Below are 72,089 nucleotides of genomic sequence, written 5' to 3' on the forward strand. Positions count from 1 at the left end.
GAACATGATGATGAATTTCAAAAGAATGGAGTGTCATGGTCTTCTCTTAGTCCTAATTCTAAGGAATATGAGATCAGCAGTGATGAAGGACAGGATGATGTACTCAGTCCTAATTCTAATGAGTATAAAGGTAGCAGTGACAAAGGACATGATGTAGCATTTTCAGTAAGTAAACAGTTACATTTTCGATGTAGTCCTAATTCTAAGGACTATGAGAGCAGCACTAAAGAAGGGGAAGATGAAGAATATCCTCCAAGTGAGTATTTGAAAAGCACAATTGATCATAGTGTGGATAAAATTCCTCTTAATGATGATGAAAATACTTATACAAATTATGATCCAATGATGGAGATGTTGCCAACAAACAGGAGTAGGAGCAAACCTTTTCGTATCAATGTAAGATGTTCTAGCTATACAAGGAGTCGAGAAAATTATCTGATGAGAAGAAGTTCTATCAACACTCTCATTTAAAGTGAATGCTTCCAAAAAGATTGCTTGAAACATATGGATTTGTTAAGTTATGGTATGTTCTATGCTTAGAGAATTTTATTTATCTTTATTATTATTATCCACAGATTAGCAATCACGTGTACATAAAGTAAAGTGTAGATATAACATTAAACAATTGACAAAAAGCAAGCGAAGACAAGAGACACAAGATGTGGCAGCTAGCCAGGGAAAAACCTCAATATGGGGAAACCCTTTGATCAAATCTTCTTCTATCTTCAATAATTCAGAAGAGAGAAATAGTACATAAATATGATTTACATCAACAGCAACAAACCCTAGATCAGCCAAACTAGGGCAGACAATATCTTGTAAATCGACTGTCGGATCGGCTTCATTCCTTCACCAAAAAATGCGGCCTTTAGAGGAGATCCAGATTCACCTATAGCATAGTTTTGAGAGGCAGACTGATGATCAATGCTGGTCAAACTTTGAATCTTCTTGCAACCCTAAATATGTGTCCTTCCTTCCACATGTGTCAGAGAAGAGTCTTTTTCTGCACAGTAGGAGAAGAGCCTCTTTTTTGCACAGGAGAGAGAGAGAGATGTGATGAGATGAGTGAGTCCAAATGAGGAAAAGACCTCCTGTATTTATACACAACTCTTGATGATTGAATAGGTGCGACTGTTGGGCTTCTGAGACTACATGAGTTGCTGGTCGGCTTGATAATTATTCCATAATCAAAATAAATTCATATCTCCATAAATACTTATCAGAATCAGATGATATTTAGATCAATTCTACACCTCTCGATGAGAGGAATTTAATAAAAATATTATTAGCCATGAATAATATTACCCACATGGAGTTTCGCCCTAGTTGCCAATTTAACACTCCCTCTCAACCAAGGAGAACTCCATCTACAATTTGTCTATCGGTCGCTACTATTCATCCACCAAATGCACTACCGTGTACAGCTTGACCCCTACCCTACTCTACTCTCTCCTGCCTACTCTGCTCTGTTCTATTCTACCTTGTTCTGATCTACTCTACTCTACTTGGTTATGTTATGCTCTATTTTGTCTGAATTATGAAGAAGAAGAAATGATCGAGAATGTATCATACTAACTCAAAGTTAGTCTCCGAGTGTTTAACACTAGACCCAGACCAGTCCTCAACTGACCTGAAGTTAGTTTCATAGTGGGTACAACTCCTACCACTACTCCCAGAGCGGTATCAACCTCCACTAACTCAAAGTCAGTCTCAGAGTGTGTACCACTGGTCCCAGATTAGTCCTCAACCAACCTAAAGTCAGTGCCATAGTGGGTACAACTCCTACCACTGGTGCTACACCAGTATCATCCTCCCTGACTCAAGTTTAGTCTCAGAGTGTGTACCACTAGTCCCAAACCAATGCTAAACCAACTCGAAGTCAGTGTCATAGCGGGTACAATTCCTACCACTGGTCCCAGACTAGTATCATTCGCCACTAACTCCAAGTCAGCCTCACAGTGTGTACCACTAGTCCCAGACCAACCCTCAATCAACCGAAAGTCAGCGTCACAGTGGGTACAACTCCTACCATTAGTCCCAGACCAGTATCATTGATACTAGATCAATGAAGGTCATCCTAGCATAGGGAGTATAGTAGATACATCAATGCATCCATCGGTACTACTATGGTCCCTATCCTCATTTCCCTGCTCATTGATAAGATGAGAGGTACTTTACATGAATCCTAGACTGCATGGGTAGGATGCCTCAATAGGGGAACTAATCAATCCTGTCCTCACAAGAGAACTAATCATCCTGCTACATAATTGTCATGGAGAACACAACATCTAAACCTCATAGGAGAACTAATCATCCTGCTACATAATTGTCACGGAGAACACATCATACAAACCTTACAGGAGAACTAATCATCCTACTACGTAATCATCACAGAAAACATATCATCCAGACCTCAGAGGAGAACTAATCATCCTGCTACATAGTTGCCATGGGGCGTCATAGGGAAAGTTTTGATTCTTTTACCCTCTTCATCACATGTCACTCCAAAAAGTACCCCGCACCCCCCCGAGCTCCCAGAGCTCAATACATCATATAAGAACCTCATCAGAGGGTTTTTGAACGACACCAAGTCATTCTCGCAAAGTCAAAAATTTGATGTTTCCTAGGGGCATTGTCAAAATGTCGATGACATGTTCATCTATACTTATATGTTGGAGCCTTATAGCTCTTCGTTGCACCATATATCGAATATAGTGGTACCTGTTATCTATATTCTTGGAGAAATCATGAAATTCAAGATTATCTGACAAATGAATCCCACTTTGGTTGTCACATAGGATCATGGTAGTATCCAATGTAAATCCAAACAGCTCACTGAAGAGCTCCCACAACCAAATTGCCTCATAGGAGGGCATGCTAGTAGAAATATACTCTACCTCAGCAGTGCTCAAAGCCATTGACTTCTACTTCTTGCTAATCTAGGATATCAAAGAAGATCCCAAGGAGAAACAACACTTGGAAGTGCTCTTATGGTCTTCCACATTACCTTCCCAATCAAGATCAGTGTATCCAAGTAGTCTCATATCTCCGACAATGTATCTTAACCCATAAGTAATTGTGCCATGAAGATATCTAAACATATTATTGGCACCAAGCCAATGTATGTGGTGAGGTTCAACCATATGTTGACTCAATGTGTTGACTGCGAAGCATATATCTAGACAGGAGTTCACTAAATGTTATTTGGAAAACTAGTGTCCATTCGTAGGTACTAGTCCCACTAAGACGGGTAGCTATCTTAGAAACAAACAAACTAAAGTTACTTGCATTTTTCTTTATGAGAGATAGATGAGAGAGAAGCAGAGAGTACTAACCTTAGTCTTTTTCTTGGCTCCTTGCTTGTTTCCTCCCTCCTTTGATAGAACTTCGCCACTCCGTCTTTACTTGTCCCACTTCAAGGAACACCTGTAGAGTCAAAGAAGCATAATACCATCAAAGCATAGAGATCTATAACCATAAGCAATATAGGATTAGATATATATTAACCATACAAATGCATATATCAATTCAAGATTCAAAGATATACACGAATATGGAGGAAAACTCAAATATCTTTATTGATAGAAGTAGTAGAAGAGAGGACTACAAACCATTGGTCTGACCTAGCACCATCCTCACAGCATGAAAGCTCTCTTCACCTCATGAGAAGCTAGATCACCCAACACTATGATGTCCCGTAGAGAAACCAACAACACTTCCTTACAAGATACAAAATTCCAGCCTCTGGTTCTCTAGGATGAGGGATCCATATATAGATGTTTGCAGGTGGGTGAGTCAGCTTTTGGGATTTTTATTAGTGTTCTTTCTCTGATAGTTCTTGGTTCCACATAGATATTTCGTGATCTCTTACCCATCCCTAGGCGAATTCAGAGAAGCAAGTGTCATAGCAGAAGTTTCTAGAAGATTCCATGATCATCCACCTTGCAAACTGTCTCTGCCATTTGTCTACTCTTGCCCATCGCACCTTATAGAAGGGATTTTCAGTGTGCATCACATCCCCCCATGTGCATTAGGTGAGATGCATCACACCTTGACCATGGAGCAGGTGAGATGGTCCATTTTTGAGTAGTTTTTCATGGAGAACTTTTGGGAGATGATATAATCAACTGACCTTGTTCCATTAGGGTGTGTAAAAACATTTTTAGGGGCTTAAAATACCTTGGTTTATTGACATATGAGACTGGGGTTACAGTGCCCAAATATGTCTATAACAGTTTCCCCCTAAAGCGTGAGGTCGTAAATCTTTTGATGTCGGGTGAAATGCTTTATCATGAGGATCTAAGGCTTTTTGAACTGAAAGGTGACCTGTAATAAGATACAATCTAATACATTACATTCATAATATTTTCATGATCTAGCTGAGGCAGGCATTCCCATGCTCAGCTTTATAAATTTATTTTCATGTACATATGACAGACAATCGTCTGTGTGATAGACTGATGATTTTGGTAGAGCCATCATCCTTTGGCTTGGATGATTATCTGTGCAGCTATGATGTACATTTGATGTCTTTATTTTCCTAAATATATCGCAGCCTAGATGGATGAAACTAGATCCAGGGTTTTCAAAATCGTTCAATATTTTCCTGAAGTACAAGCCTATCCATGTGAAAATATGTTCTGAAGTCGAACGTGGAAAGACATTGCCTGATTACTAGCCAATGATGTAAGCTGTTAACAGGCACGAGAGGAATCACTGATAATGATAATGACCCTCAAGGTATTGTAGTACAATTCACGTGGTGTGAATATGGGACTTGACATCGAACACCATGCAAAATCTTTTGGTCGAAGTTCATTGATGTAAACCTGTCGTCGGAAGTGAGAAACTTGCCATTGAGGCATGAAAGCTTCAAAGTACTGAAACTGTTGTTCCTAAGTCGACTTCTTAGATAATGAGCTGATGCTGACAAGAAGTGACCCGTTGTAGGAGGGCCATAATGAATCCCACATCTACGACACGAAAAGTAGCAAATGATTTTGTGGAGGTGAAAATGATCTAATGATACAAGGTTCAGGGTGGCTGTCATGAAAGAATGAAGCATGAAGGCATTACAGTGGATGAGATGTAAGCTAGGTTAGTGAATTCTCTGAGTGACTTCTCTTGAACATATCGGTGACACTGAAATGGATTTGTAGCATTAACCCCAAGAATGGATGGTATGGAGGACCAATGGCAATATGACCAGTGAACGAAATAAACCAACCCAACTCAATCATGGTGATGGAGTGACAATGTCATGTTCAAGACTGACTTGCTACCAATAAAGTTTCTTCAAGTTTTCTTCCCAAATTTTCCCCAGTCATTTCTGACCAGTACCTCTTTATTTTTGTCAAGCTTGAGGAGGATAACATATGCTTGTTCTATAATTTTCCCTTTTTGCAAACCCGTTGCTATGTTTTAACGAGCCTAGCGATAGTGAAACTCGCTCTTATCTGCATGAACAAGTCCGTTGCTATTGTTTTAACAAGTTTAACGACAAAGAAAACTCAGTCCCTTTCAATTTTAGAGAGTCTAAAAAGAGACAAAAAGGAAACTCCAGCAATCCTTTTTCGTAATATAATCCCTTAAGTCTGAAAAAGTATAAAATAATACGAAATGTATTACTTTTCAATAGTTTTAATGAGCCGAACAAGATAGGTGCTCTATCTTTTTGTGCAATGATCCCTCAGGTCCAAAAAGATTAAAATCTAGTGGAGGGATGGCATTTTCCAATCACTTTAATGAGCTGGAGAGGCCAATTTCTTGGAAATAGTTTCATATTTTACGAGTTAGATGAAAAGAGATTAAAGGAGACATGTTTTTTGAGGAACGAGTGATGTTTTCAGATAGTAGCTAGTTCTAGGTAAGGTTTGGAACTTTTCAATCACGACAGTGTAAAGAAGGTGGTTAATAGAATCACTCGTTGCAATTGTTCTTCAAAAAGGGGTAAACAATCAAATGGAGGCATATGATCGGCTAAAAAAGAGTGGAGGTGATGGTAAGAACATGACCAAGGTTCAAAAGCTAATAATAATGCGATCCCAATGGTTATTTACTAAAGGTGGGTTCATTTTTTTTTAATGAGCTTAAACTCTAGTGGAACATATGCTCATTGCTAGGTTTATTTTTTAACGAGCTTGAACTTTGCGTAAAACTACTCTTGCCAGTCGTATAATAAGGATGTCTCATCAGTAGGTTCATTTTTTAGGGAGCTCTCCCCATTCGCAACTTTGCTATGAAGCCTTTATTATGCAAGCTAGGAATGACCCACCTACAGGGTTAAACCTTTGAACTAAGAAAATAAGCCTACAAACTATGAAAATAAAAGGTTGCTTTTCACTTGCATGCAAAAGGTTTGCATGCTCCCAGGTATTAAGAAAAGTAGAGGTTCCAGGTTACGATATGAAATTTCTCGCAAGATTGCTCTATTTGCGTTTGTGGAAAAAACACTTCCTTGGCTCTGTCCATCAAAATAGACAAAGGTGAATGGTGTGTCACCTCCACTCTCATAACTTTGATGAGGGAATCTTATTCCAGCCTAATCCCATTTTCCGAAATGGATGGGTGTGTCAGACTAGTCATATACCCTCCACAGAAACCTACCCTATACCTAAAGTTTTCCTGTCGAAGAAAACTATGGTGCATGCCCCTTGGGTTTCAGTCACAATCGCTGAATCACTTGCGCTCATCAGGTGGATGGACTGGAGATTGATCAGACATTCCTTGCGCGAAAATACCAGTTAGGGATGGCACTTGACTAGTAGCTATGTGTGAACTGGGGAATGAAAGGTGGTCTATGAGTTGGACCACTATGCCTTCATGCAAAAAACACATCACTCGAAAGAGTGAGGAGACAATAGCTCCCATACTATAAATGTAGTCACGCCCTAGGAGTAGATTGTAATCTAAAGGTCCTTGGACTACCGTCACATTTAGATGAACGATTTTCCTTTTCAAAGTTATAGGCAAATTTGGAAGGATCCCTAACAGTCAACTGGTTCCTTTGTTCAAGCCTATCATATTTTGAATCTGAGGCAGAAGCGATGGTGAACCAAGCGCTTTCCAAGAAGTGAGGAAAGGATAGTCACAGAAGCCCCTCCATCTATAATAGTACTGACCATGGTGATTCTGTAAGCTTGTACTATGATTTAGAATGGTACATTAGATGGTAGGCGGGGTCTGCCTAGTAGATTCCAATCGAAGGAAACAACAAGATTACTTGGATGTGGGAGAAAATAAATGGCGAGATACATCTTTGAGGAACTTCCTTCCTGCGGTAAAGGAATGGGTAGATTGCCCCCATGTTCATTAGATTTTGTGTTTACGAAAAGAATTTGAACGGTGTCATTCTCATCTTCTTTGGTGACGATATCATCTGAAGGTGGATTCTCTGAAGACATGATTGGGCGACTGCTGTCTTGACCTATTGACTTTGGTCCAGTGTGGACTCAGAGGGTTTATCTTCAATGATAGGTGCTTTGTCCAACAAAAAAGGTGTTTCAGTCAGATTTTCAACTACTGATGAACTCGGTAAGAGTTTCTTGTATCCAGGAGGAAGACGCGGCGGTGAAGCAGGACAGTTATCCAAGACTCTTTTGGCTTCATCCAAGAAGGGACAATGGTGGAGGGCATGATCACCTTCACACAATCTACAAGGAAATTTAGATCTTCCTTTCTGTCCATTGACTTCATTTTCACTAGTTGATAGTTTACTCTCAACATGATCATCAGAGGTTGACGACACCAGATTGTGCAAGCAGGGAGACCAGTCGCTTAAGATTCATGGGATGCAAGGAAAGTGTCGATGATAGTGGTCCCGTTTGCAAATGACACATGGAGATTTAGGTTTGGATGGTGCAGTGTGTGGATTTTTTCGAGACGATTCTTGTTTTCCCCCTTTTGCCGTTGGCTTCTTCTTCTCGGTTACTTGGTTTTTAGTTTTAATAGCTTCACCAGGTGAAGAGGAAGAAGGAGAGGGAGAACTAAACGAGGTAGAAGGTTGGGGGGTAACTCTTGTATTATCTAGTTGCTGATTCGATTGCTCAGGAAACATGGTGTTCTGTATGATAGAGGTCGAGAAAATCCATACTGATAGGACAATTGTCAGTCATGGAAGGGACAATATGGCCATAGGAGGTGCACCAACATCTCCCCAAGAGGAGAAAGTACTAGGATTCCTCCCAAGGGGAAATCCTTGATTGGTGGACTCCATTTTATCAACCTAAGACGAATGAGGGAAAAATGATGTTATTTTGATTAAAATAAATTTTATGATGCTTTGACATAACTTGCTTTTTCAATTTTTAAGAGTCGAGAAAAATCTAAAGATGACTCTAGTCACCTTCGATTTTTAATGAGCCTCAAGTGACAAGTGTTCAGATGGACCTTTTCTTTTAAGGAGTCTGAAAAGGAACGAATGTGACTACTCTAGAAATCTAGATAGAGGGATTACCTAGCCAATTGAAAAACTGCAAAACACTTTTCACGGTACAGTAGGCAATCTTCCCGAATGTTGTGTTCAGTGCATTGCAATTGATAGGGCTGCAGACATGGCTTCCTAAGGATAAAGGATATAGCCTATTTTGGTGTCCCAATATATACTCGATGGTACATGGGAGAAAAAATCTGTATTGGCACTTGTCATGTCAAAGAGGACGAATCACCCAACCCATGATGAAAGAAATAGTTACCAGGCTTTATGACGCTAGAATACGTCTCTAGCGTAGGCTTCTAGATGTTGTGCATTAGGTTCCAAAGAATTTTTATGTTCATTAAAATTTATTTTATAGTTGATCTTTCTTAAGAAGTTTTCCTTTAAAGTTCACCACGTGATGTAGATATGAAATTTCTAAATATGCAATCTAAGATGAAAAATAGTCGTTTACTCTTATTTTTGCAATGAAAATCCTAGCTACGAAGGAAAGAGAAGTAAAATCATTTCATCGTAGAGAAGAGAGCACACACTAAAATTAACTATCCTAAATCAATTTCCACAAGCAGTCTAAATGCAAATGCACATGCATGTATTTATTTTCTACTTTCTTAATGTGTGAATGAAAAAAAGATGCTAAGTACAAATTTGAACTATTCTTCTTTCACAGTGAGAATATTAACAATTTTCTTTTCAAAAATGAAAGGAAGACCAAGACGACACTTTGTGATTTCGAATTCAAAAATTTCTTTCGACACTTGAAATACTATTAATTCAAATCAAATATAATGGAAAAAGTGTAATCAACTATAAACAAGAGGAAAACTCTTTTCTTTGACTGAAAGTGACACTTGTGACACTTTCAAATCAAAAGACAACAACTCAATTAAGCTACTATTGGCCAAGGAGAACTGTAAATGGTGAAAAATACATAAAAACATTCACAATTCTTTATACAATGGAGGCTGAATAATGCAAAGGAAGGGAGTTTCAACAGTGGTATACTGATCACAAACAACAAAACTCCTTAATAAAGCTAAAGACAATGAAGAGAAACCAAAATCTAGAGGCAGAAATAGTCTTACCTAATCATCACACCTGTAACATAGGGAAACAGGGATGCATCTCACCTACAGCACATGGGAGGTGTGATGCATCAATATTGTCAATGAGAGATAGTGCAATGGTCCAGGGATGAGACTGAGTTTGGTTTTTGCTCACAGTTCGCAGCTTAGTTAAGGGATTTAGGCTAAGCTAATGATATTCAGTAAACAAAAAACATAGGGGCTGATCTAATGAGGTTACTTGAGCTACCACCAGGGCACTTAGGATTTTTACAAGTAAAATGTTTAATTCATAAACTAACCTGGAGATTGACTGAAGAAACATTTATCTACTTTGTAGTTACATAGCAAAAGCAGTTCGAAGGCTAGCTGGCTTAACTTCAGGCTCCATTTGTAGATTATAAAGAAAAAAAACTAGAAACATGCAAACAAGCTATTCACTCTCCCGAGTGGAGTCGCGGTTTTTTCATGGGGGAAAATAGTGTCCATTCAAAGTTTCTAGTCCCACTAAGATGGGTAGCTATCTTAGAAACAAACAAACTAAAGTTACTTTCATTTTCCTTTATGAGAGATAGACGAGATAGAAGAAGAGAGTACCAACCTCTGTCTTTCGCTTGGCTCCTTGCTTGTTTCCTCCCTCCTTTTACAGAACTTTGCCACTCCTTCTTTACTTGTCCTGCTTCAAAGAACACCTGTAGAGCCAAAGAAGCATAATACCATCAAAGCATAGAGATCTATAACCATAAAAATATAGGATAAGATATATATTAACCATACAAATGCATATATCAATTCAAGATTCAAAGATATACAAGAATATGGAGGAAAACTCAAATAACTTTATTGATAGAAGCAGTAGAAGAGAGGATTACAACCGCATTGGTCTAACCCAGCGCCATCCTCCCATCATGAAATCCCTCTTCACCTCATGAAAAGCTAGATCACCCAACACTATGATGTTCCACAGTGAAACAAAAAACACTTCCTTACAAGATACAAAATTCCAGCCTCTAGATATCTAGAATGAGGGATCCATATATAGATGTTTGTAGGTGGGTGAGTCGGCTTTTGGGATTTTTATTAGTGTCCTCTCTCTGATAGTTCTTGGTTCCACTTGGATATTTCATGATCTCTCACTCATCCCTGGTCGAATTCAGAGAGGCAAGTGTCACAAGAGAAGTTTCTGGAAGATTCCATGATCATCCATCTTGCAAACTGTCTCTTCCATTTATCTACTCTCACCCATCACACCCTATAAAAGGGATTTTCAGTATGCATCACACCCCCCATGTGCATTAGTTCGGATGCATTGCACCTTGACCATGGAGAAGGTGAGATGGTCCAGTTTTTACCAGTTCTGAGTAGCTTTTCATGGAGAACTTTTGGGAGGTGATGCAATCAGCTGACCTTGTTCCTTTAGGGTGTGTAACAACACTTTTAGGGGCTAAGAGGCCCTTGGTTTATGGACATATGAGATTGGGGTTGCAGTGCCCAAATATGTCTATAGCACTAAGAACATTAATGTTCTCATGAGTTGCCGATACTCGATGGCATTTCATAAAATAGGTCCAGCAACACTACTGCTTAACTTCTTGAAGTCAACCTCGATTGGGGTAGTTACAGGCTTGCAGTCCACCATACTGAATCTTTCCAATATCTTCACCACTTATTTTCCTTAAGATAAGAAAATTTCCACTGGCTTTTGCCACAGTTTAGGTCCTGGGAAATAGTGCATTAGTTCTAGGTCCATCATTTCAAATTCAGAAGCCAATTCCCTCTTACACTTGTGAATGAGAGGGTCTACACCTGTTAGGAAGAGGTCATCCACATACAACACTAGTATGAGAGGCTTGTCTTATTCAAACTTAAATTAAAGGTTAGGACCGGCTTCACTCCTAGTGAATCCCAACTTCATCAAGTAGCTATCGATCCTCTCATACCATGCTCGGGGTGCTTGCTTCAGCTCATACAGAGCCTTCTTCAACCTACATACATGAGATTTTCAATCATACATCTCAAATACTTTGGGTTGCTCCACGTAGACCTCTTCTTTGATTGAACCGTGCAAGAATTCGATCTTGACATCCATCTGATGTAGTTTCCATCCTTGTGAAGCTGCAAGGGCTATGATTGAGCAGATGTTGGTATATCTGACAATGGGTGCAAATATCTCGTCGTAGTCTATATCTTCGTTATGGGAGAAGCCACGAGCAAAAAAATGAGCCTTATACTTTTTTGTACTTCCATCTGCTGTATGATTTATCTCGTAAAGCCATTTAGAAGTGACAATTGTCTTATCCTAGGGTCTAGGAACTACTTCCCAGACATCATTCTTCATAATAGACTCATATCCTTTAGTCATAGCATCCTTCCATACTTGATGCTTGACGACCTCTAAGAATGATGAAGGCTCATTTTGTATGATCGTGCTCATGATGGTTAGGTATCCCTGATACATGTTAGGTTTCTTACTTTCATGGAAGGTTCCTCGAGGTGCAGTGTGTCCTTTAGCATCATCAAGCAGACCCCTATGCCAAGAGGGCCTCTTCCTAGAAGAGGAAGGCTTAGGTGGATCAATAGGATCCATGGGTTCTTCCACAACAGGCATTGTTTCATCATCTTTTTCTTTTGGTTCCCTGTTGTTAGCTTCTTGAGAGCTCCTCAAACTTAGAAGAATTTCCACCTTGCTGAGAGCCATATGTTCATCAAAGGTGACACATGACTAATCACAAATTCTGTTTAACCGACTACATAGATTTTATAGCACTTAGTATTTTCACCATAGTCCATGAATATTCCTTTCTTTCCAGATCCACCCAATTTATTCCTTTTCTCTTTTGACACATGAAAATATACAGGACTTCCAAAAATTCTAAAATGAGATATGTCAAGTTTCTTACTGATGAACATTTCTTCAGGAGTCTTGGAACCCAATGCTTGATAAGGGTATCGGTTTTGCACATATGCGGTGGTGTTTGCAACTTCGGCCCATAGAAACTTTGGAATTATTTGATCACAGAGCATGGCATGGAAAGCTTCCACAATCGTATGGTTCTTCCTTTCTACCAAACCATTTTTTTCAGGAGTATATGGGTGTCATAGTCTCCCTCTTAATGCCAGCCTCTTTCCATCGATGAATGCCACCTTGTAGCCTTTTCATTCCATTGCCGAAATGGACACTGGGTTCTTTCTGAGGTCGGGTACATATAATACATCCTATAAGTGGATCTTATTAACTTGATTCAATTTAAGAGAGACATTGCCTACACATCTCACGAAATATTTCATATTATCTCCAAGGATGATTTCCAGGTTAGTTTCTTTCTCCATCAGATTATGGGGAACTTCTTTGTAACCAGTGAAGTGCCTTGAGGCACCACTATCAATAACCCAAATTCCTAGTGAGTCCAAAGGAGTAGAGGTAGATAGAGTAACTGGTAGATCATATTCATCCTACTTATTGTCAACAGTGTTAGATTCATATTTGGAATTTCTAGCCTTCTTGAATGATTATCCTCTTCCTTTATTTCCAGCACTCATTTTACCTCTGCTATTAGATTTTCCATTCCTTTGATTTCCATGAGAGGGATTTTGATCATCGTCCCATTGTGAGTCCCTTCTATCAGGGCACTCCCTTGCATAGTGACCTACTCTATCGAAAATGTAACATCATCCTTTTCTTCCAGCCTTAGGTCCAACCATTCTTTTTTTTTTAGTCTCGGTTCTTTTCTTAGCATGAGAAGAAAAGGAAGTAGGAGGACCTTTAGGGATGGACATTTCTTGCTCTTCTACCCTTGTTTCTTCTTGAATGCATCTTGTCATTAGTTCCTTGAAACTGGGAATTACATTATTGTTCATAAGAGTAGTCCTGAACACGTACCATTCAAATGGTAATCCTCTAAGAGTTGCGAGTACCATTTCCCTATCATTAATAATCTCCCCAATAGATAGGAGATCGTTCGTGATCTTCATTCTTAAGAAGTATTCTTGCATACTATCATCTTTTCCCTTCTTAATTTCCTTCAACTTATTTCTAAGAAATAAGACTTGATTTGCATCATTAACTTTAAATATACTCACGAGTCTGTTGTAGATTTCCTTGGAGGTGTTCGAGTCAGAGATGTAGGCCACCAAGTACTTGTTGATAGAGTCCTAGATGATCTTATTTGTTTTGACTTTGCCCGTTTTCCATTTGTTCTTGGCAGCAATGGGTGCATTTGATGGAGGCTTAAAAATATTGCCTCTTACATGGTCCAACACTCCTTGATCTTCTAAGGTTAGATCAAGAGACATCTTCCATTCGTGATAGTCAGCTTTCTCACGGAGCTTGTCTGCGGCAGGGAAGAGTGTTGAGGACCCCAAAGTTCGTTTAGGATAGCTTTTCCAATCTTCTTTTTGGTGATTTCTCTTGCTCTTGCTTGGGCTTTGTCTTCACCTAAGCTCTGATACCATGTTAAGTTATGGTATGTTTTATGCTTACAGAACTTTAATTATCTAACTTATTACTATCCACAGATTAGCAGTCACATGTACATAAAGTAAAGTGCAGATAGAACATTAAATGGTCAACAGAAAACAAACCAAGGCAAGAGACATAAGATATGGTGGCTAGCCAAGGACAAACCCCAATATGGGGAAACCCTTTGATCAAATCTTCTTTTATATTCAATAATTTAGAAGAGAGAAATAGTACATAAATCTGATTTATATCAGTAGCAACAAACCCTAGATCAGCCAAACTAGGGCAGGAAATATCTTGAAAACCGACCATCAGATCAACTTGATTCATTCACCAAAAAATGAAGCCTTTAGAGGAGATCAATATTCACCTATAGCTCAGTTCTGAGAGGTAGACTGATGATCAACATTGGTCAAAGTTTGGATTTGTAGTTGCAGCCCTAAATCTGCGTCATTCCTTCCACATGTGTTAGAGAAGTGTCTTTTTTTGTGCAGCAGCAGAAGAGCCTCTTTTCTGTGCAGGAGAGAGAGAGAGAGAGAGAGAGATATGTGATGATATGAGTGAGTCCAAATGAGGAAAAAACCTCCTGTATTTATACACAATTGTTTATGATTGAGATGCGATTGTTGGGCTTCCGAGCCTACATGAGTTGCTGGTCAGCTTGATAATTATTCCATAATCAAAATAAATTCATATCTCCATAAATACTTATCATAATCAGATGATCTTTAGATCAATCCTACACCTATGGATGAAAGGAATCTAATAAAAATATTATCAGCCATGAATAAGATGACCCACATGGAGTTTGGTCCTAGTTGCCAATTTTAAGAGGATTCCAAATTTGCATTAGAGAGCAAGAAGAGATATTTGTCAATGAGTAAAAGCATGCAAGATTCATATTTAGTTGGGTGCATGCAATCTACATTGACATGTTATGATTATCATATTAAGGCTTTATTTATTTGTAGAAATGATTTCAAAATATTTAATTCGATTGGGAATTTTCATCTCTCGAGAATTCAAGAAAATTTGGAAAAGGATCCCACATTTTATTCAAAAGTACATCATAAAAGACAGTTTGGGCCATTATCAGATACTAGAATGCCATGGATGAAAGATTTGTTTTCAAAGCATGGAGAGTGTATCCCAAATAGAGAGACAATACATATTCGAGATAATTTTTCAAGACGAGAAATCTACAACTTATACAAAGAATATTCATAATAAGACAAGGCTGGGGGTTTGCAGTACATGTGCTTCTCTTAAATGAAAAAAGGAAAAATGTGAAGGGTCAGAAAGAGGTAAGCATTCATAACTTTAACTTCTAAAATTGTATAGTCATCAACTATGAAAACATATTTCTTAATGGCTTTCTTTTATGTTCTGTAGAGTCAATTGTCAACGAGCTTTAGGAGCATCGTGAAGAACAAAGAAATGAAAGGAAAAAGTTGTACAAGCATCAAAAGAAGTGCTATGATAATATGAATAGATATTTGGGTTTGATAATTGATGGTATGGACCAGAAGAAAACACTTTTACCACATTTTGTTCGCACACCCAAAAATTTACAAGAGGAAAATTCTATTTAGTATTACTTGGTTGGTTGTGTGGTCTTCAATGGGAAAATGTTTCCAAGGGTGTACTTCACAAATCCAAATATTCATAATGATGCAAATATGACCATAACCATAATTCATGATGTGCTTTCTCATTGGTTTGGTAATCTTCCTAAAGCCTTGTATCTATAATTGGAAAACACTTGTCGTGAAAACAAAAATTAGGTTGTTTTTGGATATCTAAACATGCTTGTTGAATTGATAATTTTTTAGAAGGTAAAGGTTGCTTTCCTTCTTGTTGGGCACACTCATGACCATATTGATCAGATGTTTAGTCGTTTTTCAGTCACATTGAGGAGGAAGGAAGTTGGGAGCTTGCCATCAGTAATTGAATGTATTAAGAAATCATACATGCCAGAGCCTACTTTTGATGTGTTAGAAGAAACTGTTGATATGCAAAGGTTTATTCTATGATAACATGGTGAGGGGAAATTCATTGAACAACTTAATGATATTAGCTTCCAACATCAATTTTGTATCAAAAAATTTGATGGGAGAACACTAATATAGGGCAAGAAGTATTCAACTACTATAGAATGGGCACCGTCATCAGGTTTGGAATTTTTGAAGTTCATTCCAAATCATTCAATATTTGCATCAAAAATATTGTTATTACAATCAGTTGGTGAAGTTCATAATGCACACAAACAAAATAGAGATATAAATTATTCTGATTGCCTATAAGAAATTAAAAATTGTATTAGATATACAAATGAGTACTTTGACATTGCTGATTCAATTTGGTGGGAGTCATATTCCAATTATCAAAGTGATATCATTTCAACAACAACAAATGAAGATATACCTTTGCAAAATCCATTTATTTGGCCACAAAATGTGTTGAATGAACATGAGGAAATAAACATTGTTGAACAACAACATTCTCAAGATATTATTAATTCTTCACAGGCAGAGGAAAGAGAGATGTATATTGGTTCCAGAAGATCTCGTTCACAATGTGAAGCCATGGAAGACGTTTACAGGGGTTCAGTACAAGATATTAAGGAGGGTTGCATGATCGCAGTGCTAGCAGATGGAGATCCCAATGGATATCCATTTTGGGTTGCTAAAGTTATAAAGGTATTTACAGAAAATGGGGATGTTACAGGTGTTTAAGTACATTGGTATGCCACAAATACACACCCATTAAATGGTGTGTATAAGCCAGAGATGGTAGTTGACAAAAAAATGGCAGAAAGAAGAAAAGAAAGGGTACAAATATAAATCGTCACCACACAGACATATTAAAATTGGAGGATGTTGTAATACTTGTTTATGACTTCAATTTAACAAAGAGATGAAATATTAAATTCAAGACGATAGAGATTCTAAAAAGGTTGTCCCCAAAAGGAACAATGATGAGATGGGAGTCTACTGAAACCAGTCATAGATCTAGAAGAATTTTGAAACATGAAATGGTGGGCATGTATGTGGACTGAGATGAGGCACTAGTTGATGAAAGAGAAGAATATGGAACATCTTCGTCAGCATCGAGTCACTCATCTGAAGATGTGAATTCTGATGGTGTGTAAGAAAATATTAGTGATTTTGAGAAATTATTTAAGACAGTTTATATAACTAATGTTTGCATTGTATTTTGAAATAAAAATTTTGATTTCCGTATGGTGTTAAATGAGAATTTATGAGTCATTTTTATGTTATTAGATTATATGTCTTAATTATAATAATTTTTGTTGTTGAGAATATCTACAATACAACATTAAATTAGAGATATAATGTATGTTTCATTCAATATACAAAAATGACTTTTGAATTCAGTTAGTCATGTAATTTGTTCATAATGTCATTATTTTTTAATTTTATGGTTGAAAAAGTTTCAATTTCTTTTGTATCTATAATGTTATGGTTGAGAACATGTTGAGTTTATACTTAGGAAAGAAAAATGTTATTTTACCAAAAACATTAGTGTTTTTTTTCCTCATAACGAACTTTGTTTGGCACATAAAAAATTGGTTTTACTAGCATTTTTTTTAAATGTTGAAAATTGACCCTTAAAAAATCATCGTTCCAGTATCTTTCAAGGTGTTTTTTTCATGAAAATTTCATTTTCATTGCCATTTTTAAAACAAGTTCAAAATTGACCCTAATAAAAAACATTGTTCGAGTATACACACTTTTCATTTTTAGCACTGTTTTTGATGTTTTTTTGGGGGTTTTTTGGCCAGAGTTCATGTCTTAAGTTTATAGTTCCTGTTTCAAAGTTTACATTGTTCATTGCAAAAAAAATAAAAAAAATCAATCATCAAATTGAAAAAAAGTGTAGGAAAACTCAACCCATTACAATGAAAACTTCAAAATCAACCATGAAATTGACACACAATGTAAGGGTGGACTTGATCCATTATAATGAAAACTTTAAAATCAACTAACAAATTGAGACATAATAGAGTGGGGTTGCTAGTCGAAGGTCAACACAAATCCTGCAAAAAAGAATAAAATAAAATACATATATAAATAATTAAAAATGAAAAAGAAATAATAATAATTAAAACATTGAAGGAAAGAAAATCTAAAAAAGAAAATTTAAAAAAAAATGTAAATATAATATATATATTATAGCATATTAAAAAAAATGGAATATATATATATATATATATATATATATATATATATATACCAAAAAAAATTAATGTATGAAAGATTAGAAAAATTCAAACAAAAAAATAAATAAATAAAAAAGAAAATATTTCAAAAACAATGTAATTTAAGATTTTTTTTTTATTTTTTTTGAATTAACACAAAAAAATCCTACTTCAACAATTAAAAAAACCATTTAAAAAAAATAAATGAAAAAGAAAAGCGCAAAAAAATTAAACAAAGAAAACATTATAAAATATATTATTAAAAGAAAACATTAAAATAAATAAATTAGACCTAGATGAGTTGCTCGAGGGGCCACGAACCAAGTAGGGGGAGTTGAAAGAAGCTCCCCTCGCCCTGACTCATGGCCCCTCATGTGGCTTGGGGGGCTTGGCTGACTACCGGAATTGGCCAAGCCCCCCAGCCACCCCAAGGGTTGCAGGCCAAGGCAGTGAGAGCTCCCCCACCCTTGCATGCGGCCCCTCAAGAGACTATGTAGAGTTTTTTAATGTTTTTATTTTTAATTTTTTAATGTTTTTAATTTTTATTTTTATTTTTTGAATTTTAATTTTAATTTTTTAATTTTCCTAAAAAAACATTTTAGACTTTAAAAAACATATATAATTTTATTTGGATTTTTCTTTAGTGCAACTTTTTGGACTTTCCAGCTTTTTGGAAATTTTGAGATGAAACCTTGATTTGTGTTATTTAAACTGGGTTTCTGACTATATATATGGATTCAACACCCTGAAAAATTCTAGGGAACTTCGATTGTGCAAGCGTTACCCATCAAGCTTGTCAGATTTTAGAGAAATTAAATTGGAAAAGCTTCCAAAAAGGCTCACTAAATACAACTCAAATTTATTTTAATGTTTCTATTTTTCGTTTTTAATTAGCTTATTTTATTTTATTTTTCTTGAAAAAATATGTAGTAATGTTTAAAAAAACATTAATGTCTTTTTTCTTAATGTTCTTTTTAAATGTAACTGTAAACTTTTTTTTGGGAATTTTTTTTATTATGTTTTTTTTAACATTTTCTTTTACTTAAAATTTTATAGTATTTTTTGAGAAAAAAAAAAAAACTTAGAATTTCATCATCTTTTAATATGAAGTTCATAAAATTTTATAAAAATTACTATTATTCCATATTCTTTATTCACTTTATACATACATATATATATATATATATATATATATATATATATATATATATATATATATATATATATATATATATATATATAACCTTATAACTTAAAATTTTGTAATCATTTTTTGAGAAAACAAAAAAATAACCTTCAAATTTCATCATTTTTTTAATATGAAGTTCATAATTTTTTTTAAAAGATACTATTATTCCGTATTCTTTATTCACTCTCTCTCTCTCTCTCTCTCTCTCTCTCTCTCTCTCTCTCTCACACACACACACACACACACACACACACATATATATAGATAACATGTTATTTTTAGCAAAAAATCCCAAAATATATGTACTTTTTGTTGAGTGATTAAAATTATTATTTTTTAGTTACAATTATTTTATGTATATTGAAGTATTAATTAACGATATATAAATACATAAAAAATCCTATCGTTAAAATCTTAATGTTATTATTGTTTTTTTAATTTTTGTAGAAAAATTAAAAATTCCATTATAAGAAAAGAATGCAAAGAAAACCAAAAAACATGTGTTTGAAAAACCCTTAAAAAGCAAGCATCTTATAATGAAAAGAAATAAGGGGATAAGACAACTTGAAAAATGGTTAAGTAATCAACATTTAAAAAAACTTTGTACATACTTAGGGCATAAGAGAATTTAAAGTGTCAAAAATAAGCCCTCTAAAAGAATAGGTTGATGTTGCATACTTTACAAAATCAGCATGAAGATCACTAATATTTGAAAAAAAAAACATCTTTGATACATAGGAAAATTTAAAATGTTAAAAATATGGTAAAAAAAAGGGTATTCTAAATAAGAACTTTTCAAAATCAAATTCTTTGCTATCTCAAAAGAATGAGAACTTGGTACAATTCTCCTTTGATAGTTTACTTTGTTACAATTTATTATTAAATTAAAATCATTCTCAAGCGAGACAATATGCACAAGAAATAGGGCTGAATCTTGATCTTACCAATGGATGAACACAAAGAGGATTTGTGAGAGTCTTCCTTCTGATGATTAATATTCAAGCTCTTGTCTCAACATATTAGGCCACAAAATTCCCTGTCTTCCAATCACTTTGTTTAGTATTCAGGCCCTTCTTGGGCTTTAATCCATGAGCATTCTTTGCATTTTGAATAAAGCTCCTCCTGTTAGCACTATGCTCAAATCATATGCAACCTTAACTAAAATGACACCAGGTATTTCGCATCATCCAAAATAGTAAGATTTATGCCAATTCAAATAGACATAGGAAATGAGAATGATTCTATTACAATTCAAAATGGAAATTTTTACATGAGAAAAATTACGAAGAATCTCAACTGAGTCTTCTCATGAGCTCCTATCTTATGACAACCTCAGTTGCCTTTCCATATTCCTAAACCTTTAATCCCCAGGGGACGACCTAAAACTACCACACAATCACTTTATATAAACACCATTGGATGGGAAATATATCAATGGGGTAATAAAAAATGGGAGATTTGTCTAGTAACCTAAAACTATCAAACTCTTAAATCTACAATTGTTACATTGACAAAAGCCCACTTGGTTAGCCACTATAACAAACCAACAACTCAGTATAGTAATTGACATTATTACAATGAGTCACATGGCTATATTAACAACCTAGACTTCCACTAGAATCTCCTAATTTTGTAAAATTTGTTTGAGGGAAATCCCTTCTCATTTAGAAGATTTCATGACCCCTCTTGAATCAATACCAAATGACTTGCCTATGGTTGATTCTTTTGCATGAAAAATGTTAATTGCATGGTTGGTGAGCACAATAAATGTTGAAACTATCATCATCCACACCATAGATTCCCACCTCCTCATGACTGAATGACAAGTCCCCCAAGGAAAGCTTGGTTATTTCTATGGAGAAGAAGCCAAAGGCATAACTAGAAAATGGATAGTACACCCCTCACCCATTGATAATGCACCATTTACTGGGTGCACCCACTCCTTGATCCTAGATCCGTTACTACTCCCAGAGTTTATTTTAGTATTTATTATGGCCACTTAGGCACAGTTCATGCTTTAAGCATGTTTATATCAACCTCAAGCCCTATGACTGCAAAATGTGTTGGTCTTTTTAGGATTTAGACTATTATTCTTTTGCATGCCCCTAGTAGTTACAAGCCTTTTATAATCCATTTCGACACTGGTATGTTTTCCTTAAGGCCATTACTACAATTTTCACATACCTTGGTATAAAATGCATGAATATTGTTTATTAATAGAGTTTTAGGAAGCATTGACCCAAAACAAAGTAATAAATATTGAAAAATTTGGTTGCTAACATAATAATGGAAGTTGAAATCAACAAAATATAATTTAGTCTAATAAAAATGGAATTAAAATTGCCTCAAAAGTATTTAGATGACTTGCATGAAATGGGTTATGTTGTTCAATAAACACAACCAAAATCTATCAATAGATTAGCTAAAAATCATTTTGAGTTTCTGAAAAAAAAAAATCTTAAACATCCAGAACATTGGAAAACTAAAGAATCATTTAAAAAGTTGAAATTACAGAGTAAAAACAAATTGCTCACTCCTAAAATTTATCACTTGAAACAAGGAAATTCAGTTAAATCAAAGCACCATAATCATGTTTAGAGTGGTGTATTAACCCAATCATGCCAATTCCACTATCAATTTTAAGCATGACAAAAAAATTCACTTTTAGGAAATGTTTCCAAGGCTATAGTCCTATAAGAATCCAATCTAAATTTCTAAAATTCAGAGACGTTATGTTCATCGAGAAATGCCCACTACATGCTAGAGATCTAGGAGGGAATAACTAATCTAGCTAATGACCTTGAGAGGCTACAAAATACATTGCTTTGTAAAAACCAAATAAATATTATAAAAAAATGTTTTGAAACATCTACATGCTAGAGATCAGGAAGGAATAACTAATCTAGCTAAGGACCCTACAAGACTACAAAATAATTTGCTTTTGTAAAAACAGAATAAATATTATTAAGAAAATGTTTTGAAACATTTGGGGAAACATGAGCAATATTTGGGCAGTTGAGCAAACTCTTCACTAAGATCCAAGGAAAAGTTAACTATAGTTTGAAACTTTGAGTTGTGCTTGTAAGCAGAGGCTACAAAATACATTGCTTTCTAAGAACCAAATAAATATTATAAAAAAATGTTTTGAAACATCTACATGCTAGAGATCAGGAAGGAATAAATAATCTAGCTGAGGAACTTGCGAGGCTACAAAATAATTTGCTTTTGTAAAAACATAATAAATATTATAAAAAAAATGTTTTGAAAAATTTGGGGAAACATGAGCAATATTTGGGCAATTGAGCAAACTCTTCACTAAGATCGAAGGAAAAGTTAACTATGGTTTGAATCTTTGAGTTGTGCTTGCAAGCTCTTCAAAGACATAACCTTACATTTCCAAACAAGGTGACATTAGGATTTGGAATTTTGAGGTTAAATGAAACAACTCATGATGTGATTAATTCAAACGAATTTACCAGAAACTTAATCTTATTGAACTTAAGTAAAGGGAAAATACTATTTGGAATCAAATTTTAAGAAAACAGCAGGTCTAATGTACGTAATGATAATGAAACAAGGTGAAAATGTTGAATCTCTATGGCACTCGAGAATTTGGTTTGGATCTTAGAATCTCAAACATAAACATACACAAATGCAACAACATGTACACAAGATAATTTTTCAACAAAGAGTTGTATTAACAATCTTTAATACAATAGTCTAGGGATTCCATACCAGGGATAATGGCCCTTTATACAAGAAAACTAGGGCTAGCTATCTACAACTATGATAACCAATCTGCCCTGAACAAGATACAACTAGCCAATTTGTTCATGTAGTGTGATTCTCAAATCCTTTCGGTCCACATACCCTCAACACTTCTAAAAGGCCATCTTGCCTCCTAATATGCAGCTCCTCAATCTATCTTTATTAGTCAACACAACTCCTTCATGTCATTGAACATAGGCCCAAACAACTTTTCCCTCTAACTACTTCTGTGTCCTTCAAGGTCTGCAACACAAAAGGTCTTATCTCTACTACCCACTTTTGTCTCATTGTTTCTCCAAGATGACAAGCCTAAGGCTATGGGGGTTGCCCACTTTCCACTGAAGGTGTCCTTCTCAACAGAGTGAACTAGGGTTGATTAACTAGCCCTCTTGGCTTCCCTTTTTTCCTTCAAAGTTTAGTTCCTTAGGCTCCAATAATTATTCCTCTCCTATCAGTGTTTTAGTCCTTCACAAGGACTGAACTTAGGCCACAATAGACACCTTCTAACAACCCTCCAATTGTACTTAAGATACCTAAAAAAATTTTCCAATCTGTACATTCATCCACTTAGGAAAACATTAACATGACAACAACATTCAACATACCTTAACTAGCAGCCTTTTTCTACCTCTTCAAGTCTCGACCCCATTCAAACATCCAAATTTTTTCATGGCCCTAGTTAGAGCTTCTGATAATACATGTCAGCCCTAATTTCTGGCCTAAAATCTTCACAAACCCTTCTCCACAAACTCCTCCATTTTTCATTGTCACTTGGTCTCTTTTATAATGCTGTTTTAGCTCCTTAAGACCACAAACAAGCTCTAAACTAGGTCTTGGTCCTTCTTGTAATGTTCCAAAAAGGAAATAACAATGCTAAACAAGAAAAATAGACATATGACACAGAAAAATTCAAACAACAATTAAACACCCATAAAATTGCACCATAATTGTGCCAAACTGAGCCATTTTATTATCAAAGGATAGTACAATGCATGGAATGAGTGCACTTATCTTGCTGAAGCAAGCTAGACAATCCCAAGTGAGAGAAATGTTACTTGAAAGCCAAGGAAAGACTTCTCCTCAATGTTTTGTGTTGGCCTTAGAAATTCTACAATTGTTGGTTAGAAGAAACCCTAATTTGAGTCTCGAAAAGTGCTCAAAAATTTCCACCAAATTAATGTGGATCTCTCCACTAGAAGCCCAAAAAAGCCCAGAAAGGGTTTGGCCTATCTCCAAGCTAATGTAGACCCCACAGAATGCTGCAAATTCCCCTGCTAACTAGTAATTCGCCTTGTAATAAGAATTAGTATTTTAGGCTCGAATATCATCAAAACGATTCTACAAAATTAGTTAGACTCCTCTCAATAAACCAACAAAAACCCAAAAATAGTTTGACCAGAGTTTGACCTTCCAAAATCAACCCCCAAAAGCCTGAAACTTTCCAATAGTTTTTGAAGCATGTTGAATCTCAAACCAAAAAAAAAAACCTCCTGAGGCACTCCTGAAATGTAGCAATTAACTCCACCAATACTTCCCTAATTTCTCCCAACAAGAAATAGCCCCAATGGCTAAGACTCTATCTCCCATGTATGCCCAGTTTCTCTCTTCTGTGATGGCCACAGAATCTGCAAAATCACTCATGAATATTGATGCCACATATAGCACTCAAACTCACCCAGTAGCCAATAAATCTATTGACCCTTCCTCTCCTAATTTCTCCCAGCAATAGACCTTTAGAAGAATGATGCAATGACCACAATATATCCACTACTATGTTGTCCAGAAATATGTGCTGCTAGGCTGAACTTAATAAAAATATTGGAAATCTCTCTACAAATATCCTCTGTATGATAATGGATGAACCTCTCTAGGGTGGCACTCGAGGTCCCCCAAAGAAAGAGTGAGTTCTCTGCATGGAAAACTCTTGCTAAATAGCAAGTGACTTGACTAAATAGCTCAAGAAACATAATCAAATTCGATAATCCAAGAATTCAAAATGAAGTGTGTTGCCTTCCTTTTATAACTTTCATGGAGTCTTTCTTCCCGACTTTTCTTCCCTCTCGTGCATTTCGAATCATTGGCTCAGGGAGTGCATATTTCTTATGTGAGTGGTCCCCACATATCATTAATAAAACAAAATAAAATAAAATTAACTTGCCTCTAACTCCTAAGTCTTCTTCTATCAAAAATCAAATGGATCTCTGTCTTCACCAAAATTGGCCCCAAAAATGTACAAATAAACCTAGTTCGAAAATAATTTAGGAAAGGACATTAGAGTCCTCCTTGCCAAAAATTGTTTGTCCTTGAGCAATTCTCAGTGCCCTCTATAAATGTTGATCACCGCTATAACCACTAATAATACCAGGGTCCTAAATGTACCATTGAGTCATTGTCAATCTTAGCATTGTCTCAACATGAAAGAATCCCTTGATACCAGGATCTCAATCCATCCTAATCAATGTGAATCCAACCTTGCTCCACTAATTATCCAACCAGATATAAGTACGAGAAGACCTCTGCATACTAGAAAAAAGTAGAGCACCATGATAATGTAGGACTCTACCCAACCCCCCATGAATTTCCCTACTGTTTAGTCCATCTCATTCACTATAAGAGTAAACTCCTGAAGATGCAATCCAATCCTGGTGGGATTGAACCATCATCTACCTAGGCCTCCCCTCATCTCCTCTTTTCAACCATCCTTTCACACCAATGTAGTTTCCCACACTATCAAAGAATCACTAAAACCAAATGTTCTATCTGGATGGACCTCCCTTGTTGAGACCATCTCACCTCTATAAGTAGTTGAATTGCTCAGCCCTGCTATACCATAATCCCCTACTCACCATAGAAGAAACCTATCCTACTAACATATGTCACTATGGTCATGAATAACTACCTAGAATCCTCGTACCAGAGCCTCCTCTACCATAACTCTCGGCCATAATCTATGCGATGATTGAGGCTAGGCCAATCTTACCAAAGTGACTCAATAGCGGTAACACATATCACTCCATAGCTAGCCCCAATCTTGAGAAAAAATTTGCCTCATCCTATGGTGAGGTCTTACCTGATCCCTCATGTGTTCTCATGTGAATGAATCAGTCCACTTGTTATCTTGACCATGCTCACTGAGGATTGTAGTATCCCACCAATCCACTATTTGACAAAACCATACTGGAGGTCCACAACCCATAATCCTCTATTCACGTCACCATGATATGTTGCCAGCTATTGGGACCCCTCTATGCCCTGTCTCTGCCTCCTGTAGGTATCCAATAGGGATGCACTAAGCATCCAAAACTTGTGCTACAAATATCTAGTTGTTTTGTGCCTATGAAATCACACATCGATATTTGCTATCCCAGCTCCTAATGATGTGCCCAGGTATTGTCAGAAGCCTAGGCATCATCCTACTAATAACGACTACCGTCCTCTGCACCTTATGCTCACCTAACACCTTGAGTTTTCCAACTGAAAAAGAACCATGTAACTCCCTCTTATTCACCTCCCCAAGTGTGAGCCTAAGGGTGGAAGATATGCTACCTCGACAATCAACCATGCTAACCTTAAGCATGTAATTGTCAACTCATGCACCTACCAAGTGTCTCAACTAGAGAGTCTCCTCTTGGTCCATGGCATGCGATGTCTCATCCAACTACCTAAGGTGAGCCTCCCATGCCCTACTCCCTGAATCGAGAGTTTCAAAAGGCAACAACCAAAACCTTTATGACTATAAGCAACACTAGAGGATGATGGGTGGGTATGTCCCAAAGAGTATGATCAAGAGTGTGTCGAAATGTTCAAGAGTAATCCTACGGACGGCCCTCTTTTCACCTTGGATCTATCGATAACCCCCTAAAGGCCATGCCTGCACTAAATATGGTGTCCCTAGATGCTCAAAATTATTCTCATCGATCCCAGGTGAGTTACGTCCAATAGTGCACCTATTATCCCTGTCTATATGTCTCCCTAGAGGCAACGCTCTAAGAGCTCGCTGTACCACATCATGTGTCAAGTGGCATACCACCAAGTACCATTGCACTCCTCGACATGCCGTTGTACACCACAATTTGTCCATGTACACCATTATATACCTCCATCTACGGCTATACCATCCCGCACCTTCAGGTATCCTCCCCGTGCCACTGCACGTGTCACTCCCTGCACGTTCACAATGCGATGTGAGTCACTCCTCCTACCCAACAATGTAAACAAGCATGTCATGGTATACCATCATGCATCTCCATGCTCCTTTGCAGGCCACTTCTCCTCGCTACATAGCCCTGCACACCACTGGGCACTATGACCTAGAATTGGGTATGTATGCATTAGGCCACATCCCTCGATATAACATTGGACACTATGACCTAACGTTGTGCATTCTTCTGTACCACTTTATTGTCATACCACTCTGTAACATATGGTATCTCGCATGTGCCAAAGTGTCTTCCACTCTACTAGTGACCCCACCATGACATATGTCATGTCCCCTCATCCATCCTGGTAGACTTGAGCACCCTAACTCCAATCCTGCTAGAGGGCATATCTTTGTTATGTTGATCCTCTGTGACCCTTGAATCCTAAACATCAATGGGAGAACATCGTCTCCTTATAACATCTGTTATGGTGGCATATCAATTCCACCTCCTCCAACTAGCTCTTGACAGAGAATGTTAATCATCTTACGCCCACATGTTCAACCAACGTGTGAAAACAACTAATACAGTATGCTCACAAACCACCTGGCCACTAGTGCTGACTGGAACTCCCTGAGGAATGCATGTGCTTAGGCACTAGGTTGTCTACCTCATCAATGCCATAGGCATCCCACATGTCTAATATCGAATAGTAAGCCCCACCTAGATCCCAATGCCAACTTGGGCCTCTAGTACCCACAATGTCTAAGAGCCCACTACATTAGGTACCAACTCAAAATATCTCGCCATCCAACCCCAAGAGAGTGATCGAATGCATAAACTCCAACACATTAAACAAGCTCTCCATCCTACGAGTGTTGAACCCTACGTAGCTCATGTTGCCTCGACTCACCATACTGGTCAACACACAAAATTTGTCGAGGGGCCTTGCATCTCTCTCCCTGTGGTGTAAAGGTAGTATAGCAATGTTTCAAGCCCCATCTATATAGTTCCAGAGAAAGCTACTATTTGGAAGTACTGCAAATTTGTTGACGATCTGTGCATCTATCTGCTCTAAGTTAGTGGTTGGCCCCAAAGGCAACTGCTCATCTTCCTCCACCATTGGCTCAACATGAGTCAAAAACTACCCCTCCATGACTAGTTCATTCCCGTCTATGTGCTCTCCATGTTATTGTAGGTGATTGTCATCCTACAACTCTATCCTAGATCTAGGTGCCTATGTACCTATCATCTCCTCATCAAGGGTGGTGATGTATCTCAGTGCCTCATCGCCCTCTCGTGCATTGTTATCAACTAAAAACTTGGTCACAACCCCAAATACCTCATGAATGGATACCTCAACAACAGATGTCACCTCTTCAATAATGGACATCTATGTGTCTCCTAGCACCTTCTCAATGGATGGCCCTATGGGTGTATGCTCTACTCTCTCCCCCAAGATGTCAATTGGTGCTATCAAATAGGCATCCAACAATGGTGACTCTAGTGCCACACTAGGTATACCAATGTGCTCCTCACACTCCTGCATGTCACCTGCCTCATGCACAATCTCCTCCTTAGGCCCCTCATATCTAAATCCATGTCTCCACCAGCAGAAGTTCCTTCTAGTCTCACCCTCTAATTGTTCCTGTCATTCTTGCACCTTTCAAGGAGATCTAGTGTCCTAAGTCTGTCAATTTACCCCACATGGTGTAGATGGTTGCACGTCCACGATCTGTGTACCTATAGTGTCTCTATTGTAAAGATGAGGATGGGTTTGGTATGTCACCCTCCTCAGCTAGGTCAACCTATCATTGTCCCAAAGAATTCCACCCCAAAATTTATGCACGCTGAAGTTATCTTGAACCATGGGTTTGTCTATGGATTCACCTGTTATTGTGCCTACATACTCGAATCTTCCATGGACTTACTTGTTACCCACAGTTGGGCCAAGATCATGCTCTAATACCATTGTAATGTTCCAAAAAGGAAATAACAGTGCTAAACAAGAAAAATACACATATGACACAAAAATTTGGACAACAATTAAACACCCACAAACTTGCACCAGAACTGTGCCAAATTGAGCCATTTTATTATCAAAGGATAGTACAATGCATATAATGTGTGCACTTGGCTTGCTGAAGCAAGCTAGACAATCCAATGTGAGAAAAATGTTTCTTAGGTGCCAATGAAAGACTTCTCCTCAATGTCCTATGCCTGCCTTAGAAATTTTTCAACTCTTGGCTGGAAGAAAACCTTATTTCAGCCTCCAAAAGTGATCAGAAAATTCTACCAAATTAATCTGGAGTTCTCCACCAAAAACCTAGAAAAAAAACCCAAAAAATGTTTGGCCTATCTCCAAGCCAATTTTGAACCCATAAAATGGTGCAAATTCCCAAACTAACTAACAATTCACCATGTTATAAGAATTAGGATTTCAAACCTGAATATCACCCAAAAAATATGCAAAATTAGTCAAAGACTCCTCTCAATAAACTCACAAAGACCTAGAAATGTGTTAGGTCCTTACATTACTAGTGCAACCCCTTATTGTTATTAGTACAATCCCCTTATTATATTGTTGTGCCCATGTAGTCCCCATATTGGTATTACTGTGCCCCATAGAAGCTCACTATTTTTATTATTCTGCCCTTACATTATTATTCTTATGTCAACTCTGATTATATTATGACGCCCTTAGATTCCTATATATAGAAAGGAGGTCTTGTCATTTGTATGATATAAGAATTGTTCATTTTATGTAATGTAAGGGAGGTTACCCCCTCAAAGAGGATTATTTCTAAGCTCTTCATCTATATTTTTATATCTTTTTGTGAGCTTGTTTCATAACATTTGGTATCAGATATTTGGATTCTAGGGTTTCGCTGCTCCAAACTAGTCATCATGGCATTTTGCTATAAATAAATTTCTATGGTGTTTCAGAAGCTAAAAAAAACCCATTTGATACGAAATCTCACTAAAACTTGGGTCTGAATTTCATATCCTATCTAACTATATTTTAGGATATATGACCTGAGGAAGTTAGGATTTTTGCAAGCTCTAGAATTGTATCTACGAAGTTTCAAAACCTAAAAAGAAAACCCATTTGAGAAGAAATCTGTCTGAACCTCAGGTTCAAATTTCAGATCTTGTCTCACTATATTTTCAGATATACGATCTCATGAATTTAGTGTTTCATCTATCTTTTCTGTCTTTTTGTGAGTTGGTTTAATAACATTTGGTATGAGAGATTTGGATTCTAGTGTTTCACTACTCCAAATTGGTCATCGTGGCAGTTTCTCCATAAAAAAATTTCTGCAACATTTCAAAAGATCAAAAAAATACCTAGTTGAGAAAAAATCTCGCTGAACCTTGGGTCAAAATTTCAAACCTGGTCTCACTATGTTTGAGAATATATGATTTGAGGAAGTTAGGATTTTTGCAAGCTCCATAATTTCATATAGAAAAGGTCATTGTGGAATTTTCACTATAATTGTTTCACTACAAGATTTAAAAACCTAAGAAAAAAAACATTTGAGAAGAAATATGTTTAAACCTCATATCTGAATTTCAGATCTTGTCTCACTATATTTTCAGATATATGATCTCAGGAAGTTAAGGTTTTTGCAGACTCCCAAATTACATCCTAAACGGGTGACTTTGGGAAAATTTTCATAACATTCTCTTTGAGCATCAGATTGAAATTTCATGAGAATTTATAGAAAGAGGATAAACTATTTTTTTTTTTGGTATACTTTTCAGAACCTAAGTTTGAAACAGTCACACATGGTACTTCGTACAATTTAACTCTACTGAACTAGTCTAAAATTAGGTCATCGCGGGAGATTGGGAATAGCTCCTTCTTTAGGAATCCAATTTCAATTAGACTTGTAGATTTAGAAAAATGTCTCAGAGGGATATTATAGACCAAAATTTTAGAACTTAATGGTCTTAAAGTACATGGTTATAGTCGTTTCAAGATCGAGCTCCTACAATCAAGAAAAAAACAAGATGAGGAAGTTTGATGGCAAGGATTCAATAAATTGGATACTACAGATGGAGAAATATTTTGATCTACATGGTGTACCAATGTTACAAAAGGTATGTATTACATCTAATTAATTAGAACTGAATCAATTTTTATGGTATAAAGGCCTTTGTTTTCATAAACCACTTGTCACGTGGTCAAAGTTTACAGAGGGAATGATAGCACATTATGAGGATACAAAGAGAAACATGTTCTTTAGCCAATTGATAAATCTCAAACAAAAGGGTTCAACGGCAGAGCACATTAAGGACTTCCAAAAATTGAATTTAAGGGTAAATGATATTACAAAGAAGAAAATGGTTGGTGTCTTCATAGGGACGTTGAAGGATAACATTCAACATGATGTTCGTCTTTGGGAACCTAATTCATTAGAGAAAGCACTTAGGTCGGCAAGAAAAATTGAAAACGAAATTATGGAAACAAGGGATCCCACCACTCACGGCTATAATTATGGAAGTGTTTTTTCTCCTAGCCTTCCACAACCTATAAGGTTTACACCACAACAATTGGAGGAAAAAAGAGAAAAAGGGGTGTGTTACAATTGTGATAGAAAATACACTAAAGGTCATAAGTGTGTTTAGAAGATATTATTTTACATAGATTATGAAGAGGAGGAAAAAAGGATCAAGAAACATCAAAAGAAGAGTTTATACACCAGGAACCCACCCAAGAGAAATAATAAATGAATCCAACCATATGTTCTAAAGCATTGGAAAGAATTACCGATCCTCAAACTCTCAAGATAGAAGGACATATCAATAAGAAAAAGGTTCAAGAAGTGAAAGATCACATCGAGAAAGAAGAAATGAATCCGAACATATCTTGTAATGCATTGGCTAGAATTACCTCTCCTCAAACTATCAATATAGAAAGACATATCAAGAAGAAAAATGTTCAATAATTGAAAGATCACATCGAGCATCAAGAAATGAATCAAACCATATCTTGTAATGAATTGGAAGAAATTACCACTCCTCAAACTATCAAGATAGAAGGTCATATCAAGAAGAAAAAGGTAATAGTGCTGATTGATTCGAGTAGTACCCATAATTTTATTCATTGTAAGATAGCCAAGGAATTGAATTGCTTCCTATATCCAGAACTAGAGTGTCAAGTGATGGTTGCAGGTGGAGGAACCATAAATTTCTCTCGAAATTTCCATAATATTAAGTTATCCATGGGAGAATATGTATTGAATAGCCCAATACTTTCCATTCAAATGGATGGTGCTAATGTTTTACTAGGAGTCCAATGGTTACAATCTTTGGGTATGATAGCTTTTAATTTTCAAGAACTTTTCTTGAATTTTCTTTTTGGAAGAAAAGGAAGTTGAATTGAGGGGCATCGAAGGGAAACTTAGAAATATAATCAACTCTAACAGCATGAAAAGGCTTCTAACTAAAGAAAATAGGGCATAATTACATAATTATGTTCACTAGAGAATCCCACATTGAAATCATGTATTTATCCAGATATCCAAAACATTTTGGACAATCATTTCTAGGTATTTGAGACTTTAAAAGGCCTCCCACCTATTCATGATCATGATCATGCTATTCATTTGATTGTAGGAAGTGTTCCTCCAAACATCAGGCCTTACTGATATCCATATGCCCAAAGGAATGGGAACTCATTCAAAAGTTGCAGAAGATACTGGTTCAAACACTATTACGAGAACTTGACAAGGAAGGAAAAATAATATTAGAACTTGAAGCAACCATAGAAATGAGAAATCAATAGCTACGAAATAGATCAATACTAGAGTGTCTCATTAAGTGGAAGAACTTACTCGCCGAAGATTCCACATGGGAGGACAAGAATTTATATAGAAGCATCAAGAACTACTCAAACGTTGATGACAACACTTTTTGAAGGAGAGGGTTATGTTAGGTCCCTATACTACTAGTGTAACCCCTTAATGTTATTAGTACAACCCCCTTATTATATTGTTGTGTCCATGTAGTTCCCATATTGTTATTATTGTGCCCCATAGAAGCCCACTATTGTTATTATTGTGCCCTTACATTATTACTGTTATGTTGACTCTGATTATATTATGGCCCGTTAGACTCCTATATATAGAAAGGAGGTCTTGTCATTTGTATCATCTAATAATTGTTCATTTGTGTAATGTAAAGGAGGTTGCCCCCTTGAAGAGGCTTATTTGATTGGATTTTGACTATCCAAAATTGACCCCCAAAAGCCCTACGCTTTCTAATAGTTGTTGAAGCACATTGTCTACCAAACCACAAGCAAAATCCTCCCATGACACTCCTGAAATGTAGCAGTCAACTCCACCAATAATTCCCTTATTTCTTCCAGTAGACAATAGCCGTAATGGTTGAAACTCTATCTCCCACGTATGCCAAGTTTCTCTCTTCTTCACTGACCACTGAGTCTGAAAAATCACTCTTCAATATTGTTGCCACTTTCAGTCCTCAAACTCAATCAATATCCAACAAATATATTGAGCCTTAGTATCCTAATTTCTCCTGGAAATAACCCTCCAGAATAATGTTGCAATTTCCACACTACTACATCCTCTAGAAATACGCAGTGCTAGGGTGAAATGAATACAAATGCGAGATATATCTCTAAAAATATCCTATGGATGATAATGGATGAACCTCTATAGAATGGCACTCGAAGTCCCTCGAAGAAAGGGTGAGTTCTCTGCTTGGAAAACTCTTACTAAATAGCAAGTGACCCGGCTAAATAGCTCGAGCAATAGAATCAAATTTGATAAGCCAAGAATGCCAAATGAAGTGTGTTGTCTTCCTTTTATAACTTTCGTGGAGCCTTTCTTCTTGCCTTTTCTTCCCTCTCATGTATTTCAAATCATTGGCTTAGGTAGTGTATATTTCTTATGTGGGTGGTCCTAATATATCATTAACAAAACAAAAAAAAATAAAAATAACTTGCCTTTAACTCCTAAAAGTATTCTATCAAAAATCTAATGGGCCCCGCCTTCACCAAAACTAGTCCCCAAAATGTAGAAATAAACCTTGTTCCAAAATAGTTTAGTAAGGGACACTACATTCCTCTACCAACATAGAAAAACTGAATGTCCTATTCCTACCAAACTCGTCCTCTTTTCCTAGTCCTAGTCCTACCAAACTTGTCCTAAGAAAAACTCAATGTCCTAGTCCTACCAAACTCGTCCTAAGAAAAACAAGCCAAAACCAATCCTATTTTCCACTTTGCTAGGCTCCTTATGGTTACGATCATTTTAGAGGTATTCTCCTTGATGTTTTGCACTTGGATGATGGTAGACCGAATGACTAGGCTCCTCTATTTATATGTGCTTCTAGGTACTACCTCCACCTAAGGACACCTCTATCAAGTAAGTTCAACTTGATCTTAATGTCAATTTAGCCCACAAATACAAATAAAAAGATATCTTGCTCATTCGATTAACTCAACTTGGTTTCACACCCACAACTTTGGGTACAAAACCCATTGCTTGGGTACTTAGCCTAAAGGGAACTTTTATGGTGCCAACTCACACAAACCTAATACCCGAGGTTGTGAAGTACCTCCCAAGATTAAAAACTCAACACTCCCTATTAGCGAGGATGGTACTTCGACCAATAGGAGGTATCTCGTCATCATCGTCACTACTAACCTAACTCCTAGTGCTCACCAGTCAAACATACCTTGAAGAATGAACTAGGCTTATCTCAGTGGTGTCTTTGCAATGAGAAGCTTACTGATTCTTCTCCTGAAATTCTTTTAGGCAAACCCACAGTTCCTTCTTTCCAGTTGTAGAAGCACCATTTCTCCCCATTAACCATGAGCTCTTCTTGGGTTGCACATTCTCCCTCTGAACCCGCATACTCCCACTAGAACTTGGCTCCCTCTAAGCCTAAGGAACTTGCACCTACTTATGCTTCCCATGATCTATAAGCTTTCTCGTTAGCTGATATAGACCATACTCCCTATCTTCGATGGCCATTCCAGTAGAGTTGGAGTCCTTGGGCCTGATCTTTGATTTCCCATTATGGAAAATCATGTGAAACCCCTTCTGTTTGATCACAAAGATAGGCAATACATTATATCTCAGCTCTGGTACTCTTATCTCCCACCATTATGTGCAACTTCAAGTCCCACTTAGTTAGAGTCTCGAACACATTATGCAAACCTGTCATATGCTACGATGCACCATTGTCCATGTACCATGTAGTCTTGTTGATGGCACCTTCAAAGAAATGAGATACTAGAGCAAAATATTCACTCTCCAATCTTCTTGAGAGGTCATATAGATCAGAAGAAGTGGCAACACCTACTGGCTCCTTCCCCTTCTTCTCATTATCAACCTTATTCTTTAGAAACTTCCTTGAATAATGACCATACACATCACAACTGAAACACTTCAGCTTACTCAACTCCTTCTTCAGCTTGACCTTCATTCTCCCTGCAAGAGCCATGCTACAATCTAAAGTATTATTCTTCATATGAAGGTCCTCGTCTTGCAATTCCTTAAATGATGTCATCCCACAACATGTTCCAATCTAGAAACTTCTCTCTGGAAACGATCCCTTTAATGAAGGGCTTTCATTCCTTAGTGAACCCTTTCAATTAAATCCTCACCATCTCATAATAGAAAACAATCTCTCTGATGGTGGCAAGCTCATCTCGAACTTGACACAATCTCATTAGATACAGCGCCAATGCTTCCCCATCCAACATCTTGGTGCTCTTTAACTTATCCTTCCATACTAGTACGCAGTTCTCATTCTTGTCCTAGAACATATCCTAAAGAGATTTCTACATCTGATGGGCACTACTCTTCCCTGACAGATGAGGTATCAAATCATCCTTCACACCATCTGGCATGATCACCTTGGCCTTTATATCCAACTCTCCATATGCTTCCACCTCCTTACGGTTAGTCATTTCATGATCTCCTTGTGAGCAAAGTCATAGATCTTGTTGACCATCAAGAACAACTATAGTTAGAAGGCCCATCCAACCTGTCCTCATATCGCATACCAACCAACAAATTTTCCATTGCTAGCAATCCTTCAACAACAAAAAAACCAACTCCTTCTTGAGTTGTACGTGTTGTGCAATCTCTAATTCATTGGACCTTCAAAATAGCTCTGATACCATTGTTGAATTTCTACAGCACTCGGGAATCTAATTTGGATCTTAGAATGTCAAACACAAACACACCAAAATGCCACAACAATAATAATTTTCACATTGAAAAACAATAGCAGTGAATCAACACATACAGAAGAAACAATTTTTAAACCCAACTTCAATATATTAACAATCTTTAATATGACAGTCTAGGCCTCCTGTACTAGGTATAATGGTCCTTGATACAATACGACCAAGTCTAGGTATCAACAAAATCTATGATAACCAATCTGCCCTGAACAAGATACAACTAGCCTACGTGTTGATGTAGTGTGATTCTCAACTCCTTTCGATCCACGTAGTATCCTCAACACTTCTGGAAGGTACTCTTGCCTCTCAATCTGTAGTGCCTCAATCTGCCTTTATTAGTCAACACAACTCCTTTGGGTCATTGAACATAGGCCCAAACAACTTTGCCCTCTAACTGCTTCTTGTCCTTCAAGGTCTGCAACACACAGGGTCTTATCTCTGCTAGCTACTTTTGTCACATTTTTTCTCCAAGGTGATAAGCCTAGGGCTATTGGGGTTGCCCACTTTCCATTGAAGGTGTCCTTATCAACAAAGTGAACTAAGGTTGATTCACTAGCCCTCTTGGCTTCCCTTTTCTCCTTCAGATTTTAGCTCCTTTGGCTCCAATAATTCTTCCTCTCTTATCAATTATGTAGTCAATCACAAGGAACGAACTTAGGGCACAATAGAAACCTTCTAATATCCCTCAAATTTTACATAAGGTGCCCAACAAAATTTTCGAATCTAGACACTCATCCTCTTAGTAAAACATCAACATGAGAACAACATTCAACATACCTTGACTAGCAGCCTTCTTCTTCCTCTTTAGGTCTCAACCCTATGAAAACATCTAAAGTTTTTCATGGCTCTAGTTAGATCTTCTGACAGTCCATATCAACCCTAATTTCTTCCCTTAAAACTTCGAAAACCATTGTCCACAAACTCCTCCTTTATGTGTCATCACTTGGTATTTTTTATAGCGTTGTTCCAACTCCTTAAGACCAAAGACAAACCTAAACTAGGGCTTAGTCCATCTTGTACCAAAACAGAAAATCTTGGCCTATTTAGCAAGGTATTTGCACCACTGAACTAGCACAAAACATTTCCCATAATGCTCCTCTTCCATGCTTCATCCTACCAAACTTGGCCTAAACAACCACAAGAAAAACAAACCAAAACTAGTGCTCTTTCCCACTTCACTAGGCTCCTTATGGTTGTGACTATTTCAGAGGTCTTCTCCTTAACGGTTTGCACTTGGATGATGGTAGATCAAATGGCTAGACTCATCTATTTATATGTGTTTCTAGGTGCAATTACCTCCACTAAAGGAAACCTCTATCAAGTAAGGTCGACTTGATATTAATGTTATCCTAACCCATACATACAAATAAAACAAAATCTTGATCATTTGATCAACTCTTTCATGGTTGCATTAATAGCCCCTTCCTCCATTAAGGGTGCCACACATGTAACCATGGTAAAATCTTCAAAATACAACTTGGTTTCGTGTGCATAACTTTGGGTGAAAAACCCACTACTTGGGTACTTAGCCCACAAGGAGATTTTATGGTGCCAACTCACACAGGCCCAACACTCACAATTGTGAAGTACCTCTCAAGCTACAAAACTCAATAAAAAGCCCCACCAATGCATTGGGCTTTGAAAGTAAAAATTAGAGCTTAAATGAATATTGATCATAGTGAACTTTGAGGGGCCAAAAATGTTATACTAGAGAGGAGGTGTGTCACAACGGCAGAGCCACGATAGCCTTTCAACTGCTCTTGGCGAGGTGCCGCACCACCGAACACTTTCTCTTCACCAATACTTATGTTCATGGAATACGCCTGACTAAATGTCCTACTTAGTTTGTGTTTCTCAACCAAGTAATTATTATGTTTCCTTTATACCAATGAACACCCATACACATTCATTATCATCAGCAATTATACAAGAGAACACAATTGCACAGTATAAAGGGAGGGGCAACTCCCTAAACAATGAGTCTACCCGAATAATATATTATACAATCTTTCAATGTTACAAAGCTTTACAAGTATACTTGGAAACACCAAGTTTCATACTTAGCCAAAATTACAACTTCTCACACCTCCATGTGATAACCAAGATTCTTTGCCCAAGCTGGGTGGGCGCGCCCTCACACGAGCTGCCTACCACACTTCACAACCGAACCTTGTGCACGATGGGTGGGTGACTCCACCAAGTCACCAAGACACCCTCGTTTCCTTCGCACAACAACCACACCAACACCACCACGTTATGTTTGCACACCGGATGACTTCATCAAGTCTCACCCATGCTCCTTCATCCAAACGATCGGCACTCTTGCCTGCGCTTTCACCCAAGACTTAAGATCCGTGCGTTACCTTCGTGTGGCCTTGCCCAAGGCTGGGCACATAGAATTGCGCCTCACCTTTCTAGTTGTGGCTTCACATTAACTACGCACTTCCTTCTTCTTGCTCGAGTTCCTTGAGCGAAGTTCAATGTCCAAATGCCATCCTAAACGTGCCAATATATACACTCCATGCACGGTAAACCATCTCCACGGTTGACCTACATGATATGTCAAACCAAAGCCTTTGTTTGTGTTTGCGGTTGGTTGGCCCATCAACCAACGCCTCACCTAACAATCCTTCCACCGTCAGCTTCTCAAGTGAATGCCAACGCTGTCCACCATATAAATACACTCGCTCAACACTTTTTCCATGATATTTTCGAGTGTCGCTCTACTGTTCTATTTCGTTTGTGCACTCCACCAAGTCGCGCTTTCCTAAACCAACCTTCGCACTCCACGGTGGTCGCAGTAAGAACCGCAGGTCCTTACATCCTCCTCCACTAAAGTGTTTGTCATCCTCGACAACATACCATCCTAGTAGCCATCCACCAAGATCAAGATTTCCATATCCGAACAGTCTTATCCATGATATCAACTCCTCCACATACTGCAAACATCCCTGCAACATATGTAGAACCACCATCTCCATCATGTCTCATCCTCATCCTGTAGTCTTTCATCAGATGCTAACACACTTCCATCATGTGCCAACATTACCTCGTTCTGATAGTCACATCTCTCTGCACACTGGTACCTTTCATGACTTAAACTAGTTGGGTAGCTAATCCAACCATATGCCCAAACCACAAGAATGCACATCCTTATCTCCCCATCAGTGTTTGCCTCACTTCTGCTACATCTCGGACTCATCAAGAATCTGTCTAATTCCCATGCTCAGGTCCATGGAAATTCCATCCCATCTGCAACATGTTCAGCCCATGGCCTTCTTGCACAAGAGTGTACAACCTCTCTACTATCTCATACATCTCCATGTCACAACAACATGTGCACAACATCCTTTGCTTTGACATTCCCCATAGAATGTCCATGAATGACACCTCTACACCTACTCTTGCATAATTTCCCTGCATAAATTGTCATGCTCCATGTCTCCAGCTTGATGTCCATAAATGTAGTTGTACATGATGTCCAACCCATGTAGACCCCATCCCAACATCTAGCCATCTACATCCAAGTCTATAATCTATCATAAAGAGGCCTCCTTCAGGGCCCTTTTTTAAGTTGGTGTAGCCCCTCCCAACCAAGGTCCCTACACCAACCCATCTCCAAGGTTTTCTATAGAGAAAGGATGGCTAGGAATTTTCCTCCATGACTCTCATCCACCCATGTATCATATTGATGTTGTGTCCTCAAGTATCTATGCATAGCCTCAATCTCTTCACATGTACACCCAAGCATTCCAAGCTTGTCCTTTGTCAACTGAAATTCATATATGCCCATAGCATACCTGCAAAAGTCCACTATACCAGCCGGATCTCTACCTTCATAATCCTCTCCAACCACTGCTTCTGAAGTAGTACTTGGACTCCCTTCTTTTGCAACTCCATTGTGAAGATCATTAGTAGAAGATGTCTTTGTCAAGTGCTTCAAGGTTCGTGAGATTGATCTCCCACTTACTTCATTCTTCCTCACTCTTGCAACGAAGTCAATCAACTTCCCTTCCTTCATTGTTTGAGTCATACTTCCAAGTCCTCTTTGCTCCACATCCTCATGCTTCACATTTGAATCTTTGGGATACAAAGTCATAGAATTGATCCTCAGTATATACCCAAAGCAACTCCTTCTATTCATTAGAACAGACATGGTTCTTCCCTCAGCTGTGATCAAGAGAATGTACCGATCCACCATTGGTATGGCTTGTGCAAGCGTCATGAAATCTTGCCCGAGCACCATAGGATGATCATCCATGTCCACGATCCTCAAGTCCAACCTTCCAATAGTTCAACTTTCATGGTAGATTTGATTGCATTGAAAGAACTCCATTCCCTCTCCATCTTTGCTTTCTTCCCAAAAGACTTTGCTACTTTCCTACTTAAGAAGCTATGATTAGCTCTCGTATCCACCAAAACTGCAAATCTCTTGCCCTTCACAGTAACTTGCACAAACTATGATGCCTTACATGAGTACATAGATCTTCACATTAGTTGTGAAACTATATTGTTGTTTGCCTATTATACTAATCACATTCATCTTGATGGAATCCTTTTGCTTATTGATTCTCGTAGGCAGGTAAAAATACTACAAATACCTTGCTTGCAAGGATGGATTCCAAGGAAACGAATTATGGTGAAGTTTTCTTCGTGTTTAGTAATGTCAATGGATCAAATTCGACACTCTTTACATGATAACATCATTAGCTGCTACCCAATTTTATCTAGGAATGGCCACATGGGCATAAAAAATAAAAAAACAATACGAAAGACATCAATGGATTCCAGGTGTTTCTACTCAAGCTATGCACATAAGCTTCCTCAGACATTCGAGGAAGTTTAATTTGACTCGTGCCATAATTTTTAGGCAAAAATATTTAGAAGTAGAAAACTAACCAGTAATCCTTTACAATTGCTTTGGTGTTCATCTCAACACTTAGGTTGTCATCTAGGGCTTCAAAATAGCTCTACAAGTTCAAGACCTAAAAGGCATCATAGTAGAAAACTTCATTATGAGTCACTATTTATGGAGATGTACCCACCATTTGTGATTTTACTCTTTTAACATCCTCATAATATACGTGTAATCGTATCATGAGAAACATGCTCAAATTTAGAGATCTATGGTTAGGAATATATCATTGCATCGAGATAAGTGAGTTAAAATCTGCAATTTAGGCTATTGAGATGTCTTATGTTTATAAGAGGAAAAAATAATTTTCTGTGAAATAAAGTATATAATATTTAAATAAATTAGCATGGATAAATATTTACTTTGAATATGGATAAATATTCATTTTGAATATTTTAAGTAGATCCTTTTTTTTTTCCTGGCTATATATTGATATTTAATACATCTTGGGTTAAGATAAATCTACACTAAATATTTTTATTATGGATGGGAGTGCATCAAAATCATATATAAACATAAGATTGGATTTTAAAGTAGAATAAACATAGGATTGGTTATTTATAAAAAACTCAGTGATTCATTTGGCATATGTGAATCAAAGGAAATCACTTTCAACCTCTCAAGGTGACCTATTACATTTGATCGTTTATAAAGTCACTAGAAAAATAAAAGTCCTTGCCAACTTTTTCAACTATGTAAATCCATATATCTATTCTTTTTAATTCAGTGTCAACAAAGAAATCCTCTATAAGGATAATTGTATAAATTAATATTCATAGTACATTGTAAATAGTAGATCTACCTTAAATTTAAAATGAAGTTCAATCACATACCCATGTTTATGTGAATTTATATGCATATGCGATAATTATAAGATGTTTGTAGCTGGAAAATCTTAGCATGAAATTATTTGTCGAGAACAGTTTGAGACACATATTACATATAATTGATTGAAAGGAATTTTCTTTGGAAACAATGAGCGTTGGAGGCTAGTATTTGTTGGCAATGCTGATGAGGCTTATACCTAGCATGATATGTCCTCATTAGTATCCATAGGTACTCTCACTATTACAACCTGAAGTGCCTTTCTACTCTCTCACTACATAATCTTTTAAAATCAAGGGCCTATTCCAACAATTGTTCCTCTCACTAGTTTTTTGGAAATGAGTCTAAAGAATTATAAAAGTTTCATTATGCTTCCATACTCGAGGTAGAAATAAAAAGGCTTATTAAAAGTTCGATGGGAAAAATGGATACCTAGAATATATGATAAAAATATAGATTTTTAAAATCATATAAATATATTGGAATGGATGTTAAAACACATATTTTCAAGGGGATTTTTCAATATCTATCAAAAGTAGGGGTATTCCTTAATACCCCATGAGAGAACATGCTATGTCAAAAGCACACTAACTAAAACACTTATGGCATTTGATCATCGGGTACAAAGCCAATAAAAGACAAAAAAGAATATCAACATGAAGTCTCGTTAATGAAGTTTTTAGAAGGGTGTCTTTGTGTGGAACAAAAGAATCAAATGTGTTGGTGAACAATAAAAATTTGAAATTACTTGGTTAGGTCGTTACAAAATTGAATATGTTCCAAGTAAATTTATTTATATCTAATCCATTTGGATGGTAAAAAGCTACCCTTTTTTATGGGAAAGTTCTAAGATGTTCTATCAAGCTAACATCTTCTTGTAATATACTGAGCTTTAGAGCCTTTTTTAGTCATGTGTTTTTTCTTATTGAGCTCAACATTTTATTTTGTTTGAACAAAAGGAAGTGTTTCCTAGATTACATGAAATTATATGATAGTTTGTGATATGTGATCATATAATTTCATTTATCAATGGATTTGTCTCTCTCTTTGAAGGAAGGGATAATGCATTCTTCTCTTTAAACCTCCATTTCATTTAATATCCATTTGGTGAGAATGTTTTATGTGTACAATTTTATGGGTATTCTAGATTTCTCATGCACTCTCGAGATGATCACAATAACCCAAATTGGATTCAATTATTACACCATTAATTCTCTTCAATGTGTTCTACATATTTATCAAATATGAACATCAAAATGAGCCAAAAATGTGATGATTAATGTATAATATTGATCCATGATGAGATGGCTAATTAATGTATATATATTGGGACACTTTTTATCCCAGGTAAACTTTTCATTCAAATGAACTTCCTTCATTCATTCATTCAAAAAAGCTTTAATTATGCCATTTTTAAGCAAATGCAATTTTTTATTAATATAATTTTTTTATAAAAATTAAAATAATATTAATAATAACCGTAACCAATTTTAAATATAAAAAATATCCGGAAACCAATTTTTTTCAATCAAAAATATAAAAAATATCCCAAAACCAATTTTTTTCGATGAAAAAAATCAAAAATATGTCTCACATACACATATTACAGGCCGAAATAAAAGTATTCGAAAATAAGCTAATTATGAAAACAATAAATAAATAAAATAAATCACCTCTCCAAAACCTTTCCAATTCCAAAATGAAATATCGAATGTCGGCTCCCCCGGATATCGATAGCGAAACCGATTAAATAGACGCAGAGTTTAGCTTACACTATAAAAGATGAACAAAACGTTTCTGTGTAGTCCATGAAACCCAACGAAGGATTCACCTCAACATCCTCAAAAGCTTAGCGATGGAATATCACGTGACTAAGAAGGCAAGGTATGGACAACCAGAAGATGAGATGCCACTGCAACAACCACACATAACTTCTGCTGGAAGCTCACACTTTCTCCCATATGAGGAGGTCGCGGAGTCCCTTAATGAAAACCAACCTCATTCTCCAGAAGAAGAGGATGAAGCAACGACAGAGAGAGTTTCGTCATCCATGGATTATTTCCAGAACCTACGAAGGCGAGAGTGGTGCGATGATAAAGACAATAGAAAGCTTCCAAATATTTTTCGGGAGTATCATTTACGAGCATTTGACTTTGAATTTGGCACCGAAGTAAACGGTTTGCTCATAGTCCGCGACATATTATTTGTAACATATGACTACTACTATCTTGTTCCATTGCGACTCTATGGAGAAATGTCACCGCTTACTGACGACCGTGGGTGGCCCATCACAATAGACATTGATAGTATTGAAAGAATGGAATCGACGTGGTATAATTGTCACAATAATTCATTGATAGTCGAAGCGAAGACTACGAATGACAACAATCAAGAAATGACAATACTTGTAAGCTTAGATGTTGCATCTATAGCTGCAGGACGATATCCAGAAGAAAGAGAACTCTTTCGACAAGATCTAATAAAAGATTGTGATTTTGATTTTCCAAATTGCAGAGGCGTGTTTTATGATAAGAATGAGAGGGTATTCAAATTTTTTGAATTGAAAGAGTACACGGAATTGTTCAGAATTCCGGATTCAACTGACAAAAACTTAACATCAAACTGCAGGTTTGGAAGTCCAGGAAATACGGACATGCTAATAATGATTGAAAATAAGAACGAAGATCAGAGGACGGAAGTTTTATTGAGAATTTATTCCAAAGCTACTGGACAACTTCGAAAAGAAATTTCCATACCTGTCACTCCACAACGCAGCATGGAGTTCTTGCACTTATGTGGCCCTGATAGAATATTTGTTCGCCAACGGCATTTAGAGATGCAGGTCATGGATATATCTTCTGAAATTTGTAAAATAATAAAATCAACTGACATTCTTCTTGCTCGCCCACCTCTCTATTTAGCCAAAAGAAGTGGCGTATTGTGCATCACAGCAACAAGTGGTTATCTTTGTGATTTACAAGGTGAAATTGTGGTCACGTTTGAGGACCATACGGTTTTTGACACCTACTATTGCAAAGGTTCGTACGTTACCACCGAAGAGGACATTTTCGTTTCTGCTTGCGGTGTTGGCGAAGATCCCGACTCCATCAATATTAGTAGCATTGTTACAGGGAAAAGGTTGGGGAAGATTACAACTGATGCTCCAAATTGTGTTTCTGAGTTGAGAAAAATGGCCTTCGAAGATATGGAAACCTATGCATTCATATACGATGAAAGGACTCATGATATTATATCAGGAGATACTAACGGAATTATTTATGTATGGTCGAATAAATTGTGCCGTGACGTGCCAATGGAGGCCAGACAATAGGCTGCCGCTGGACCTAAATTAGTGTCTACCATTTCGAACTTCTATCTAACTGTGTAACGAAGAATTCACTGTTTTTATTAATTAATTAGGAAGTACTTTTACTTTTATACGAATATTGGTTATAAGAATAAGAATACTCGCTTATAGAATTAAATTTAAATTCTATATATTATGAAATTAAATTTAAAAAATATATATATATATAATTTTATCAAATGAGAAGTATAATTTGTTCAATTCTCCAACATTCTACACTTTGAAAAAAACATCCATCTTGACTTGAACCTCAAATCCCCTTTCTAATTATGGAAATACAATGTGACTTTTTCATATTTTTTTTCGCTTTTAATTTTGCAGATTCATTATCATCTATTTCACTAATAAAAATAATACTAATACATATACAATAATTAATAATCTTTTTTACTAAATCTAATATAACTAGCACAACCATATAAATTAAATGATTTGCAAATGGATATAGACATCAATCCATAATAATATATTTAAAAGAAATTATAATTTTCTTTGAATCAATATATAGGTTAAAATCAACATTATTACAATATCATAGCTTATCAACACGTTATCCTAAAAAAACATAACTCACGTGCATATGAAATTTGTTTAATTAATCAATTTAATTAAAAATTCAAAAAAGACATAAATACTTTAAAAATAAATATTAATTAAAAATTCAAAAAAGACATAAATACTTTAAAAATAAATATCTAACTTTTTATTTCTGTATAATATTAAGAATATTTTAGAACATTTTATGGAGATTAATTTTCTCATATATAACTAATAGATAATTAAATTAAAATTTTAAATCTAATAATTATTAATAATTAAATTTAAATCTTTTGAGCTATATGACTAATTAATAATTAAATTGAAATTATTGAAAATGTTTGTAGAAGTAATCACATCATTATTTGTTGGTGGATGTTTCAGACCATCTAAGTGAGTTCTTCTTATAGAGTATTCTTGTTATAGAGAAATAGTATTTCTTACTTACCAGTTTTTGCATAATTATTACAACGTGCTTTGATATGTAAATGATTAAAAAAAATGATTTCAACAAAAATATTTGATTGAGTCTACCCATACAAAACATGATGCTTTCATCTTAAATTTTATGCTTTATTCACAATGGATCACCTCATATTTTTTGTGTATAAAAATACACGACATTCCAATGTATAAAAATACTTAGATTCTATAATTTATTTCTCCTTTTGAAGGGATAAGGCAATCATGTCTTTAAACCTTCTTTGCATTTAATATCCATTTTATGAGAATTATTTAGGTTTCATAGGCTTATGGACATTCTATAGTTCTCATGGATGCTCAAAGTGACTACATGTCCTTGAGTTGGAGTCCACTATTACACTTTATATTCTGTGAAGTGTACTAAACATATTTTTGCTAAATGTGACCATCATGGTGAGCTAAAAGTGTGATGATTGATGTATTGTATTTTGGCATGATGACATGATTGATATAAAATTATTGACCTTTCTAGTAGTCCAAACCCTTTTGGTGGTCAGTGATGCGGGAGCAGTCAGCCAAGGGAAATTATTGTAAATAATAGACATAGGGGGGTCATGCATTTTAGGAATTAATTTCCTAAGTAGTATTTCAAGTGTGATTTAAATTAGATGCTTACAAATAAATAAATAAGAGCATGAGTATTCCCATGATTCTAGAAGTAAGGGAGAGCTTTTAGGCATAAAAGAAATAGATGTGGATAAGAAGGCTTTTCTGTTTTAAAATAGAGAAAAGATAGAATAAAGCTTCAAGAGGATTTTTACCATATATGCATGCATGTAAAAGCTTTAGGCTTTTGATACCAATGTTTATTATATATATGAATGTAAGCCTACGGGCAAGGGGGAAGCCACCGGAGGAGAGCCACTAGAGTGGAGAATTTGGCTTATGATAGGAGAGGCACCAGAATTGATAATCGGACCTATGAGAGGGTGAAACATTGATTGTTAGGCCTGCGTAACTGTGTATTTGTGTGCATGCATACGAGACCGAAGTCTCAATGTAAATTCATGATTTTATATTAATATATGCAGTTTCCTACTTTCTTACATAAGCAGAACATTGGCGGACGTGAAATCTTATTAAGATTCGTCCATACGCATATCAGGTCCGATACCAAATATCACATCGAAGAGGGACTTTGGAACTGTCATGTGCAAGCTCCGAATTACCGGAGCCGAAATATTATAGAAGCCAACATAAAGGGTCATCGGGTCTGCAGAACCCTTATATCACATCGGAGCAGCGGAGGTAGCGATTAACGAAATCACCGAAATCTTGACGGACCCGAAATCATTATAGAACAAGTCGTTAAAGGGCGTTGGGTCCGCAAGGCTTCAGAACTATACGTTCCAATAGTGGGATCCGAAATAATATAGAGAGCAGCCTAAAGGAGTGTCGGGTCCGTAGACCCTCCACATTACAAAACCGCCGATACGAATCTGTCGATATACATCGGACTCGAAATCGATATAGAAGGGAGTCTAAAAGTGTGTCGGGTCCGCACTGCGTCGGAGATCAAGGTTTAAGAGTTTATTGCGACCGCCGATAACCGGACCCGCCGATAATCATAAAGGCGGGGATATAAAGTTTGAAGTCCGTGGATGTTAATTGGAGTGGTTTTATAGTGTTTCCCATATATTATATGTGGCTGTGGGGTTAAGCCTTAAGGCATATGTTGTAATGTTTGTGTTGGTTGTATAATGCCACTATTTAATAACGCGGTTGGGCGGCGGCTTCCGATAGTTATACAGGAAGGTTTTAACGTAAGTCCATGGTTATAACAGGCTTATAGCCTAAGGAATGCTTCTGATAGGGCGCTGTGGGTCTTAACCACAGGTCCAAGGGTTGAGAATTATTTAAGAAAGGGGGTTTTGGGCTTATACCCAGATCTCTTTTCATTAGGTGGTATCAGAGCAGGGAAAGCTTCCTGCGGGGAAAGAATTCCAGGAAAAGGAAAAATTGATATCAGAGAAGGATTGAGGTAAAAGAAGCACTACTATTAGAACAGAAATAAAGTAAGGAAGATTTCTGAGAAGGGAACATGCACACAGGAAAAGGCAATGAGTTGAATGATGGAGGACTACAGTGGGAGATGTAGCAGTCCAGCAGAGGTTTGGAGTAAGTTTTGGTTGGTTTGTCAAGTAGAGGACAGGCCATTCAAGGTGCAGAAGAATGGGTGCACCAAGATCATGCCGAGATCTTGAAAAAGAGGTAATATGTTATGCTCTGTTTTAAATTAAGAGTATGTTTTATGCTAATGCACAGGTGATAGCAAGAGAAGCTATGAGAGAAGAACCAAGTGAGTTCTTAAAGACAGAGTAAGGAGAATACTCTTATTGAGAAGTGGCAGTGAACCTGAAGAATCCAATAAGAAATTGGATAGAGAGGACCACTGAAGTGTTCTCAGGAGAGAGTGAGGGGATTGCAGAAGCCTAGAAAGAGCAAAAGTGTTTCTCAGGAGGAGGTTCCAGACAGAGGACCCGTGCTTACCAAAAGACTAAGTGAGGAGAGCTTAGTGAGGTAAGGTTGCAGCCATGACGACTAGTTGTCGCAGAGACTTGTTGCAAAGGAGCTTAGGAAGAAAGAACCTGGAAGATTCAGCAGAGGTTGAAGAAAGTTGCAGATGAGAGAAGCCTAAAATAGCAGTGGAGAATGCTCGAAAGGTTCCAGCAGAGGACTGGTGATTACCAAAAGACCAGATCCGGAGGGAAGGATTGGTGAGGTAAGTGAGAGCAAAAGAGTTTGTTGGTGTAGAGGCTTGATGCAACTCATGGGTGAGAAACTCATGGCGATATCCAAGGTTCAGGAAAAAGCTACAGTAGAGGACATAAGAAAGATGATGCCAAGGTAAATGGCAAGAAGATAAGTCCAGAGGAAGTTGAAATGGAAGAATACATTTGTGAACCAGAACAAGTAGAATTTCTGGGAGATATTGAAGATGAAGACTTGAAGACTGAAACTTCAAGTAAGACCAAAGGGTCATATGGTTTTAAATCTGAAAATTTGTGGATGTTTGCAGGTAAAATACAATTGGTTGATATTGTCATGAAGAAGGAAAAAGACCAGCAGAATCAAAATTCTGTTCCGGAAAAGCATAAGGTAGATAGGCCTTATATACAGCTAGAGAAGTTGATCATGGAGAATGAGAGAAGAGGTCTAGAGAAATGCCACAAAGATGAGATGACTGCAGAAGTTCGAGAAAGAAAGATTGCAATGATGAAGGTACAATTGCACGTATTGGAAAAATGGCTGCAAGAGCAGAAAAATCAAAATAGAAAATGGATCTTTCCACTGAAGGGGAAGAGAGAGATTTAGCGACAATTACAAAGGAGGTTGAGGAAAACTGTGATTGCCTTTCTAAAAAAGGAGCTTAGAGTTCTTGTGCCAGAGATGGGAATCGAAGATTCTAAATGCAGATTTGTTCGGAAAGAAGCAATGGAGGAAGCAGTCAAGACCGAAAAGCCTTGTGTTTTTAAAACTAATGGGTTGCGAATGTTTGAAGGTACATAACAGGAAGATGAACAAGCTTTAGAGTTTGTCCAAGAAGAATTGAAAGTGGAGGTTTCCATTGGTGAGATAGAAGAGAAGGTCATTGATGATTTCTTGAACTATTGGGCAGATCCAGATTAGCTGGATAATGTGAACTCTTGTGTTTTTATAACTGACAATTGTGATGTGATCACAGGTTTTACTGAGAAGGATGTGCAATCTTGTGAAGCTCTTACAGTACAAGAGGAAGTTCTCGTGAATAAGGAAGAGGATCAACCTAAAGAGCTGGTCTATAAACCAATAATTGAGACTGTTGAACTTTGTGATTTTCAAACTGAAAGTTTGTGTGTGAATGCAGGGACTATAAGTGATGATGAAATACTACAACAATGCCACAGAGAAATTGCATTGTTGGAATACTGGTTGGAGAATCCAGAGTATGACATGGAGATTGCAGAAGAAAGAGTTCGGTATAGTGAACTAGAGGAGAACGACATCATGGAAAAAGATGGTATTATCGCAACTGTTGAAAGAAATTTGACTCAGTTGGGAAGTCAAATGAAGGAGAAAGATGAGAATTCTATGGAAATTTGTAATCCATGGGATAAGGACATTATGTTGCTGGTAAGGATGCTGAATGATCAAAATTTAGTACAGAAAGAATCTCAATTCAAGAATTGGGAGTTGCAAATGCATGGAGATGAAGATAACATAAATGAGTACACAATGTACCAGTCCAGTAAGTTGTTGATAGGAGAAGGTAAGGAAGAAGTTTCCCGTTGTAGAAAACAAGAGGGCATGGATGATTGGGTGGCAGTAAGAAATCAACATCTTGAAGATTTATTGGACAAGGAAATTGAATTAATTAGAAGAATCATGTTGAAAGTGTCTCAAAAAAAGACATCAGCAACGAAGAGAAGTAGCAGAAGCAGCAGCAAAATAAAGACAGAGACTGATTGGGAAAGTGCAACAAGTGGAGCAAGACAGCATAAAGTGTGGAGACCTGGAGAAGAATAATAGACAGATGCAGTGACAAATGAGAAGTTACAACACAAGATATGGGATCCAGGAATACCAAGACCACAAGACACATGATCAGGAGATCATGAATTTTTCTACCTTTGTAGTCTGATGCGGGAGGAGTCAGCTAAGGGAAATTATTGTAAATAATAGACATAGGGGGGTCATGCATTTTAGGGATTAATTTCCTAAGTAGTATTTTAAGTGTGATTTAAATTAGATGCTTACAAATAAATAAATAAGAGCTTGAGTATTCCCATGATTCTAGAAGTAAGGGAGAGCTTTTAGGCAGAAAAGAAATAGATGTGGATAAGGAGGCTTTTCTGTTTTAAAATATGGAAAAGATAGAATAAAGCTTCAAGAGGCTTTTTACCATATATGCATGCATGTAAAAGCTTTAGGATTTTGATACAAATTTTTATTATATATATGAATTTAAGCCTACGGGCAAGGGGGGAGCCACTAGTGGAGAGCCACTAGAGTGGAGAATTTGGCTTATGATAGGAGAGGCACCAGAAATGATAATCGGGCCTATGAGAGGGTGCAGCATTGACTGTTAGGCCTGCGTGCCTGTGTATTTGTGTGCATACATACGAGACCGAAGTCTCAATGTAAATTCATGCTTTTATATTAACATATGCAATGTTTCTCACTATGTCAAAACACAGGAAGTTTTTTAACTGTTTACGCATTATGTGTTCATTTACTGTGTGTTGAAGTAGGAAGCTTGCTTTATATTCCACCACATGATGGTTAATTAGGCCTTGATGTTTGATTCATTTTTACAGAGTGATTTCTATTCAACTGCTGCTTCCGTAGGCTCTCTAAGACCTTTTTTATAAATCTCTGTGTATAATTCCGTTTACACAGAGGACGAATGCTTTCTTACATAAGCGGAACATTGGCGGACGTGAAATCTTATTAAGATTGGTCCAGACCCATATCGGGTCCGAAACCAAATATCGCATCGGAGAGGGCCTTTGGAACTGTCATGTGCAAGCTCCGAATTACCGGAGCCGAAATATTATAGAAGCCAGCATAAAGGGTCATCGGGTCCGCAGAACCCTTATATCACATCGGAGCAGCGGAGGTAGCGATTAACGAAATCGCCGAAATCTTGACGGACCCGAAATCATTATAGAACAGGTCGTTAAAGGGCATCGGGTCCGCAAGGCTTCAGAACTGTACGTTCCAACAGTGGGATCTGAAATAATATAGAGAGCAGCCTAAAGGAGTGTCGGGTCCGTAGGCCCTCCACATTACAAAACCATCGATACAAATCTGTCGATATACATCGGACTCGAAATCGATATAGAAGGTAGTCTAAAAGTGTGTCGGGTCCGCATTGCGTTGGAGATCAAGGTTTAAGAGTTTATTATGACCACCGATAACGGGACTCACCGATAATAATAAAGGCAGGGATATAAAGTTTGAAGTCCGTGGAAGTTAATTGGAGTGGTTTTATAGTGTTTCCCATATATCATATGTGGTTGCGGGGTTAAGCCTTAAGGCATATGTTGTAATTTTTGTGTTGGTTGTATAATGCCACTATTTAATAACGTGGTTGGGCAGCGGCTTTCGATAGTTATACAGGAAGGTTTTAACGTAAGTCCATGGTTATAACAGGCCTATAGCCTAAGGAATGCTTCCGATAGGGCGTTGTGGGTCTTAACCACAGGTCCAAGGGTTGATAATTATTTAAGAAAGGCGTTTTGGGCTTATACCCAGATCTCTTTTCATCAGTCAGTAATGGTCCATCCTTCTAGTCCCCATTTTAGGGTGCTTAGTGTTATTTCTATATATAACTACCCCTTTATGGTATTATCACTCCATACAATTGGTAATTTGTGTTGGATAGGTATTTAGGCATGTTGAGGTGGATAGACAAGAAAAATTGATGTAGAGATCCCACAATTACTTACTTAATTTATATACTATGCAAATGTGTTTTTCTCAATATAAATATTGGCATACCTATAGTTTAGCACTCCTATTTTGTACCCCACATGCACCCGTTACCATATGTATGTACCACACTGTGGTGAGGATCTATTGAAGCTAAAGTTACTCTCATTCATGTTCAATGAGTGTTCCTTCCAATCCCATAACAGTAGAACATAGCTCTCTACCAAGTGGTTCAATGAATAAAAAAAAGGCTTTAGCCAAGTATATTTGTAAACAGGATAGATACATTTTCTCTTCACTTGGGGTTTTCTTCTTCAAGAAAGTAGAATATTAATGATAAGGAAAAAATATTGATTGGTAAGTTCATCAACCTTATACCTTGTTATAGCTATGTTTTGGACTAGATATCTAACAATTAGGCAATTCATGAACTGATTTGTGTTCTATACTATGGTAAAGGTTATTATAATTTTATCTTTTATGAAAAGGAATATATGGATCTCATATTTAAATTTATGGCTTATTTCATGGGCTCAAGTGGTATGTTTTTCACCTAATGAACTCTATATTTCAATCCCAACACTATTTCTTATGTGCTGGTATGGATTAGATTGCCAAATATTCCCATAGTTTTCTAGGGTGATGGTATTTCTAGATTTATTGGAGACAAGTTGGTCCAATATATTACTTCTTCATAGATGAAGGATAATAAATTCTCATGTGTTACAATTAATGTTGAAACATATTCTGCAATAGGACCGCATAAGGCTATTCAACTTGACTTGAATGGTTGGATCCATCTTCAAGCCTTGGATTATGAGTAAGTCCTATTTAAATGTAATTATTTCCATGAGTATGACCACTTTGTGAAATGTTGTCCTAAGGGTCTAGTATTTGATCCTCCTTCTCTCATAATGTCATCTTCTCAATCTAATGATGAGAAAGGAACATTCAAACAAGTTTTGAGAAAACCTAAGAATAAGTTGTCTAAGAGATAACATCCTACCAAGAGGTTTGAATTTCATTAGCGCTCTCACTCGAGTAATAGATTGGAGTTTTACAATCTTTACGGGCTTACAACCAGGCTAGAGAATCCAAATCTCATCCAACTCACCATTTTAATCAAGGAATTCTAAATCAAGTGCATTCAAAGACCATCATTTTTTCCATCTAGAAAGAGGTTGTAACTAACAAAAATAAAAAATTGTTGTTTTAGAAAAGAAGCAAGAAGAAGAGGAAGAAGTGTTCAATCCTTCCTCCTCTTTTCCTTCATATTCTTATGTTTAAAAAGTCAATCCATTTTTCTATCCTTTAATAACACTAAAAAAAAAAATTATAGTATAGATCTAATAAATCTTCATCTAGTTAAAATATTTGTTTTTGCATGACTTTGAACCAACAATTTTTAAGAATCTTCCCTTATCCAAAAAAAACTATTATGTTTAATCTTCAACACTTTAGTATTATTGCATCTCTACATCTTTCTTGAATAATTTTTTGCAGTCTTCCTTTGAATCCATTGACCTTTTCCTTTACCTTGCTATGCTAAAGATTCAATAGATTCATTGTTGAATCCCCTTTGTGTTTTCTTAAATAAAATAAAAAAATCCCTGGTAGCATTTGTTCAGATGTACTTTAGTTGTGTGGTCAACACGCACATTTTTAATAAAGACTTAAAAAGGAGATATATTAAATGTTAAATAGGAGGGATATTAAAAGTGAAAACTAATTGTGAAAATAATTTACATTAAGGAGAAAGGAGATTACAATTATTTACATTAGGGAGAAAAGAGATAAAAGTGAAAACTAAACTGAAAACAAATGTCAAATAAACCCCAAGTTTAGTTTTGTCCAGTATAACAAAAAGTTTGCGAGACGTGGATGTGAGAATTGAGATTTATTTCTTAACATATATTCTGTGTAGTGCGTGAAACCCAATGAAGGATTCACTTATTTAGCGATTTGCAACTCTCAACTATCTAACAATGGAAGAGCACATGAATAAGAAGGAAAGGTATGAGATATTATTGCTACAACCAGACATAACTTCTGCTGGGAGTTTACGGGGTCTCTCCATGAAAAACAACCTCATTCTTAAGAAAGAAGAGGAAGAGATGACAGAGAGAGTTTTGTCATCCATAGATTATTTCCATAGCCTGCAAAGGAGAGAGTGGTGTGACGACAAAGACAATACAAAGCTTCGAAATATTTTTTGGGAATATCATTTACGAGCATTTAACTTTGTATTTGACACTGTTGTTAGCAATTCTCTCATAGTCCGCGACATATTATTTGTAATTTATAGCCACTGTTATCTTGTTCCGTTGCAACTCTTAGTGACGAGCGTGGGGTTTCCCATCATAATAAAAAAGCTCATTGTCGATATGTGTTATAACAATAATTCATTGATAGTCGAAGGAATGTCAAGCCTTGTAACATTAAACATTGCATATTTATAACAATAATTCATTGATAGTCGAAGGTATGCCAAGCCTTGTAAGCTTAGACATTGCATCTATCGCAGCAGGACCATATACAGAACAAAGAGAACACTCTCAACCAAAACTAGATGAAGATTGGGATTTTGATGTTATAAATTACAAAGGCATGATTTATGATAAGAGTTGCCGAATATTCAAGTATTTTTAATTGAAAAACTACACAATTTTTTTTTAGAATTGCCGATATAAGTGACGATTGTCTAAAATCGAAGTTCAACTTTGGAATTCCGGGAAATAGGGACATGTTCATAATTATTAAAATTAAGAACAAAGACGAAAGTAAGGAAATTTTATTGAGAATTTATTCCAAAGCTACTGGACAACTTTGAAAAAGGAATTTCCTTACCTGTCTCTCCATAACATAGCATTAACATCGTGGACTTCCGTGGCCCTGAGAGAATAGCCATTAGGCAAGAGGCTTTAGAGCTGCAGGTCATGGATGGAGGAGGAGATCATGAGGCTGAACAGTAAGTGGCAGTTGAAGCTAAATTAGTGCTTACTATCTTAAGAAATCATGCCCTCATACATAGCCTTACTGGACTGGAGCACACCACAGCCAACAGTTTTCACTTAACCATTTGAATACATCTCAAATGAGTTATGTTTTATTTTTAATGTGTAATATATATATATATATATATATATATATATATATATATATATATATATATATATATATATATATATATATATATATATATATATATATATATATATATATATATATATATATATATATATATATATATATATATATATATATATATATATATATATATTACTATGTAATAATGATAAACAATTAAATAAAATATACATATATAAAATAGATAGGGTGTAGAATAAATAGTGATTGGTATATTTTTAAGGCACTTCGTGATGTAAAAGTCATGGAAATTTTGTGGGAAAAAATTCAGTCATGTTAAGGGTTGGTGTGACCCAGACTAAATGTGATCTAGTGATAATCTTCATAGCTTAAATGCCCCTAGGTTGTGGTTTCTCAAACAAAAGGTTAAGTAGGCATTCATCTCAAGACTCATACAACTTAGCAAACAAAACAAAAAATACATACATAAAATTTTAATTATTAAATGAGTGACAATATTTTGATTATGTGGTAACAAAGACTTGTTACAAAGGTTTTTGCAAAAAAATTATTACTTAAGGGATTTTTGATGAATGTGCAATGAAAAATCAAGGGCTTCTTCTTACTACCTCTTGGAATATGATATACTTTTTATTGGAGTTGTAAGTGGGCTAACTTGCTTAGGTGTTCATGGGTGTAGCCCTAAAAAAGGAGTATCTTGTCTTCCAAATAGAAGTGAACCTTTCCTCCATTGAGAACACAACTATAAGTAGGTAACTAACCTATGTGAACAAGATAAATAATATGGAAGACTAAAAAGTATCCTAAAATTACATCAAACTTGAGTGAGTAGTGTTTTATAATTCAAAATCTCAAAATTAAAGGAAATACATACTATCCTATCTTCCTCTTAGAAGTGAATCTTTCCTCCACTGAAAACAAAACTATAAGTAGCTACCCAACATAATATGTTAACAAGATAAATAGCTTGGAAGATAAAAATTATACTAAAATTACTTCAAACTTGAATTAATACCTACTCTTCCTCATCCAAAGGTGGCATAAAGAGGCTAAGTCTTGGGGAAATCATTATTAAATAAAAAAGACATTCACTTTATGAAAGTAAAATATTGATAAAAATCTTTATGTATCTATATAGTCAATGAAAATAAGATATTATAAAGAGAATAGTAATCATATTCTAGAAGATAAATTATCTCATTTCATTGACTAACATAAAGAAAAAATACGAAAATTCTAATAAATTCCCACATGTTCCATAGTAAAAAAAGGAGGTTGGATAGTTCCTAAAATGCCCTGGTTAGAAGAGAGAATGTTAATACTCAATCATACATCATTTTGCAATATGCACAAAATATGTAACATAAAGAAAAAATACGAAAATTCTAATAAATTCCCACATGTTCCATAGTAAAAAAAGGAGGTTGGATAGTTCCTAAAATGCCCTGGTTAGAAGAGAGAATGTTCATACTCAATCATACATCATTTTGCAATATGCACAAAATATGTATTATAAAGATATTGCTAAATTTGTTTTCTTGTCAAATGCAACCTAAGACATGAAAGAAAAGATTTTTACCTTTGTTAATGTGACCAATGCATATGCCATAAAATAGGGAAAGGAAATTCATGCATACACAACTAAAATTGTATTTGAATGGGATGTCTCAATGGGAAATGTTTTATGGAGACCAAAAACAAGATTGCAAAGAAGGTGAGTTGATTCTAACTTGTTATCATAAATGAATCATCATCACTATTAGCAAAGGAAAAATATGATGCAAACTTGATGTGAAACATCTAACTATCTAAAACAAATTTATATGTAAAATTTATAAATTAGGGCTCCTTAAAACATTGAGGCTTCAACAATGCTAACAAGGCTTCTGCACGTGTGTCATGTACCCCGATAACCTCGCATGTAAAAGTAGGAGGTTAGAATTTTTTTATACAAATTACCCACTAGTAACTTATCAAATTCATAACTCCACAATCATCATTAACCACTAGACATAGTGTTCATTAATGCATCTAGTAAATTTGCAATAACAGTCAGTAAGTTGCATATCCATTAACCCCGACCATGGTAATGTAATAACATAAACTATCTCATAATTCCTTGCATCCATTTCACGATTTCCATAACCATATTAATTTGGACATTATGATCATGCCATCAAATAAAGAACCATCAACATCAAGGATTCAACATCATCCAATTGACACAAAAGGCAATCACATCAATCACACCATTGAACACTGATATACCCTGGAAACCATGTAGGGTGAAAACCAGCAAACGTTTAATCTTCTTATTAAACGCTCGTGAGGGTTTTCACCCCTCACTCAATGGCTTATAAGGGATTCCATCCCTTAACCATTGTATTAAAAACCTTTACAATGAATTATCATTAAGCTGTCACATAACTAGCTAAAAGCTAATACAATTTTCATGTAATCTTTTATTTACATACCGCCACATGCAACATTCCTTGTGGCCTAATTGTTCTAGCAATGGACAATACTGCAGCTTGAACCCATCTTCATGGATGAATAATCCTTTTCCTGCCAATGTTAAACATTACTTTCCTTTGGCACCAACCGCCATCTTTTCCTGTCAATGTTGTTGACAACAATCTTGGCAACAAGATTAGCTACAATATCAATAATCCATTAAACAACCTCTAAAAATGATCTTTTATCGTCTACTCATTTGCATGAGCAAGCATAACATACTAACTAACTAGTACATCTATTCAAGTAAATTTTGTTCTACTTTTCACAACGCTTATTCACACTGGTGCATATCTCTCTCTAAGAGATCTAACCATTAGTTTACAAGTCCATGTTTCTTTTTAAAACATATAACACAATGGTTATGTTTACATACCATGTAATAACTATTATTCTACGCCGTTGCACATGCGTTCCTTTCACATAGTTATTTTCAAGAAATTAACATAGTTTCGCTAACATACAAAGAACACAACGACTGTTCTTTGAGCATCCATTAGCTTATTCTAATCATTAACTTCTATTCCTTTAATATGCATTCTCTTTTCCAAAGATGCAATATTAACTTCTATTCCTTTAGTATGCATTTTCCTTTTCCAAAAATGCAATAGCTATTAAACAAAATAACACATATTCATTTCCTTACCCAAAATAGCTATGTCTATAAACAAATAACACATACTCATTTTACAATACTAGCATAAACTCTTATGTTTTCCAAGATTGTCATAAATACTTATCTCTTCAGTTGTATCACCATCAAGCTGAAGCTGCTGTAGACATGGAGCGCACAACAGCTGCAGCAATGCAGCTTGAAACAAGCGCTGACAGGGGAACTGGACCGCATGAAAAAGCTCCAGCCTCCGCCCAAGAACCAACCTCTAAGAAATTTGATTAACCAGCAAATGTTTCAGTGCCAATTCTCTCGAGGCATGTTGTGGATGACCAGCAGCCCTGACACTGATGATTGGAATTGCAGGTGGAATCCTTGTTTCTCTGTAGGTCGTTCCTATCGATTGGGCAACAACCATTTCCGGACGTCGATGTCAATGGTTATACTGCAGAATTTAGTTGCAGGAGGCTCCACTTTAATGGACACATACTTGTACCCGATCTCCAACCTCCAACTAGTTGTCCCCAACGATAGCAGGCAAGGCTAGCATATACGCAGCACCCTCAAACCTGCAATAAGGCCTGCAACATTCCTCCCACGGTGCTGACCAGGGTTCGAATCCCCGGATGCGCACCGGAACTTCGTCTCCAGCCTCCACCAGAGGGCACACAATAGCCGAAGGCAGAAGCTCGTGGCCATTGTTCACCAGCGATCAGCACGACGTCGGAGAAGACTCCGAGGATAGGTAGAAGCAACCCGCCAATTATTCCAGGGCCCATCTGAGTTAACAAAAGCTCACGGCCATCCGCAATAAACATGGCAGACTTGAACATCATGTGTCCATAAGCCGCCATCAAAACCAAATTTCCCACTACAGTGATACTGCAAGGCATGAAACCGTAAGTCTCATCGCAACTACCCGACGACAAAGACCGTTGCCGGCCTGTCTGCAAACTGGGCTTCGCTATCAAGCCCCAAGAAGGCGTCTCTCGAACTCCATTGGAAACCAAGACTGGTTCGCGATCGATTCCCGTTGAGGATCCGTAAGAAAGAATTCGCCCCGGTGCCATCCCACGAAAATGCATGCTCCTGTCTTTCCGAATCCCTCTCTTTAACCACCGTTAAAGGCTCTATCAGTCGGACTGCCATTCCGTTGGCGAAATTTACGACAACCACCCAAATCAGTTATCAAGAATTAGTTTGTAACTAATTCGTAACTTATTCCAGAACAATTTGATTTACGTTGAGTTAATTACGTGAGGGATATGACATACTCCCCCTCTTAACAAGAACATCGTCCTCGGTGTTCATCTTTCATCGGAACTTGATATTTTACTCGTGATATACTATCTAAACCACACAAAATGTGATCCTTCCTCTTTAAAATCATAGTTTTCATGACAACAAACAGAATAGTAATGATATAGTCATAAGAAATATCATTAGTTATAAGCATCAATAGTCATAAGCATTCGTAATTGCAAAAATATGCAACTTCTAATCGCCACCACTTGGCCCTTATTCATTCATAATAAACAATTCCCTGTGTCAACTTACCATTACTTACCATCTATTCTTGAAAATCATGAATGCCTTCACGTAAGCATTTTAATAGTGGTTGGACAACTCTTCAACCCTCCATGGTAAGTAATTCCTGGAATATATGACTAACAGATTCAATCGCATTAGTCACTATATTTTGAGTCAAATGAAATACGTTTGACTAACAATCAATTGTGCAATGCTAGATGATTTCTAAATCACGGTACTTTTACAAGTACTTAAAGAGCACTAACACTAATCATCAAATGATAAATCACTGCTCACGTGCACACTGAACGAATTCTCACTAAAGGCATCCACTGAGTACTACTAAAAGTACCAAAAGAGCACCTAGCTCTCTAATCATCAAAACAGTCAATCACTGCATCAAGCAAAAAATGTCTTAGCTCCCACTAAGATGTTCACAAAATTAATAATACAATAAAGGAATTAAATTTTCCAATAACTCCTTATTGAACACTAAGCTCATTTCTTGTTAAATGTGCATAACATATTTTACACAACTATATGTAAAATTCATCTTCAACATATCATATAGCTGATTCGTTCATTTCTTTAGCTATGAGAACCATAACATGCTAAGAATTCCCAACCCATGGGAACTGGTTTCCACAACCAAATTGAGTCATTTTCACATCCAGACAGTTTCTTTGATAGAGACCTTACCAGGTCTAACATGGAATTCCACTGGCCAACCAGCTCAAGAATTCCAGGGAGAGTAAATCTGGGCAGACAAGTACCATCAACCCCTCCGGGCAGGTAGCTGCCATCAACCCAACTCCGGGCAGACAAGTACCATCAACCCCTCCGGGCAGGTATTTGCCATCAACCCAAGGCATACAAGCCTTTCACAATCCAGGCAGACAAGTGCCATCAACCCCTCCAGGCAGGTAATTGTCATCAACCCAACTATCAACAACTGTCTGGCATGTTAAATTTCTCTTTTATTACTCTTTCTCAAAGTAATTTACACAATGAACCATATGAACATTATTATTAGCACAACAAACATGCATGTATACCATGCATCTACACTTAACCCTCAACATGGGTCCACAACATCTAGATTGTTGGGAAACATATCTATCATACACGTTGTATGCATGCAAATTTTCCAAATAACATAATTCATGCATATCATATAACATCATTCTTTCTCATTTATAATTGCATTTCACATTGCAACAATTTATGTGATGAGTTTTCTTGTTGCCATTAAGCTACCACTACTTAATCCCATCAGCAACGTTAGTTATAAATATACATCAGTTAACACGTATTCCATTTCCACGAATGTTCATGCATACAATATTGTCATGTATAAAAGCATATGCAATATTCATTAATGTATAAATGTCAACAACAGTTGAGTTAATAACCTAAACATTTCCAATTTTTCCATAATCTGTTGTCTTAATTCAAATCGTCATTAATGGAGTATTATCTTACGTTTACTATGGCCAACATTGGCCATGCGTCATTAATATAATATACCACTTGTCACAATGACTAATCTTTGTGCATACCATTGCTTATCATATAAGCCCTTCTTTAATGTATGCAACACATATTCCCTTCACTAGAATACTACCATCATTTCATACAACAAACTACATACCTCTTCCTTAAAGGAAGTCATTTTAACCTCATCCCTTTCAGGGAATTATTAAAGATATTCATCTTTATGCATAAAAATCAAGATACAGAACAAGATTTACTTATCCATCCAAAATCAAGAAATCAACACAACTTATCTAGCAAGACAATCTCTTCAAAGATTATTGTCTTCAAGAAAGTTAACATGATCACTTCCTCTATGTACACACAGAGTCATAATTCCAAAGTCACAATAGCTACCATTATGCAACATGTCTTTTCCTGACACAATTACTTTACTTCATTGCACATTGTTCTTTTCATGAAACAAGTAAGGATTTTGTTTCTTGCATGAACACTATTCTAATGTGTCTTTAAGGGAAAGAACCTCTAATTTTATTTTCAAGAAAACTCTCACAAAATCCTTCATCTTCATGCATGAAGTATGCACACTCTTAGAATGAAACTATATTTATGTATATATATATAATATACTCTTTCTTCAAAAAATTAGAAATGAATATCTATGTGCCTAGAAGCATATCTTTAGCTATCTTTATCATGCATGTAATGCATAATCATTTCACTAGAACTTAGAAACTAACTAGTATCATAATGCAATTAGCATATATATATTTTCCAAGAAACTTTTATCAAATAAAAATACATATTTTAATTCAAGAAAACTTGGCCAACCTTCATGCTATGCCCTCAGGGCGTTGATATGCCTCATCTTCTTTTCTCAAGAAGATACTTTGGCTATATTTAGCAAGGGTTTTATGACAAGAGACAAACATTTCTCTCACAAGACTCACATGTAGTCTTACTAGGAGGAACTACCTATTCTCTTTACTAAGAAAACATATAAAATAACCAATTCTTTTACTGCAAGTATTATCATATTTTCTCTACCAAGAAAACATATAAATAATCAATCTTTATTGTAGAAATCAACCCCATGATATTTCTAACTGTTTAGTAAAACGCCACTGGTTATTTTCTATAAAGAATAGAGTTACCTATCTTTTCCTTGGTTCAATATGCACAACTAACAAATTAAACCACCCTTACCGGAAGCAATTTCTCTACCTATGCAATTAGAAGCATGATCTCCTAAGTGTCACACATGCACCAGAGTTACCACTTGATGCTAGATGCAACAACTATCATAACACTACTATGTGACCTTTTCAGAATAATGACTTCAAGGAGACATTACGAAAATCATTATCATCAGCACACTATAGTTATCATTTTCCAACTCCTTAAGCATGGTCAAGGGAATACTCACATGCACGTCGAGCGCTATCTGGTCATCACCAGACTTAGTGATTCTTTTCCCATCTCCGTTTGTCCTTACAACACGATCTTCTTCCTTCTCCTTGCTTCTTTTCCTTTGGAAGCATCTATAGTTGGGGAGGTTACTGACAACTGTATTAAAACATGTAGTCTATTTATGAATAATTATCGCATGTAATTATACCATGAATGGGTCCTAGAAATGTTACCCATTGAACATGCCTAATTAACTTCACCCTGGAATGCAACGTGCATAAGAAATCCATTATTCCCATAGTAGAGATAAATTCAACCATCGTTAAATCGAGGCTCCAATGGTTTTTTTATCTCCCAACAAGTAATGATTAACATAAACACATACCATGCTAATGGATTTCACTTAATTAGAGGGTAATCATCATTAAATCTATTAAGACATAAGCATATACTATTCATCATGCATTCTCATGGTGAATAAATTAAGAACTCTTCTCCTAAACAACTGGAACTATAGCACAGAGAGAGTAAAAATCTTCATACACACATTCCATTCATGTGACATCAATCAACCTTCACTTGTTCTCGAATTGTAATAATATTACGTCCAATTCAATTAATGCATATAAGTTCTATGGGTTAGTCATACAACACTAACCAATCTCAACTACCAATCGTCTTCATGCATCCATGACAAGACTGAATCAAAAGTTAGTTATGACAATCAAGTCTCGCTGCTTGACTCATTGCATGTTTTCCAATATCTAAGGGGTCTTCTATTGTCCTTTTAAAACAATTTGTCATCCCATTCAAGGTTGTTCCCCATAATTTATATTCATGCATTGACTCATTAAGTTTTGTTCATTGTAACTTCAATTTTGTTTAATAAATGAATCATTGTTATTGTCATATTTGCAAATCAAAAGCTAGTAGTTCGTTGTCACTTTCCTCAATGACTGTTCAATATTGTTCTTACGTGTAATGAGTGTTTAATATTGTTCGTAAGTGCGACAAAAGTTTCATTGTCTTTTTCCCTCATCATGAATCCAATGTTATGAATGTAGTTATGCAACAACTTTATTACTTACTACTCAAAGCAGTTATAAATATGAATCACACATATCATGCGAAAATAGTGTACTATGTAAATCAATATGTGAATGATTAAACTCATACCTGAGTTAATGCCTACTGATGGTGTACCTCAATATCCTTTCCACTTACCAATTCCCAAAGGCGCCAGTGTTGCAACCTTTAGCTCTGATACCACTTGTCATGTACCCCGATAACCTCGCATGTAAAAGTAGGAGGTTAGAATTTTTTTATACAAATTACCCACTATTAACTTATCAAATTCATAACTCCACAATCATCATTAACAACTAGACATAGTGTTCATTAATGCATCAAGTAAATTTGCAATAACAGTCAGTAAGTTGCATATCCATTAACCCCGACCATGGTAATGTAATAACATAAACTATCTCATAATTCCTTGCATCCATTTCACGATTTCCATAACCATATTAATTTGTACATTATGATCATGCCATCAAATAAAGAACCATCAACATCAAGGATTCAACATCATCCAATTGACACAAAAGGCAATCACATCAATCACACCATTGAACACTGATATACCCTGGAAACCCCGTAGGGTGAAAACCAGCAAACGTTTAATCTTATTATTAAACGCTCGTGAGGGTTTTCACCCCTCACTCAATGGCTTATAAGGGATTCCATCCCTTAACCATTGTATTAAAAACCTTTACAATGAATTATCATTAAGCTATCACATAACTAGCTAAAAGCTAATACAATTTTCATGTAATCTTTTATTTACATACCGCCACATGCAACATTCCTTGTGGCCTAATTGTTCTAGCAATGGACAATACTGCAGCTTGAACCCATCTGCATGGATGAATAATCCTTTTCCTGCCAATGTTAAACATTACATTCCTTTGGCACCAACCGCCATCTTTTCCTGTCAATGCTGTTGACAACAATATTGGCAACAAGATTAGTTACAATATCAATAATTCATTAAACAACCTCTAAAAATGATCTTTTATCGTCTACTCATCTGCATGAGCAAGCATAACATACTAACTAACTAGTACATCTATTCAAGTAATTTTTTTTCTACTTTTCACAACGCTTATTCACACTGGTGCATATATCTCTCTAAGAGATCTAACCATTAGTTTACAAGTCCATGTTTCTTTTTAAAACATATAACACAATGGTTATGTTTACATACCAGGTAATAACTATTATTCTACGCCCTTGCACATGCGTTCCTTTCACATAGTTATTTTCAAGAAATTAACATAGTTTTGCTAACATACAAAGAACACAACGACTGTTCTTTGAGCATCCATTAGCTTATCCTAATCATTAACTTCTATTCCTTTAATATGCATTCTCTTTTCCAAAGATGCAATATTAACTTCTATTCCTTTAGTATGCATTTTCCTTTTCCAAAAATGCAATAATTATTAAACAAAATAACACATATTCATTTCCTTACCCAAAATAGCTATGTTTATAAACAAATAACACATACTCATTTTACAATACTAGCATAAACTCTTATGTTTTCCAAGATTGTCATAAATACTTATCTCTTTAGTTGTATCACCATCAAGCTTAAGCTGCTATAGACATGGAGCGCGCAACAGCTGCAGCAATGCAACTTGAAACAAGCGCTAACAGGGGAATTGGACCGCATGAAAAAGATCCAGCCTCCGCCCAAGAACCAACCTCTAAGAAATTTGATTAACCAGCAAATGTTTCAGTGCCAATTCTCTCAAGGCATGTTGTGGATGACCAGCAGCCCTGACACTGATGATTGGAATTGCAGGTGGAATCCTTGTTTCTCTGTAGGTCGTTCCTATCGATTGGGCAACAACCATTTCCGGACGTCGATGTCAATGGTTATACTGCAGAATTTAGTTGCAGGAGGCTCCACTTTAATGGACACATACTTGTACCCGATCTCCAACCTCCAACTAGTTGTCCCCAACGATAGCAGGCAAGGCTAGCATATACGCAGCACCCTCAAACCTGCAATAAGGCCTGCAACATTCCTCCCACGGTGTTGACCAGGGTTCGAATCCCCGGATGCGCACCGGAACTTCGTCTCCAGCCTCCACTAGAGGGCACACAATAGCCGAAGGCAGAAGCTCGTGGCCATTGTTCACCAGCGATCAGCACGACGTCGGAGAAGACTCCGAGGATAGGTAAAAGCAACCCGCCAATTATTCCAGGGCCCATCTGAGTTAACAAAAGCTCACGGCCATCCGCAATAAACATGGCAGACTTGAACATCATGTGTCCATAAGCCGCCATCAAAACCAAATTTCCCACTACAGTGATACTGCAAGGCATGAAACCGTAAGTCTCATCGCAACTACCCGACGAAAAAGACCGTTGCCGGCCTGTCTGCGAACTGGGCTTCGCTATCAAGCCCCAAGAAGGCGTCTCTCGAACTCTATTGGAAACCAAGACTGGTTCGCGATTGATTCCCGTTGAGGATCCGTCAGAAAGAATTCGCCCCAGTACCATCCTACGAAAATGCATGCTCCTCCCTTTCTGAATCCCTCTCTTTAACCACCGTTAAAGGCTCTATCCGTCGGATAGCCATTTTGTTGGCGAAATTTACGACAACCAACCAAATCAGTTATCAAGAATTAGTTTGTAACTAATTCGTAACTCATTCCAGAACAATTTTATTTACGTTGAGTTAATTACATGAGGGATATGACAACGTGTGAGAAAGAATAAATATGTAGAGAAATACTATCATCTAAAAATTAATTAAAAAATATTAAATGTTAATGGTTATTTCATGGTCATAGATTAAATAAGAAACCCCATTGAAATATTTAAAATTACTCATAACCATTATTTTAAAACTATTAATTATTATTATATTTTAGAGGTGATAAAAGTCATCATAATTTAGTTGTTGAGGAATAATAACTACAATTATTAGTAGTTGTTAGTGGTTAATGTAGGTCAACTTGTTATTATTCAAGAAGAACCATGATATATAATATACTTTATTTATGGTTGGATAGTTCCTAAAATTTCACAGGTTAAAAGAGAGAAAACCCATACTCAATCAAACAAATTCTTGGAATATGCATAAATTACGTGTTATAAAGATATTGCTACTTTTTTTTTTTGCAAATGCAACAAGAAGACATGAAATCAAATATTTTCTCCTTTGCTAATATATTCATTACATATGCCATGAAATAGGGAAAGAAAATTCATGCATGCACAATTAAAATTGGATTTGAATAGAATGTCATAGTGGGAAAACCTTTACGGAAACCAAAAAAAAACTACAAACAAGGTCATTTGATTCTAACTTAAGTTATCATAAATAAACATCATCAATATCAACCAATGAAAAATATAGTAGAAACTTGATGTTCAATATTTAACTATCTAAAATAAATTTATAAATTGAAGTTCCTCAAAACATTAAGACCTCAACCATGCAAGCAAAGTTTGTGCATGAAACAATGTATAGATAAAAAACCCATATAATAATATAATTATTTATATGATGAATTCTAATGTATGAATTTTGGTATGGAATATTATATGGTCATTTTAGAGACCCTTGTAATAAGAAGAACCCAACTATGCAATTTATTTTTAAGTTAGAGTGATAATTTAGATTTCAAGTAATAAGCAATGGACAAACCACTTTTCTGTTATGACTGTTCTCCTAATTTTTTAATCAATTACCTTATGATTCTAATTCTACATGAAAGAATAAGACATTGTAAATAGATATAAATTTCAATGACATCTGGTGTATCTAACTAAAGATTTTTTCGTAATTTGTCGTAATTTTTGGTGTTTTAATTAGAAGATTTATAATGGGTTACAATTCTAATAAAGATGTAGTGAAAAGATTAACCATATTTTATAATATAATATTTTAAACATCCCTTATATATGTTTATATACAAAAATAAGTTGTATATTTAAAAATTAATATTTTATTTAAATGTACTAAATATTAAATAATATTTTCTAAAATTTCTTATATTAGTTGCAATATAATTATATAAATATAGATATAAATATTTATAATTAAATATTTATTAAATAGATTTATGTTGAATAATCATATAAAAGTATTATAATAATTATCAAATATATTAAATTAATTAATTTTTTAAAAACCAAATTATAAATTTAATAAAAATATTGTAATAATTATAAAATATATTAAATTAATTATTTTTTAAAAACCAAACTATAAATCTATTAAAGTAAAATAGAAAATATTAAATTTTAATGGTTAATTCATTGTTTTAAAAAAATGTATTATTTCTTATCATGGAATCTAAAAGAAGAAGATAATTACAAGGAATTGAAATAGTTCTTAATCTCTTTATCACTTCTCTCTTTTGAGAAGATTATAAATTACTCTTTAGAAATGGATCCATAAGCTCTCTATCTTTTCCAAAAAGCTAGAAAGCTACATTTATGATGATTAAATAAGAAATGACATTAAAATGTTTGAAATTATTGGTATCTATTATTTTATTTTTTTTTCTAAGCAACACTACCTACTTTTGTATTAATATGTACAGCTGAAACTTACATTCGAGATAACTGGCTGCCCATGTCCATCTGTGGCTCCATGGGCAGCTGTAACAGATTCCAAAACCACTTGCACCTGGTGATGTTTCCAGTATTTACCAGTGCATCAACTGACAAAAAGATCCTAAACATCTCTGAAGAACCCACGCAGGGGCAGAGTTCGAAAACTATATTACTCAGACTTCTACAGGGAATGCGCTTATGTCCCAAAACAGAGAAGCTACTATCCATATTATAAAAGAAAACAAGTAACAACAGTAGACACAGGAAACCAAGTAACAACATTGAACAGGAAACCAGCCATGTAAGACACAAGACAACAGGAAAGATAACTGAACCGTCCACGATCCCAAACGCTTCCTGGAAGAACGCGGGAGTGCCACCTGGGCCTAGTCCTCGGTCGCAGCTTCCTCAGGCTCATCTTCCTCTGGCTCAGCCTCCCGAATCCACGCCCATCCTTGTCCCTCGGGTAAGCCATCCATGAAGGCTGGCAATTCAGGTTCACGCGCATGGCTTGATATGTGGTGGTGCTCCAGCAGTGAAGTGCCCCCCGAGCTTGAAGCCTCACCCTGTGGACGCTTTCCTTTATCAACCACCCGAATTTCTTCCGCCAGAGACTGTTGCCGCCTTCCTCCATGCTCCAACGGAATTCCTCCCTCGTTTTCCAAGGGATTTTCCACTGCAGGGGGCCGCGGCAGACCCTCCACATTTTCCTCAGGGACCCTGGTGAACAGCACGGATATGTGGGCGTTGATACCCGCATTATCTCTGGAATTGCCCAGTGTGAAAATAACCGAGCCAAACGCAGGTAGCCTTGGCTCGCCATTGTTGGACCCTCCAGCCTCCACAAATTGGCTTGCCTGTACAGGGGAAGCTCCCACACGTCGATGACAGTAACAACAGCAGCAGTGGTGATGAGTGTCTGCTGCAGGCGAGCGAGAGGAGCTGGCACGCCCTGAACCCCTGCCTCTTCGACATGGCATCCTTTCTCGCACCATACTTCCAGCAGCTTCCTTCTTAGGCAGAATTCCCCTCCAATTCGGCTCCGGGCAACACACAAATGCACGCAGGCAAGAACCAGGGAGGACCAGCAGTTTGCCAGCCTCCCCCAAGTCGACAATAACACCGCTATTCTCAGAATTCTGGGCATGAACACCATCGCACTGAGCAGCGACTGCCCCCAATCTGCAATTCTTATTGCCCTCCTCATTCCTTCGAAATTCTCCCGCATTGAATGCGGCCATCTAATCCTGCTATGATCCCTGCGCCTTCATTAAGGCTGATGAACTGCAATGCCCGGCCTGAGGAGTTGGCGGCGAGGGGCCTTAAAGAGCTCCGTCCGTCGCGTGTCCTCTCCTCCGTGGCAAGTGGCTCTTCCATATGATGCGACGTAGCACCCGCATCCGGGAGGTCTCTATTATTTTAAAAGAAATACTATTTATTATTTTTTTAAATGTATTAAATCAGTAAAAATTAATATAATTATTATTAACTATGTGAATCAACTTATTATTCAAGAAAAACTATCATATTTAAAATAATTTATTTTTAATTCTTAAGTAAGTTGATTTTTAATATTATTAAATATTTTATATTTTATGTGAATAACTTATTTTCTTACATTTATTAAACTGTTCTTTTACAAATAGAAAACAATTTTAAAATCAAACCTTAAAATAAATTTATATAGAAAAAAATAAAATAAATTTATAAAAAGTAATACATATATAATCTGATGGAAGAAATAACATTAAAAGGTCTGGAATTTCTTTATTGAAATTTATGTTATTTTCTATTAATTTATATTAAATTTCTAAAATACCTTTCTACTTTTATTTATATTAGATTTCTTAAACATTTTTATGCCCGGTAGAGGAGAATATTGTTATGGTATGAATTCTTAAAAAAAATTATTTTATATTAAATTTTATGATAAAATATAATAGAAATATAAACATATTTTCTTATATTTAAAAAAAAAATCATTATATTATTTAAGCAATTTTGTTATACATGAATATTTCAAGCTTTAGTATAAGATAAGAAGTTTTTTTAATTATTTTCACAATTAGAATATTTCAACGACATTCAATACATGATATCTTTTCTACACGACAAGAACCAATACATATAGTGAATAGGATATTATAGTGTGGTGAGAAATTAATTATACAAGTAAGACTTATTAATTCCAATACCAACATCCCTAACTATTTTTGAAACATTACAAGCTATTACTCCATGAGGATGTATGCCAATTGCAACCCAATATATCACCACCGTTAACACTTGCAATTTTTCATGCCATTTGTAGAAATATAGGGTCAAACTTCTAAATTTTGGATATCCCCTAAACTATTCAATAGCAGTCCCAATATGCATATGGGATAACCCCAATGAAGTACATTTTCTTCAATCCTCCAACATTCCAAATTATTTAAACAATGCACCCATCTTGAATTGAACCTAAATTTCTCTTTCTAACTATGGAAAAACAATTTCACTTCATCATTACTTCTTCCACTTTTAATTATGGAGATTCATTATCAATTATTTCACTAATAAAAATAATATTAATACATACGCAATAATTAATAAAATATCTTGCACTAAATTTGATATAAGTAGCACAACCATATAAATTACATGGTTGGTGTTGTGTTAATGCACTACTTGATGTGACGTCATTGGTTGAATTCCCCTTGGTTGATATATTGGACATGATCAAGATTTAATCACGC

This window comes from Pinus tabuliformis, chromosome 3_1 (genome assembly GCF_031772625.1).
Source record: "Pinus tabuliformis cultivar Carrire ecotype Pingquan chromosome 3_1, CPIR1, whole genome shotgun sequence".
Classification (NCBI taxonomy): domain Eukaryota; kingdom Viridiplantae; phylum Streptophyta; class Pinopsida; order Pinales; family Pinaceae; genus Pinus; species Pinus tabuliformis.